Raw genomic sequence first — 72,089 nt, forward strand, 5'->3', positions numbered from 1 at the left:
CCTGGGCTTATAAACTAACCTAACCAGATCACACGTCAAAGAGAAAAGGTGAACAGAGTGAGTAATCCAGAGAGTCAGATCGTTGGTAAGTAGACTGAGATGACGTCACAGTCATTTGTTCTCACAGAGGGTTTTGGGGAGTCCACCAGAGAGTCTGAACCGAAGGGATGCATGACATTAGGAAAATCTTAGCTGACTTGAGGTTCATAACGCAGCTTTATTTTTTAATTTGCTGGAGACAGCACCAAGAAGAACCACACAGCAAGAAGAAACATAATCTCTCCAGCACTGAAAGCTAAAAACACAGCCCTCTGCTGTACTCTGGAAACGCACCATTCCACCCGCATTCAGGCTCTTCAGCAGAAAAGTCCTTGTAGGAATCACCCTAAAACGGCCCAATATAAACATTTCTTCTCTTTAAGAAAACTGAAGTGCTTAAGCCCTGGCGTAACAATGCCATAATAAATTGTGTCAGCATATTCTCGCACTATGATTATACTTTTTAATTACCCTGCTGAAATGTGGATATATATACCATCTTAGCTCAGGCGCTTCACATCCTGCTCACTCACAGCAGTGAATGTCACGCAAATGCGGTGCTAGACAGCATGGATTCCCAGCACAGCAGCAAACAGTGTCCTGCCATACTGGACATTTAACCAAGGCCACAATGTATGTCCTTTGTACCTCGAGTTAGACCACCTCTGTGAAGCACTGGTTAACTGCTACGAGTGGCTAGCGGGCCTGGTAGAGCGAAGCCACACTGTTAGCACCTCAGCGGTCTGTGAGGAAGTCAGCTAGCCTGGAGTTTCCAGTTTTATGCGGACATTGGATGTGGATTTTCTCAGGGTGGTGGGTCATTCTCAGCACTGCAGTGACACTGACGTGATGGTGGCGTGCTAGTGTGTGTTGCGCTGGTACAAGTGGATCAGCAGTGCTGCTGGAGTTTTTAAACACCTCAGTGTCGCTGCTGGACTGGGAACCAAAAACATCCTGCCAACAGTGTCCTGTGGGCAGCGTCCTGTGACCACTGATGAAGGACTAGAGGATGACCAACACAAACTGTGCAGCAGCAGATGAGCTGTCGTCTCTGACTTTACATCTACAAGATGGACCAACAAGGTAGAAGTGTCTAGTAGAGTGGACAGTGAGTGGAGACAGTGCCACTCTGCATGGCCACGGCTCCCATGCATCCATGGCAGAGTGAGCCAGTAGCGGCCAACCACTCTCGGGCTTGATGCTATCCCACTTCTGACAGCAGTGTGGCATTATTGTAGAATAAGACGCAAGAAGCAAAGCACTTTAAGCGAATGCTCTTTTATGGAAACGAGCAGCAAGAGAGAATGAAGAGAGGGAGCGGCATTAGCGAGAGCGAAGTAGTGAATCAGAGAAATAAAACAAAAGTTCATTATACTTGTTTTTGTTGTATCAATAAAATCAGCCAAATCCAACAAATCCAGTCCATGGTGGATTCACAGGCCCACTAACTAAACCGACAGCTTAGCACATTAACGCACAAAACACACTGGCATGAATAATGTCTATGACAACAACTTATTTACAGCATTAAAGCCTCTCTTACCAAGAACATGATGCCGCTTGAGCCAGTAGTGGGTCGCTACAGTATAATTGCATAAGCTTTCTACTTTCAATCCAGCTGAGCTCTAAGATTATTTATTAGTGTGCAGAAGCAAAAAGAAAAGTTCATGAAATCTTTACATTGATACAATAGACACTCTGCTAAACGCTATACAGATGTGACAATACGACCTCCTGCAACAAACTAAAATACAGTTTTAATGAAAGAAGTAGTAACTGGTACATAAGAAGTAATAACCCAGAACATTGATGAGGACGTGTGGACATCACGTGACAAATATTTAACCAATAGGTGGTCAATAAAGGGGGCATCACGAGTAAAGAATCAGAGCTGAACCCACCAGCTTTTCAGAAACCTTTCTGCTCTTTCATCCCTAAGTCATCAGTTATGACAGTCTTTTAACATCCACAGTTGTGTTTTATAGATCAACTGATGTAATTACAGTTACTTGCAAACTCATCTCTGCTTTAGTGCAAGTCCTCAATATAAACACACAATACTCAATAATGACACTTTTTCCCCCTAATACACTAAATTCAGCATTTAAACAGTATTTCAATCTGAAATATTAAAAAATGCAAAGTGTGTTCTCCGTAGAGGATGCGTTACCATTTTCAAGGCAGACAAAAAAATTGCACAATTCTGTAATATGTTGGAGTAATATATATACATAATACATTAGGTATAAGTATTATTAAACATTCAAATAAATAGAAATATAAATACAGTAAATTATGGCAACAATTTTACGAATATGTAAGATAAGAATGCAGTTTTTGTTCCTGACTTTTCCAGCCATTGCATGGATTTGTTAAATTCTGTTTGAATTAATGTAAAATGTTTTTACTCTAAATAATTTGTGACAATTTCTGTTGGCCCATCGTGAAGTTTGCATACAATGTAAAGGGCAGCTGGCATTTTCCAACTATGTTTAAAAACAAAGGTTTTGTCCAGACAGTGATGATATATTATATATTATTATTATTTTTTGAAATATATTGTTAGATGGTAGAAGAAAAGCCCAAAGAAAGAAGCGTCTAGTGTATATTGTCCTCAAAGTCAGGCTGTCTGCTGTAGAGCTGCCACCATCCTAACTGATTTTAAGATGGCTCCACAATTTCAACCCACACACACACAGACTTTTCCCTCTCTTCACGTCTTTTACAGCCGAGGTAAAAGTGTCTACAACACAAATATAGCCAATTTAATTACTATCCAAAACCTCTAGTGACCCTACATGTCTTTTGAATGTTTAAATGGAATGATGGACATCTGGTTCCTATCACTACCACTGTGAACAGTTCTGACTCAGAATGGAGTATTTCACAACAAACCACTCTAAATGACTATTTACATCTTCATGATGTCATTATGCAGAAATGATCGGTGGAATTATTTACACTCTAAATTGAATTAGAATGTGTTGATGAAGGATATGAATTCAGCTGAGAGCTCAGTGAGTTTTGATTTGAGGCTCATTGCTTGGGTGTGAGAAGAACACTTGAGACAACAGAGGTTTGTATGAAACAGTCTGTTTTTTATTGAGCCATTATTTTGTCACATTCTTTGACAACACAAGAAGCACAGCAAAAGATTTAGCCCGAATGTTGCACAAAAAACAGGTTGCATCTACTTAAGCATGTGTTAAGCTTGGCAAGAAAATAAAAGTCTGGTTGCTGCATCAACCCATGGCGAGTGGAAAGTGCATGTGAATGTGAGTAGATGTGTGGAAAGAATCCATTTGTATGATGAAGCCTTGCAGACTCGGGTGTTAGTAACAGGGTGTGGGAAAAAATGGGCCTTTGAGGCCACGTTTCGGTGGGCAAGGAAGTGGACGAGAGGATGTTTATTCCTTCAAAGCCCTATGGACAGATTCGGCAATCTTCTCTAACTGTGGCTTAATCTCTTCCACCAGATCGGAGATCTTCTTTTGCAGTTCTCCAGATTCGTACTTGTCCCGAAGGCTGGTGAAGGTGCTTCCCGCCTGCTCCCTGTACTCCTGGATGTAAGGCTCAATGGCGTGTTTCAGCTCCTCCAGGCGCTCGTGCCCCTTCTTGACCAGCACTTCCACGATGGGTGTCAGCTTGGACTTGGTCTCCTCCACGTTGGTCTTTATCAGTTCCCGCAGCTCCTTCAACACAGGCTCGAACTTGCTGCGGAAGTACTCCATCTGCTCGTGGTGCTTCTCGGCGTACTCCTTGAGCAGAGGCTCCAGCTTCTCGCGGTACTGATCAATGTGCTTCTTCACCACCTCGCGCAGCGCCTCGCGCTTGGGCGCCAGCTCCGTACGCAGGTCCTCCACATCTTTCTCCACCTTCTCACGCAGAGCGGCAAAGGCTTCTATTACCTGTGGGCCAATTGTCTCTCTGACTGGTCTGAGAGACTCGGAGGCAGATTCCAAGTATTTCTCGATTCTGGTCAGGGACAGGGTGAGGCGATCCCTATAAAGAAGAGAAAAGAATGGAAAAAAACGTCAGAAAGCATTTTGTGTAATTAATGCGATGCAAATAAGCTTTGAATGAGTAAGACACAAAGATGCCTTTGAGTGATGCCATTGAAAACAGACTTTTGGTTCCTTTAGGAGCCATGGTTGAAAAAGAGACTTGTTAGTGTGAATATTGGTACAATGTAGAACCATTTTTGCCAAGAGTGCATGTGGAGGTTCTGTCTTTTGTGCCATATAGAACCCTTTTAAAAATGTTCAAGAGGCCATATACGAGAATGTAATGTTTCTTAGATTGGTCACTTTCTGAAAACTTTACGTTTGGTAGACTGTTAGTTCTGTGGAAGTGGTTCTCAAACTGATCTTCAGGGTCCCCCAGATAGTCCACACTTTTGCTTGCAGTAAAAAGGGATAGAGGACAGATGTGGACCGTGTAGGGGTTCCTAAAGCCTTGTTTGAGAACCACTGTACATAAACATATGTGTAAACACTATTAGTGCATGTGGAGGTAGAGAGATTAACAGCTTAAAACTACAAGGGTCCACACATGGGCCCACACTGTGGTGAGAACTTGTAAATTATTTTTTTATATATACATCAGTTACTGAAGATTAACAACTGAATAATGAGCGGCTTTAATCCTCATTGGCTGAGAACAAACGAATGGCGAGCTTTATCTCTTACTTGAGTTCCTTGTACTCGGCGTCATCAAGGCGGTTGATGGCCTTCTGTGCGGTCTCCTTCACCTGACCCAGGTATGTCACAACTGCAGACCTTATCTGTTCATACTGAGTCGGCGCATCTGCCTGCATGGAGCGGGCCTGGCAACCTGGACAGACAGGAGGCTTAAATTTTGGGGCTGTGCACACCAGGCTACTGGGCTTGGCATTTCGTCAGCTGGTAACTTTGAATACTTGATGTTGAAGCTGAGAAACATTGCTTACCTGCAGCCAGGAGAATGGCTAGTGCTAGAGCCACGAACTTCATGGTGGATCTGTGAAGAGAAAGCAGATCAGCATCACTTTTTGCCATCAGATGCATGCATGACAGAAAAAGAGCAGAAGGTTTTAGAACCTGCGGAACCCGACCTGAATTAGTCCGGTCCACGGCAGATGTCAACCTACACTCTAATCCAACTTTACGTTCTAATCCAACCTGGATAAAATGGCAATACAAAGGCTTCACAACTAGATAAGCGCTTAAGCGCTACCTAATCTCCAACCGTTAGGATTAGCTTGGGTGTTAGCCGAGGAGGCTTTGTCCCTAAACTGAGTTTTCTCTCTAAGTGATCTACACATTTAAAACTAAGTTTTAAATGAGGTTCCAGACCTCTCTACAAGTTTCTCTTTCCACAAATGAACAGCAAGTTTCTGGGTGCTAAACACAATTCAGTGAAACTCAGTCAACAATTTAACAATCCATTTTTTTTCCCTACAGTTGCTTCAAAATTCTTCCGAAGTTCTCCTGTAAAAAGGCAAGTGTGTCCTCAGCTCTTCTGCTTACCCGTTGGTGATGCTGGTCTGGGAGAGACTGAAGAACCTGGGGCAGAGGTGGATGTTTTATAGGGCCCGAGGAAGAGGGAGGGAGCATGGTGGGGGTGTGAGTGTGCATCCGTGGAGGTGGACCTCACCCCCGCTCATTGGATGAGTTGGGTACAATGGTCACCTACTGAGCGGAGGGGGAGTTTATCAATAGAATCAGAAAAGTGTTGTAAGGAAATGTACCCTCCGTCTTTCTCTCTCAGCCAGTGGCCTCGCTTTTCGACATTTTTAGTGCAGATAATAAGAGTGAACGTCTTGTTTGTATCTTGCAAAAGCTGAAGAACCCAAAAAACACTTTTATGGTACTGTTAACACAGTCATTCCAACCTTTGGCGTCTTTCATTTGAGCAGAATTGCACAAGGCTGCTAACCTCACACTCCTGCGCCCTTCAAGATGAACACCAACTTTCACCAACGTTTTTAGATGTAATCATGATAACTAAAATAGGGGAAAATCCGAAAAAAAAATTTTGGGGGAATATTCAGCCTTACGTGCACATCTTTGCCATGAATGTATTAAAACCCCACACATTTTAAGCTGAAACCTTCTCAAAACTATTGTAAAACAATGTCCCAGTCGTCAGGCTGTGTATTCATAATCATCTCATGTAATACCTTTCTGTGCGGAAGCTTTTAGAGGTGGATGTCTGGTTCTTATCACCACCACTGTGAACAATTCTGACTCGGTTAGTTTCTGTACAATGAGAAAACACTGAATGAATTCCCCTTTTAAAAAAAGAGTCTCTTTACGGGTTCTTTAGTAAAGGCAGTGGTTACAGTGCATAAATGTCAATGATTTATCTCTATGATGGATGATCTCTTGTATATGGTTCTTTAACTTAAATATGTAATGAGCCTGGAATTTAAGGGGTTAAAAATGTTTGGCTATTTTTTAATCTGGCCACAGGGGGCCATATCCTCAGGACTGACTAGCTTTATGAGGAATTAACCCCTGAAATTCTCAGGCTTAGCACATCTTAGCACATCTTACAGCTTATTGCTCGTTTTACGAAAAATGTTGTTTTTTTAGTTATATAGAGGTTTGCCAGGCATTTGGCATTTAGCTAGTTCACATTAGCTTGAGAAATGCACTGTTTCATCAGAAAATACTGTTAGTCATGATAGCACCAATCACTGAGTGCTTTTGTCAAAAGCAAATATTCTAAAGCAAACAACAACAGAGACAATCTATTTGAACTTAAAGAATATTCTTTTTCTTCAGCAGTGGAAAGACCATATATGGACGTGGCTGTGTAGGCTGGCGGTCAGTCTGAGTGGGAGGATTAAGTAAACCGATCAAGAAAGCAAACAAGGTCTAATGCAGTTAAGTCAATGATCAAATCAGTGGCCTGTGGAATCTCCGTCTTTCTCTGTTTTTTTTCAGGGCCAGCGTTCTCTTCAATACCTTCTCTGATAAGGTTCTAAAAGGGCATCGAGTACAGGTTCCACGCCATAAGTGTCGTAATCTTCACGGTACATACTGTTACCATATCGCTGCATTAGACTAGGTCCGCCAGCTTTCTCTGCACGCCGTGGCAAAATGACAAATGGGTTAAAGGGTCAGCCAAACTGTCCACTGCACATGGACTTTGAGCTAAATGTGCTCCACCACGTTTTCATGCATTTGAACAGATCGAAGCTTGAAGATTTTTAATGATTTTTCTTAGTTACGTTGAATGTTTTTGGTGGTTTTTAGCCCTGTTTGGTAACACAGTTAACTCAGGAAAGTGTATCATCCAGTATAAAAGCCTTCAGCTTGACTTCAACCACCAGCGTTTGGATATTGTTCATCATCAAGAACTTAAAATCTTTTCAGCAATCAGTGGAAGTCATTTTGCACCAATTTATGTTATACTATTCCTGCAGACATAATCAGACAGAGTCAATTTTAAGCATATCATAAACATTATATATATATATATATATATATATATATATAAACATATATATACATATATATATATGTAAACCTTCTACTTTCAGTCCAGCTGAGCTCTAAGGTTAATCATTAGTTAGAAGCAGAGAGAAAAGTTCACAAAATCTTTGTATTGACTTAATAGACACTCTTCTAAACGCTGCGCAGATGTGACGATACGACCTCCAGCAACAAACTAAAACGAAGTTGTAATGAAAAAAGTAGTAACTGGTACATATTAAGTAATAACCCAGAACATTTATGAGGACGTGTGAACTTTAACCAATAGGTGGTCAATAAAGGGGGCATCAAGGGGGAAGAATCAAAGCTAAACCTATCAGCTTTTCAGAAGCCTTCCTGCTCTTTCATCCTTAAGTCTTTTCTTATGACAGTCTTTTAACACCCACTAAGTGTTTTACAGATCAATTGATGTAATCACAGCTCATCCTCCAGTATGCTAAATTCAGCAAATAAACAGTAATTGTGCATTTAAATGTGCAGAAGTGTGTTCTCTGTAGAGGATGTGGTCACTTATTTTCAAGATCATTCATAAAATGGTTTAAAGAACACATTTGCACAGTATAATACAGTAATAATGTTAAAGTAATACACTCTAATGTGTAATACCAATTATATAATAACCCATTTAAAATAAATGCAGTACAATTTAACAAGATTTGTTTTCTTCAGTGGTCAGGACCCCCATGGACCCTCACAGAGCAGGTACTATTTGGGTGGTGGATCATTCTCAGCACTGCAGTAACACTGACGTGGTGGTGGTGGTGTGTTAGTGTGTTGTGCTGGTACAAGTGGATCAGACACAGCAGTGCTGCTGGAGTTTTTAAACACTGTGTCCACTCACTGTCCACTCTATTAGACACTCCTACCTTGTCAGTCCACCTTGTAGATGTAAAGTCAGAGACGATAGCTCATCTGCTGCTGCACAGTTTGTGTTGGTCATCCTCTAGTCCTTCATCAGTGGTCACAGGACGCTGCCCACAGGACGCTGTTGGCTGGATATTTTTGGTTGGTGGACTATTCTCAGTCCAGCAGTGACACTGAGGTGTTTAAAAACTCCAGCAGCACGTCTGTGTCTGATCCACTTGTACCAGCACAACACACCACCACCACGTCAGTGTTACTGCAGTGCTGAGAATGATCCACCACCCAAATAGTACCTGTTCTGTGAGGGTCCATGGAGGTCCTGACCACTGAAGAACAGGGTAAAAGGGGGCTAATAAAGTATGCAAAGAAACAGATGGACTACAGTCTGAAATTGTAGAACTACAAAGTGCACCTATATAGTAAGTGGAGCTGATAAAATAGACAATGAGCGTAGAAACAAGGAGGTGGTCATAAAAAAAAATTCTATTTAAATAAATAGTAAAACAGAATTTTACTCAAAATAATTTTGGACAATATCTGTAAAACAAAGGGCAGTTGGCATTTTCAAAGTGTATCAATTAGCAATGATACTTTAAATACATTGTAAGATAGATTGTAGAAGAAAAGTCCAAAGAAAGAAGCTGCTGGTGTGAACTTTCCTCAAAGTCAGGCCGTCTGCTGTAACTGAGCCTGAGCTTTTAATTGTAAATGAGCTGCCACCCTCCTGACTGATTTTAAGATGGCTCCACAATTTCAAGCCCCCAGACTTTCCCTTCTCTTCACGTCTTTTACAGCTACCCTCACTCTCTCCCTTTCATTCAGCTGTGATCGTTCCTTTTCTCTTCTTCCGACCTGTTGAGCGCATTTCTATATAAGGACTCGATTACAATGTCAATAGCTCTGTTCACTCCTCACTCCTGGTCTCCTGATAGTTGCCACTGAATTTGATCTCTGTAACTCCAGTCCCCAACATGTTGCTCCTGCATCCAAAAGACATCATACAAAAAGATAAAAACTGGCAAATACTTTTTAAATATTAAATATTAAACATTTAAGAAGCCAAAACAGCAATGAGGCATTCCAGGATAAATACCAGGTGTGGAAAAAGTATAGAAACTGTGCTTAAAGGGGAATGCAGATTACAGCTGTTAGCTGTAAATGTACATACTGACTTTTGTAGCTGTGTCTAATGTTTTAAGCATCTTTTTAAGCCCTGCAGCCTTTGTGACCTGGTTTCCCCTCCAAATGGAGAATGACCCTGGCTATAGACTAAACTATGGCCTCCAGAAGGCCGCTACTGTTTTTATTACTAATTACTAATGTGCTTTAGTTCATGTCGTACACACATAATCAAGTCTCTCAGCGATTACCTCACTCAACATATCACAACACGGTTTGAGGCAGGTTTGGGATTTAGGTGTGCAGTTAGCACAGTGCTAATTGGTGACGTATTAGCTTGCATTACTTCTTAGCAACAGTTAGCCTTGCATCTCCTATGAAAAAAATAAAGAAGCAAACTTCAGACACCAAGTATTGATCAACTGTATCATATTATTTGGGGGGTGGGGGGGGGTGGGGGCTTAACAATTCGATTTCTTAACTTTTCCTCTGAATGAAATTTTATTCTGTGCTTTTACCTTCTATTAAATACACACTGACAATAACACTTGACTTTATAGGCTCAGTACTTACGGAAGCCGTGGTCCTAGAACACAGGTCTGCTGGGATTGAGGAAGAAGGCCTTCTGTACAAAAAGTGCTAAATTGTCTAGATGCTGTAACAGCCTGAAACCAGCACAACCTGGATTCCTCGACCTACATCTCTTGCTGATATGAGCTCTCATGGGATGCGTTTACAGCTTAGAGAGGCTTTTCTTTGTTCTTCGTTACCAAAGCGCTTCACTTTCAGATATGACACACATGTTATTACAGTGTAATGTCATGTAATTCACATTTAATTTGAAAATGAAAGAAGTGGTAGTGTTGTAGGCCAGCACTTTGGTCGTGATCCCTCACTGACCTTTACCTGAAGGCAAACTTTTTTTATGTTTTAAGCACTACACTTATATGAGAAAGAAAACTGTACATACTGTAAATCTAAGCCATGTTATCCTGGCATTATTGTGTTTATTTGATGTTTAGCTATTGCGTCGTGCACCTTAACTTACTTACATCTTACAACTGACCTATCGAAGCTCCGCCCACTAATGTGTTCTTTTATTAACTGTGTAACTTTAGCATGTCCAAAAGTCTGTACACAGCAGCGTTTCTTTTTAAATCAAAGGTATTAGTAGAGAGTTTGTCTCCCTTTGCTGCTTTAACGGACTCTGTCAAATCATTAGTTTGTGCAAGTTTGAAGGCTGATTTTTGCTCCTGAGTGATTAATTACTGTCTTAAACTATACTTTATGGTCAGAACGTGACAAACAGTGGAACATGTCACAAATCTGTCATGGGACAGTGGGAGAGAGTTTCTGGTGAGCTGTTCTGCCAGCTGGAAAAGCACGGCCGCAATTTTTGTAATAGTTGTAATTTAAGAAAGAAAACTGATTATATTAGCTGTCTGGTGACGAGAGCTAAACTGTTTAGTTTCTCAACAGCTGGTTCGGTACGTCAGTTATAGATCACACTGCCTCACTGCCGTCACTCCTACCACATCCATGTCAGAGCACAACACAGTAACTAACATTACTAACTGATCTACAGTAACATCAATTCTCCCGTGCTGTGTGAGTGACGGAGCGCTGCTTCAAGTTAGCCAGCTGCAAAACACAGCTAGCCTGGGAAGCTAACGTTCTCCTGCTCTCCAGTGCCTCACATACATACAGCATCATCAGTTTACTTTCATTTAAATCAGGGCTGTAATTTACATGAACCCACTTCTTTCTTTCACTTTTGTTGCTTGAGAATGCACTAATACTAAAATATGACAGTGCTGTAGTTGTGTGGAGCAGATGTGATTTAACGCTGCTAAAGCTGGTTAGGATGTACAGAAAGAGGCGAGTTCGCTGTAGGACAGTACAGTTACACCACTGATCTTGTCACTCGCACTCGGTAACAGGAGAGCAGATCGCCGGGAATGTATAACTCCACATTTCAGACGTTGCTAAAAAATATTGGGTGACTCATTTCACTTCGTGATGTTAGATGATTGGTTCTTGATCACTCATTAATTCACTAATTAGGCCTGTCTGGGTACTGTTAGAAATACAGTGTATCTCTGTAGAAAAGCTCGGGTAATAGTGTAGATCTCTGAAGTCATGCCTCACTCTGTCATCCGGGTACTCCGGTTTCCTCCCACAGTCCAAAGACATGCAGTCAGGCCAATTGGACATGCTAAAATTGCCCCTAGGTGTGAGTGAGTGTGTATGTCTGTCTGTCTGTCTGTCTGTCTGTCTGTCTGTCTGTCTGTCTGCCCTGCAATGGATTGGCGACCTGTCCAGGGTGTATCCTGCCCTCCGCCCAATGACAGCTGGGATAGGCTCCAGCACCCCACCGTGACCCAGAAGGATAAGCGGTTTAGATGATGTATGTATGTATTCAAACTGCCCTAAGGAGTGTTCAGACGACGCCTTTTCCAAGACTCTCAAGTCGTCTCTCAAGTTCATTGTTGTCTGAAAAGCTCTCCTCTAACCTGCAAAGGGCCTGTTTGTGGTTTTAAACTGCGCACTTAAGTTGAAAAAGACGTCAACTTTTCTGCTGAGCATCGTGAAAAAATGACATGGATCATCACAGATTTGTTTACCACATGGTGAACAGCTCAGACCCAGCGTTCTGAATATGGGCATGATGCTGACTACAGAATGACAACACGACTTCAGAGGTCTGGAGCAGGTGTACGTGATCCTAAGCATAGGGCTGTGGAGCAGTGGAACCGTGTTCTCTGGAGTGATGGAGCTCCATCCAGTATCTTTGGGATGAGTTGGAGTGATCCAGAACTGACCATCCAAGATCAGTACCTGACCTCACTAATGCTCAATCAAATCCTCACAGCAATGTTCAGCATCTAGTGTAAAGCCTTCCTAGAAGAGTAGAGGCTGTTACTGCAGCACAAACTCACTATTAACACCTTCATTTCAGAGGAAACGCTGGAGTCTACGGACTTTTGGACTTGTAGCTCTACTCAGTGTTTTCAGACTGTGTGGTCAGAACTGCATAAATTACAACAACATTACAGCGATGATAAGGATCAGCAGGCCACAAGCCAAGATGGAAGAAGTAGAGCAAAAGTCACCTTGCAGACTTCTTCACCGGGTCGAATTTGTTTTTTTGATGCATGTTGACTTTTTTGCTGCGAGTGCTGATCACGTGACTCGTGGGCTGACGAGTAAAGAGAAACTGTGGCGCAAAACAGAGACCTTGGCCCACCACCTACTCAGCTAATACAGGGAACAAGGCAGGCTGTTCCAAAAATTGGCGGCTAAAATCTCAGATCATGAGGTTAAAACATTCTGTGTGCATTCGTCAGTCATTGACATGCATTTTCATTCAGCTTTCCGTGGGTCAACCAGAGAAACTAGGAAATAATCTCATTCAAATATGATGTACCATTCACATGGAATTTAATAACGAACTGACCGAACGCCCCTGGGCTTTGAATGCTAATATTTAGCTTGGCAGTTCATCGTGTCCAGCTACTCTAAAGCCACAAAGTTTTTTTTTTTTTAAACAAACACCCACATCTGTACTAAGGAGTAATCTGCTGAGTATCTGTGTTCAAGGGGCAGTTTAGTTTAGGCCATCGCAAAGTCCTCAAGCACAGCTGCGTTACATAAGTAACTAATCGCCCCCCCCCAAAAAAAACATGCAAAAAAAAAAAAGAAGCAATATATAAGGTATATTCATATATCTAGATTTGTTCGTACAAATTTTTGATTGCATTGAATAGTTCTAAACAACTACACAAAAATCGTGTGCAGTTTATAAAAATATACTTACTAGAGAGAAAATTGAGTTCAAAAAGAAGTTTTAAAATTGGGCATTTCATGATTTCATAACATTTTTTTAATGAAATGGCACAATTTTATGTATGTGTGTATGTGCTCTTCGATATATATATATATATATATATATATATATAATATATATATATATACACAACACACACACACACCACATACATACATACAAAACAGATAGATAGAGGCAATTTGTTGCATGCAACAGTGGAACCTGCAGTGCACATGATGGGAATAAATCAATGTGCATTTCTATGAATTTCTGTTCCAACTGACACAGCAGATGAACTTTGTACTGTAGAAAGCTCTTCGATTCAAATGTTAGGACAGTCATGACACTCACTGCAGGACAAAAGTCTGGAAGCAAGCACTGATTAAAAAATAGATATAAAATGTAAAATATTTAACTTTACCTGCAGTTTATTCTGAAATGCACAAAAACACCCTTTTATGTTTTTTCTTACTGCAAATGTCAAAATGTATAGAAATGTACAATAATTGTGGAAAAAAAAACATTTTGTAGAGGTACTTTGCATTTTGTTGCCATAAGGCAACAGTGTGCATCATTGCAACATCCAATCTGCAATGCATACATTGGGAGTGAAGTAGTATACTGCCATGAAATATTGCCCACTTTTATCATCAATGCATGAAAAAAGACCATTTATGCCTGTCTTTTTAAAAATACAGTAAGATATGAAAAATATACTGATAAAATCATCAGCTTAAAAAAGGGAATATAATAAATATAAGATGGTAGAAGTCACCATGTGAAGATAGAAGCACAAACTGTAACAGGACGGCATGTGAAAAAAACTGTACACAGTTTACACAAAGTTTCTGAAAAAGTGTCAATGAGTCGACTTTTATATCGTCATTAAGCAAAAACCTAATGCAGTAATAGGTTGAGTTAGGTTGCCCACAGTCAGCACATATTTACTGACATGTAGTTTAATCAAAGCTATTTGTTCCAGAATATTCCACTGGTGTTGCAGTGATCTCTTTGATCTCGTACTCTGTGGCAGGGGTGCATAAACTTTTTGTGCCAAAGTGCAATGCTTGTGATGGGCCAACGGCCAAAAGACAAAATAAGGATAAAGGTAAGTTTCATATGGAGCATTTAAAATGTGTTTTTTTTAACATTAAACTACTTTGTTATTAAAATACTTCAAAAATGTGATTCAAAAGAAAGAATAGGAAGTTGTATATGGAATAAATGAATATGTTTGCTCTCTCATTGGGTGAGGGAGCGGGCTCACTCCTCACTTTGGGCTGCCCTGCTGTAGAGTATTCTATGGTATTCATTGACTAACAGAATATGACGCTCAGAATAGGAAGCTGTATATGAGCCTAAGGTCTCCATGCCCAATGCCAAGAGTCAGGGTATAAAGCCCCCCAGCACTGGGCTGTGGAGCAGTGGAACTGCGTTCTCTGGAGTGATGGAGCTCCATCCAATACCTTTGGGATGAGTTGGAGTGATCCAGAACTGACCATCCAACATCAGTACCTGATCTCACTAATGCTCAATCAAATCCTCACAGCAATGTTCAACATCTAGAAGCCTTCCTAGAAGAGAAGAGGCTGTCACTGTAGCAAAGGGGGAACAAAATCCAACTCCTGAGGAAAAAAAAAAAAGTTTGACGTTCATCTTAACGTTTGTGTCATTTCTAAACTTTCGGCCTGCACCGTAAGTACAGTGATCTGCTTAAAGCTGTTTAGAGCTTACAGTGGTCTTTCTACAGTGACTGACCAAAGACCCCTCAGCACAGGTCAGTTCTGCTCTCTGTGTGGAAGTGGAGGATTGTGAGCTGGAACTGCAACAGCTCGGACATCCGATTCGCAGAAGTGTGCACAGATCAGATGAACCCAAACAGCCTGAATGATGGATCTGAAACACTTAACAACAAAGAAAAAAAAAATTCAAACCAAAATGGTTCTTCCATTTGCTCAAGAATCCCTAACCTCTTATACACCAGGGTATATTTTGGTTTGTCCATCTGAATTTACGTGACCAAATCATAAGGCAAATTATTCAGTAACTGCATGAAATCCAAAAATCTGAAAGTCAAAAATCTTAGATGCTCTTTGTATTATTTAATAAAAATAATTTTTACAGAGCAGATCACTGAAGAGACGCCATCTGTTTATAGTTTATAGCCCAGATTTCGTGGAAAAATGGGTCGACTTTCAGTAGAAAAAAAAAACCTGTGAGTGAAGCTTCTTTTATTATAAGGCTTTAAAATACATCACCCATCTATTTGACTGGAAAGAAGACAGTTACAGCTCCCACCTTTTGAATGTAGCTTATGAAATATGAACGTTATGAAGAATATGACGAAGTGCGTTTTGGAACCACCGGTGGTCTCACGGAGTTGAAGGGCTAAATGGCACGCTTTTGTGTTTTTGTTCTTTTTAGAGAACGAAGATGAAATCACATCATTTTTGGTTAGAGGAGGTTCAATTGTGCACAAATTGGCTGCTGTCTTAAAAATAAAGTTGCCAAAAAGCAAAGAGGGTTCTTTAGTGGTTCTTTGGTGGCACTTCTAGTTCAATAATGAACCGGTAAAGGGGTTAGTTGAAGAAGAGGTGAAAGGTGAAGAAGCCTTTTAAAGTTTACAGAAGCTCCACTAACGATTCTATACCAACTTTTCTCTAGAAAATCCAAATGATGAGCCATTTAGAACTTTTAATTTTAAGATTATACTGCAGTGACTGAAGGAGGTTCATTCATGCATTTTAAACTCAACATTACAGACACGTCTGAACATTTTGCTGCTTCCTTTCGGTACACAGAGAAAAACCCTGACAAGGCTAGTTCTTGGCAAAAAAGTGCAGCTGATAAGCAAAGGACAAACATGAAGAGAGCAGACCTTTAGAGCGAGAGAAAAAATGTCAAATCACAGTTCTAACCACACATAATCACAGCTGCGTGAATCTGGACGACTAAATGCGTTTCTAAGCAACTGGCAAGTCATTAAACACGTTTAGTTCCACCAGGTGAGATTTTTTTATTATTTTAAAGAATATGCTCTAGTCATTTGCATCTTCACAATCGACCATTACACAGTACACTTAATGCATTCATGAAAACCAAATAAAGACATGTTCATATACATATATAAAAAAATCCAAAGTCCAAAACCACATACTTGTGTTCCCTTTAGAACAAAATAACATGAAGGAACATCCTAGAAAAAACAAATTGAACAGTTACGCTATAACACAAACCATGGGGCCCAAATCCAAATATTGAAAATAAAAACGATAATAATAATAATAATAATAATAATAAAGTTTCGGACAGAGCACGTTTTCTGACCCCGTCCATGTGCCTCAACTCAAGATGGATTAGAAAATATATTACATTAATCAATAAACTACTTTATAAAGTAAATTCATCCGTCTATAATAAACTTTCAATGACTATAACTTATTTTAGAGACCCCATTAAAAGATTAAAAATGAGAAGAAAAAACAAATTTATTTTAAGAGACGATCAGGGTAGCAGGAGAAAAAGGCAACGAACGAGACGTTTGTCACAGTGGATTGCTGAAAAACGTGGCAGTAGCTCTAGCAGATACGTTTTAGCATGGTTATTACCTCCAGTGGCCTTTTTTCTTTGAAAATTAGCTCATTTTTTAATTTTCACTTTCTAAACTTTAACAAATTTTCATTTGTAGATCATATTTAGAGCTTGAATTTGTTAAGAGTGGTCTGTTTTACTAATACACAGAAAATAATGTAGAAATTGAGTGGAGTGGTCATGTTATGCTGGATTTTGGTGGGTAATTCTATCATGTTTTCTCTTTACTGCCATTGTTTAGTTCTTTATTGCATCAGCAGACTTTAAACTCTCTTCTACAGGTGCTAAATGTGTTTGTCTTCTCACAAGAGCACGATTGCAAAAATAAGATACTCCACTTCATTAAAGGGACCCTCCAGTGCTTTTTTTAATAAACCACTCTGTAGCAGTATGATTGATTACATCAGACAACCCACTGCCTTAAAGGGCCCATATCAGGGAAACCACATCACCACATCTTACTCACTTTTTCTAAACAAAAGAGTTCGGTACGGTATGTAAACACTGCCATTCACTACGCAGTCCAAACAGTTCATATGGGGAAACTAAGCTGCAAAACAACCCGTTCTGAATGAACTGTTTTGTGATGTCACAAAAACCAGTGCATTTACATAACCGATTATTCAGCTCACAGCAGTTTAACCGCATCCATTTACACTTAAGTTATGGGTAGTATTATAGGCTTGACTGCTTTTTGAACGAGGCAGCCAATAAAAAAAAGAGGTCATTTACATACATTAGCCTTAAAGGCACAGTAACAAAAGACTGTTTAATCCTAAGGGATAATGAAAGGTTGGAAAACGGTCGTTAAAACTGAAAATGATGTAGGGGGATGTAATAACAGAATTAGAATATAGTAAACAAAACCATGTTCATTAGTGTATAAATCTGCCCTTCATATCTACAGAGGGAGCAGCTCCTTTTCAACAGAGGCTGCCATGGTTCTACAGTAGCCCAGAGTGGACAAACCAAACTCTGGCTCTAGAGGGCGCCCTTCGCTTTTTTACGCTGAAACAGCAGCTTGAATTTGGTGGCGCTGTAGCTCCGGTTGGAAGATGTAGAAAGAAGAAGAATCAGTGGTTGCTGCCGGTGCTGCTAATCATTTTGTGCTTTGGGAAACCAAATTTGGACAAATGGAAGATCAGACTTCTTATTTAGCACAAGAAAAAGTGAGGGAGGGTGAATCCTCACCTTCAAAGAAGAGAAAGAAAACCTGACAGCCACCGTAGGTTCTACTACATGCTTGGAAAGGTAGGGGTGAGGGAAGAGGTGGAGGGTTCAGCTGGTTGCAGTCTGCAACCTCACCACTAGATGGCACTAACTTTTAAGCGCTGCTCCTTTAATTATGACTAGAAAAGAAAACCATACAAACATAAGCGGACAAATAAAGTACAAGACATATAGAGGATATGGGACCCTTTAATATACGCTTACAGTAGAAACCAATGGGCAGGTGCTTCAGCAACTTCCCATTGACCGCTAATGTAAGTGCTGTTGGGTTTCTGTGCTTTAAGTTTAGGGAAACGCTGAAATTACTGCCTGTAGTAAATGACTGAATCCTGCAGATGCAACTGAGAGAGATCAAGTGGAAAAACACTGGAGTTTTCCTTTAAATCTAACATTATGCCATTGCAACGCAGACACGGTCAGAAGCCCAGTCACATGCTAGTTTCTAGTTTATATATTTAGGGTGTTGCTACTGTACACAGATCACTAGAAGTGTTTTTTTTCCTTTTCTCTGTTAGTTTACAGTGTCATGCTCCTGTAAAATCACTGCCTGCATGATCATTTCCATAGAAGAACAGAAAACATTTGTCAGCCTCGTTAACAAAAATATTGCTCTACAGTACTTCAGTTATTATTTCACTCATAAGAAAATAAAACAGCATTTTTTAGACTTATGTAAAGAAGCCATTTCTTATTTTTCTTTCCTTTTTTTTTGTAGCAATACAAACAAAAGCATGTACATGCAGTACAACAAACGCATTCATTTAACAAAATTGTACAAATAAAATAGCACATCGTAGAAAAAAATTAAATAATTCAATTCACCCTCTATGATACTGAGCTATTATAAAATACTCCAGGGGGAATTTATTATCATCATCATTATTATTACTGTGCAGATGAGTACAAGCAGAGGATTTTAAAGCATGTCGCCTTCTTGTTTTTAGCTTTTAGCTCCCACAAGCGCAGCCCCTTGTGTAAATGCATTGATGCCAGAGTCACGTGGACGTTAATTCTGACTCACTAGACAGAGAAAATAGCTTTGTTTGACTATTAAAGGAATATTTCAGCATTTTTCAACCTACAATACCATTAATGTTAAGAATTATATAAATAATCTCATTTTATATTTGAAAACTTTGAGAATGTATATTTAAATAATGCCAAAATGGTATTTTAGGTGTTCTATTTTATTATATTTATATATCTTTTTGCCAAATTATTGACCTCATTTTTGAATAATCACTTGAAACATAAGCCAAATAATAAAATACATTACTGTATATTAATACAATAATATGTATAATTTTACAGTCGTATGTAAAAGTTTGGGCACCTCTCTGCACAATTCTGCACACTCTAATGCTCAGTTTCTGTTTACTGATTGAATTTAACAAAACAAAAATAAAACATAAAATGTAGCCAAAGTGTGCAAAAGTCATGGCACACTTAATGTTTTGTTTTATTTCTCCAGTATGTTAGAATTTGTGCACTAAAATTAGCAGAAAATGCCATATTTCAGTTCTCTGTGCTAACTTTTTCTTACTTAGAAATAGTTCAAACACTGGCATACGACTGTGTTATTAAACTTTTTAACTTTTGAACAACAGTGTCTGTAGCATGTGGTCAAATACTAAGGCCAATATTTTTTCCTGTGCTTAGTAAAAGAACAGGAAAATCACCGAATTTAATAGACGTCAATGGACACAAGCTGAAACTGAAGCAACTTCCCATCGGCTTCAGTTATAAAGGTGTTGAAGTCCACAGTTTTTAGGTTCTGAAACTGAGTAAAGGGAAGCATTTCAACAGTATTGTTCATGGTAACTGACCGTTTGCTATAGATACAGCAGGCAGAGATCAGGATGAAAAATGCTGGAGTTTCCCTTTAAAACTGAAAAGAATTCTCAGCCTGTAGAGCAGCTGCTGTTTAGTTTGCTACCTGCTGCGTCTGTAATGGCATATAAGACTGTGTGTGGTGGCTTAAGAGGACAGAACACAGTGTATTGTTGCTCACATCTGGGGTGATGGCACCTAATGAGGCCTGGTGGACCTCCAGCACTTCAGGGCAGGCAACGGTTCTGCAGCTGTGGTTACTGGAAAGGGAAGACGACCAGAGCGGAACGCAATGACGGGGTGGGTAATGTCTCAGGCATGTAGATGGAAAAGGGGTTAATACGCTTCCTTCTGAGTGTGCATCTGCTCCTGGATCTTCTGCAGCATCTCCTGCATCCGTCGCAGCTGGAAAAACAGGCGGAAAACAGAGGAACATTGATGATGTTAGTAAACTGAACCATCAATAATGGATCGAAAAAGGCCTACGTGACAGCTTCGAACTGGTCACGTGACCAAAGGGCAAACTTTGAGCGCAGGCCATTGGCCAATTGATTATTTATTTATTTATTTTTACTTCTGCATGGCTGCTTTACTGGACTGCTTAACTCTTAGCATGTTAGCATTGGGAACTGGCAGCAGGGAATCGACAAGACTCGCTTTGTGCCACCACAGGATCAATATTACGGCAGATTTTAGCTTCCCAAATGATAAAAATCTGAAAATAAGCTGATTCAGTCAGATAGTATCCATGATACTGAATTAGAGTAAATTGATGTATTTTATATACATATTTACACATTTTGTGCAGAAACTGATGCAAATTATACACATGTTGATATAAAATGATACATTTTTGTGGGGCATTGTTACTATCTGAAATTATTTCTTGTCATAATTGTAAAAATACCTGCTTGCAAGTTGCAAAACCTCAATGTTTTGGTGAGAAATTAGTCTGAATGTGGGCTTTGAGCTATTCTCTAAAGTGGGGCTCAGTTTATTAAAGAATATTTATCTATATGTAGATGTTGAACAGGAGAACGTGGATTGTGCTTGTGCGTACTGATATTTGGTGTCACAATTATGCCGACAGTCTTACGTTTATAAGATTTTAATGACAATAATAGTTAATAATAACAGAACATAAACAAAATTCACTTCATAAAGTCTTCAGTTTGGTCCACTGGACAAGAAACTACCATACAGCAAGTGGTTCTCAAACCCTGAGGACTGGAGTGAGAACTACTGCTCGAATATACATGCAGAGACGAAATAGTACACACAGGGTGCCAAAATGGGGTTCTTGAGTGATGTCAAACTACAAACTCTTTCTCAAACCCCTCAAACTGGTCCCTGAGAACCGGTTTGAGAACCACTGCTACCAAGGACCATGTTTAAAAAGGGTTTGTAGATCGTACAGGGGTCCCTGAGGCCCACTGCCGCAAAGAACTATGTTTGAGAAAGACATCTATGAATCTGGAAGAACCTTTTAAAGATTTAAAGAACCTTCTCTAAATGTAAAGGTCCTATCCCAATTTAAGGGTTCTCCCTAGAACCTTTAACTCATATGAAGTTTCCTTAAATTTTAAAAGGTTTTTTTTTATTTTTTGGTAACCAAATGTGGTTCTTCCATGGCATCTTTATTTTTAAGAGTGTGATAGTTTAATTAACGTTGTGTTTCTGCTGGACGATAATAAAGAAAAAGAAAATTTGTCAAAACGGCCTTTACACTGCAAAAAATAGTATCTTGTCAAGTGAAATTATCTTAATTCTAGCTGATGTATCTAGTAGTTGAGATGGTTGTGCACATATTTTAAGATTATTTAACTTATTTCTAAACATTTACCTGTTTTAAGTCATTTTATTAAGTAAAATTATTTATACAGGCAAATAATTTAGCTGGTTTCAAGCACATTTCTTAAAACAAGCAAAATTATCTGCCAGTATAGTGAGATAATAAAAATAAAACAACTAATATGTTTGGAAATAAGTTAAATAAGCTTAAAATAATCTTACAACAATCTCAAAACGAGAAATACTAGATTTACTGACTACATTTAAGATCATTTTTCTTGACAAGATACCATTTTTTGCAGTGTAAGTACTTTATTCATTATACGTTATTCATTTTTCAGCATCACAATGAAAAAAATGCAGAAAAAAGTATATAAAAGCCTCAACAGCTAAATCTAATCTCAGCTGTTTGAGTGTCAGTGAGTCTCTCTTTCCCTTTATTCCAGCTTCCATTCTTTTCAGGAGACTCACTTTCAGTTCCTCAAAGAATCTGCAGACACACCTCCAAAGCTCAGTCTTAGAAGCTGGTTTAGCATTTTTGCTTTTACACACTACTGCAGTTCCATCAAAACCCTTTACTTTCTCCACTGCTCAGTATAGCATATGTGGGGCATTTGGGCTCAGTGTTCATAACTGAGAATAGTGAAAATAATAAAAATAGCATGTCAGGGCAGAAACACGTGCTGCTATATTTAGAGAAAAAAATAATAATATAATAATAATAAAAAAAATAATTTAGCTACACATTAAATCACATTAATATTTCATACAGACACGTTTAATTCACCAGACCTGCTTCTGGAGAGTAGCCTACTTAAGAAAACTGATTTAAAATGACTGATTCTCAGTAATAGCAGCAGTTTTCAGGATCACAAGAACATGAGTAACTATAGCAAATATAGAGGACTTTCTAACACCTTTACCTCAATTACTCCACCTCTGAGATTCATTTCTGTGCGAGTGAGCGAGCCGAGCTGGTTGTTTCTACTTAAAAAGTAGCTCTGCTAGTTGTTTCATTTGTAGTGCTGAAACGGCTCTGATTTGGTCTTTAAACCACACAGAGGGGAAAACTGGCCTTAAGCAAATTAATGAAGGCAGAAAAAACATTTAAATAGATAAATAAATAAATAAATAAATAGATCCAAGGTTCTGTATACTCTCATCAAGCCTTTAGCTGCTAATTAACTGGCTGCTCGTTACTACTTTCTCATGCAATAACTAGAGTGAATAAGACATTTTACAGAGCTTCATTTACTTTTAATCTTTTGCACAATCCTAACTTAAGCAATGTTTATATGATGAGCTTGATTCCTTTTCATTCCAATCAATGCCTTCTACGTCATAATAAATGATCAATTAGCTCTAAATACGGACCTTCTAACACAGAGTGTTTACATGCAAACCAATAATACAGTCATTATCAGATTTCTGTCGTGTAAAAAGCACACTCCAATTTCTTACACTGGATTAAAGGTTAAGGCTGTTTCTAGAAATCTGATTAAGAGGCTGGATTTGAGCTCAGCATTGGGGTGTTTCAGTGCTGTAAACTCTCACTCTGATTTCTTTTGTTTATCTCTGTCTGAGCATGTGTGAAAACAGCGAGCAGCGTTTAAGACAGCACCTGCGAGACGAGCACAGCACTTCTGGAGCGACGCTGAAACCGACAAGCTTAAAATGAATTATTTAAATATTATTCATCTTCTAGATGATGTATCTTCATATTTCTGCTAAAGTGACTCCATCTTGATGAAACTTCGGCATGAAGTATATGTTACGTTTACGTCACGTCTTATTCTGTGAGTTTATTGGCTGGTTGTAAAGCAGAAATCCGATTACTGCCTGACTCATGTAGGCCTGGAGTTCCCCCATTATCTGATTACTCAAGAGTATGAAAACACACTGAACCAGTTACTGACACAATCTGATTTTCTGCAGTTATCAGATTATTAAGCGTAAACACACTGAACCAGTTACTGACACAATCTGATTCTCTGCAGTTATCAGATTAAGTGTAAACACACTGAAACAGTTACTGACACAATCTGATTATGACATGCATGTAAACACACTCAATTATTCTCTATCAGAAAACACAGTGATGTATTTTACTTAATGTGTACTATGAGGCCTAGTCTGAGCACAGGGTCTGAATGAACTGTGCTTTTCAACAGAGCTTCTGGTCAATATCAATAAACGATGTGCTAAACATTCTGAAGCATAACACACAAATGAAGGTGCTCTGAAAAATGTCTTGTTCACACTGGTTACTGCTTAATAAAGCAGCAGTGAGCAGCCATTAAATTACCCGCTACTGACTTGATAACAGCATCAGAAGGGCTTTATAATGTCCCCCTATAGTGCAGTGTTGCCGAATGAATGAATGAATGAATGAATGAATGAATAAATAAATAAATAAAAACAATGAGGGTGAATGCAGTCTGCAGTAGAATAATATTACTGTGCAGGTGTTCATGGCAAAGCCCTCGTCCTGAGCTCAGCCCTTTTTAGAGTCATGACTTGTGGTAACTAAAGTGCATCACTGCGAAAGTGTGCAGGCTTCCAGACCTACGACACAAACACTGGAACCAGGAAAACCAGTACATATACAAAAGTACCAGACATGACCATGCATAATACTGTCTCCCACAGCCTTGTGCGCCCTGTTAAACTGCTCTAGCAGGACACGACTGTTAAAGGAATACAGTGTTTTTTAGTCTGACCTCTATCTGCTGGATCTGTAGCTTATACTCAGTAACCACAGGCACTATTTTCTAAAGAAAATTATACTAAGAAAAAGAATGTGTATCAACAGCTGCCCATTGGATTCTATTATAAGTGAGATTCAAGGTTTTCTGTTCTTTTGTTAAGCACAGGGACACGTGACTGACCATAGGCTAGAGATACAGCACTGAGAAATCAGGTTAAAAAGCACTGGTGTACCACTTTAAAGGGGAATTCCACTGATCTTTCAAAAATTCTCCACAATCCAGCATTTGAGATGTAAACAGAGTGATTCAGAGTGGTTTGGTGTGAAATGGTTCAGATTTCTTTACAGTGGTGGTGATAGGAACCAGAGGTCGCCATGACTACAACACAAATATAGACATTTTATTTACTATCCAGAACCACCAGTGAACCTACACAAGAATTTTATATGGAATGTTGATGATGGGAAAGTAGTGAAAAGTGAGGGAGCTTTTAGAGGTGGACGACTGGTTCCTATCACCACCACTGTGAACAATTCTGACTAAGTTTCTTTAGAACAGAGCGTTTCACACCAAACCACTCTGAATGACCCACTCTAATACATCATAACCTTTTAATTATGCAGGAATTTTGAATAATCTGTATCGGGGCTACTACTACGCTGTGTAGCTAATGCTAATACTGGATTTAATTTAATTTCTAGCGACCTCTCCTCTGAGACCCTCTCGGTTAGGTGTGTGACCTGTTTGAGAGGCTCATTGTTGTTTATTTTATACAGTAAAACCCATGTAGATGGTCAGGACCCCTCTGGGTGTGTATCAGTGGGGGTTGGATTGTGGGGCTCTGGCTCTGTGTGGGGGTCCGGATGTGGCTGTGTGTCCGGATGGTGATGCTCGTGATTGGCCGGGCAGGCGGGGTGCTGTACCTCCTCGTCTTTCTCTCGGATGAGTTTTTCCGTCTCCGTGTCCGTTACCCCCGGCACCATGGGGATGGGGAAGTCTGTGCCGCTCTCTCTGGTTAGTTTACTGCAGGCGAGGAGAAAAGAAACACACAAAGTTCAACGCTTTAGAGACATAAAAGGGCTTATATCCTACATTTTTCATACATTTTATTTCTTTTCTTTGTGTGGTTTTATGTACCAAACCCAGGTGTAATTCATTTTAATTAAATTAATGTCATTTATTTCCAAACTCTCTTTATTCCTTAGAATTAAACAGGCTGTTTGTGTTACTGTGCCTTTAAGACTGATGTAAATAAATTAGCTCTGTTCTGATTGGCTGGCCCACTCAAAAAATAGTCTAGGCTGAAATACTCCTTATAACTTCAGCATAAATGGGCAGGGCTAAACTTGTATTTAATAAATAAAATTGTAGGCTGAATAATATATATTTATATGTAAATGCGTGGTTTTTGGTGACACCACAGAAAAAATAATTCAAAAATATAGCCGCAAGCGGCAATGAGCGGGTTCAAGCATGCAACAGCAGTATGGGCCTTTCTTCAGGTTTAGCCCATTAGGCCTAAAAAGGCCTCAACCTTTTCGCTTAGCCCATTAGGCCTAAAAAGGCCTCAAGCTGTGGGTCAAAGAACTTTGTCTCTATCTCACTCTGATCAAAAGTTACAGGCAAAAATATGAGTAAAGTTGAAAAAGATGAAAAGTTGAAACATAGGACTAAAGTAAAGTATGAGCTCAGTGAAAGTGTGTCAGAATTAGTAAAAAGGCCACAATAAGGGATGATTCTCAATCAGGGACCATATCCAAAGATGTTTACCAAGTTTTGGTCAGATTGACCTTTTGACCTTTGTATAATAAGCCTTTGTATAATGTAGTCTTCGAATGAATAAGCCAAAATACCAGACAAACAGTACATTTTTTGACATAACATGTAATTAGAAAGTTGTTCATGTGAGTGACCTGAGTCGTATGGAACCATTTGTTTATCTGTCGACCTTGTAATAACATTGTAATAGCATTTTAATTGATTTTTAAGTGTTTTTGAGTGCTAAAGCGCCCCCTAAAGGCCAATCTGGACCAAAAGTGGCATGCACCATTAAAATCTAAATATGTAAAAATCCTTAAAGTTTGGAGATGATCTGACCAAAAACTGTTGAGTAATAGCAAATCAAGTTAGCAAAGCCATGGCCACAGTAATTAATTGATTGTTCCACAGAACACTCAGCAGAAAAGTGAACATGTTTTTGATAATTGTTTACCTACACATGCCAAAGAATTTTTCCAGACCAAGTTCGAAAAGATTGGATCAAAATCCAGGGACTAGTTCGAAAAAGTGGCTTTTTAAACAGTTACCGATTACAAAAAAACTATGCAGTTTTGTAATAAATATGCATTTGCGAAATTGTTTGGAATAACGTACTACATATGATACATAAGAGGAAAAGGCTCTTCTGAATTTTTTGACACCAATTACTTGAGGATTGGTTAAAAATTGTAGGACTAGTTTGCAAAAGTAGGTTTCGCATATTATGCAAATTAGCTCAAAATCTCAGTGGGCAGAGCTAAATGGTCCAAATGGCAAAGTTGTTTGTTTGGACCCAAGGAACTAGGAAAAAAATATGTCTTGTCTGGGAAAAATCTGCTTTAGGAGTTATAGGCCAAAACACGTTGACCTGCGTGATAGTGCCCCCTTGTGGCCGACTGGGTTGATTCCTTGCGCCTGAGTAGCGGGAGGTACTACTACCTATTGACCTATTATAAGTTTCAAGTCCGTAGGACTTACGGTTTAGGCTGTGCATTCCGTTCCATGGTGGAAAAATAATAAGAAAAATCTTGACAATTCCAATAGGGTTTAATGCATTGCATGCTTGAACCCTAATGAACTGTTTTGGTAGCTTAGTCTCTAAATAGAATGAGGAGTGAATGGTATGTTTAGTAGAGTTTAACAGTCAGTGTGTCCCAATTCAGGGGCTGCGTCCTTCAGAGGCTGCATCTGAAGGCTGTTTGTGTCACAGCGGCGCGACTAGACTGTCCTATTTCGAAGGCTCCTTCAAATGCGGCCCCGAAATGTGTCCTTTTCCACGGCAACGAAGGATCCATCGGGTGGATCCGTCGCCAGCCAACATATCCCAAGTTTCACTGCGTGCCGGCGAGGATTCGAGAACATGGCAGCATCAACAGAGAAGCGAACGCCGGCTGAAGAGACACTTTAATATATAAGTATTGGGTTTAAACTGAGGCGAATGGCTCACGATACAGACGTAAAAAAACAAAAAAAAACTCATCAGTAGCTGGCGGTGAAGCTCTAATAAATGAAGAAAAAAAAACTGAGCTTCTGGCTCCATCTTTAAAGAACATTAAAAGAACTTGACGAGTTTTGTGACACAGCGGTGCTGTGACACAAACAGGCAAAACGCCGTAGGGCAGACCGTCTCATTTCAGCTCATTCTTCGCGGGTCGAAGCGTCCTTCAAAGGACTCGCCTTGATAGAGCCCCCTGAGTTGGGACACACTGTGCATTCACATTCTGCATCAAACTCTTGTAGTTATAAAAAACAATAAAAGACCCTTTTTTGGTTCCAAAATGTTCAGTAACTACTACTTACAGAATAGTAACTTTCACCTGCTACAGAATAGTAAGTAGTAGTTACTGTAGTTACAGAATATTAAGTAGTAGTTACTGAACATTAAAGGGCTAAATTTTCTTTAGTTGTGTACTAAAAACGGTCATGATTAATTTGTACGTGACCATTTTCTACATAACGTCTCTTTCGCACTCATAATTAAACAGGCTGCTTTTGAAACTGTATGATAAACAGACTGTGGCTATAGGTGCTCAGTTTTATCGAGTTTGTCTTGCACACATTGTTCTATTCTATCCTGTTTTTTTTTCCACGAGACGCAAAAATTCACCAGAGGCTGCCATCCCGTTTCCATGGCAACAGGTTTTATTGACTGGTTCTGAACATATCATCATGTTAAAGAGACGTATACAGTAGACAGTACTTAATAGTTGAGGTGTAACTTCGGCTTTATTTACACAGCAGGTAAAAGTGACCCAAGTCTGATCTTTTCTCTTCATATGTGACACAGATGTGTGTCAGTTTGAACAGATAAACACACTCAATCTGACATTTTCAATTCCGATTTGAGACGCTTTTATATGTGGAACGGAAATCTGATACGTATCCGATCTGTGGCAGTGCGACTCAGTCTGAGCAGCCAGATTAGAATTCATGTGGCTTTTACGTCAGTTCAACTCGACGTTCGTCATAATTTCGCACTGCTGAGACTCATAAACATTTGGGCTGATGTTTCTGTACCAAAAAATTCTAAAAGACTAAGAGATTTCGAAAGGAATGTCCGAACGCGGCCGTAGGAGAACGAGGCTGCAGCGTTAAAGAACAGTTAAAAGTCTGAAAGCAAAGTTTAAAGAATTCGAGAAAGCGAACCAAAGAAGTGACCGCGCCCCTTTTTACAGCGAACTCGAACATATTCTGGGTGATGAGCCCAGCTGTCACTCAGTGAAGATTCATGATGGCTCCTGTGATGCTGGTGAAGATGAAGCTGATCCTCCGGGAGCGACTGGCGTTTGTTGGCAGTCGTGATTGTTTACCTCTGGATGAGCCGCGTGAAGCAGCGTGACGCTGATCTGTTCAGACTGATGTCACATACAGATCACATTTAAAAGATAATGTGAACAGCCAAATCAGATTTGGTGAGAAAATCTGATTTGGGACTTTTACGTGCTGTGTGAACATAGCCTAGAGATTGGTCGTGTAAGTGAATTTAGTCTGAAGCCCAGTCCTGTAGTTTAACGAGTTAATGACATGTTGACATTGGAGTTTGAGTGACACAAATATAAGGTGGAGTTTTGTAATTGATATTTTTTAATTGATATTTTTAACTGCTAGTTTTGTAATTGATATTTTTAATTGATATTTTTATGGGCTGTGTCCTTCAGGTTTCCCCATTAACAATTAATTGCAAACTATTCAACGGTTATTGATCAAAATTATTTGCTAAAATCTGCATTGCTACACTATCAAAAAAAATCCCCAGCTCTTCAAGGGTTCTGTGGTAAAGATAATGGTCCTGTAAGAACCACGAACGCTCAAAGAACCATTTGCATGCCTTAATTGTTTTTCAGATGGAGAATGTGCTGTACATGTAGAACCTTTATGAAAAGGGTTCTATGCAGCACCAAATAAGTTCTTCTATTGTTATGATGTGTAACAGCAGCTGAACCTAGAACCATATACAACACATTCTCCTTCAATCTGAAGAACAATTTCACCATGCAAAGAACCACTAAAGCATGCAGATGGTTCTTTGAGTTTTCATGGTTCGATATAGAACCGTTTTACTGAAGAACCCTTGATGAACCATTTTTTAATAGTGTAGCTTTAACAGTATTCTCCTTGTATTTATTTTTGGAGGCATGCAATGGACATAGACTCGCCACTAGGGGTCTCCAAATCCTTGGTTTCAATAAGGGGTCAAAATCAGTCTATTTATGTCAGTATATATTTGACTGATTTTGACCATCAGACAGTATTTTGTTCTGTGTATTATGTGGTGTGGAGTGAAAATGTAGAACCGTTCCACATCATTTCTCCACCTGTTTCAATGAGTTACAAGTGAGAAATAATTCATATAACACTTCACAACATTACCGTCAGTGACCGCTGTCACTCCTGAGGGTTAAAGTTCACATGTTCTGTGTGTTTCTTACTTGCGGTTCCGCTCTTTCACCACCATGCGGGTCATGCTCTGGATGCACTGGGCCCTGTAGTTCTCGTAGTGGGTTTCACGGGTTACGTCCTTCAGGTCCTGCATGTGTGTGCGTACCAGCATGTTCCTCAGCTTCACAAAGTCACAGTGCGCAGAGTTCTCCACTGGAAAACACACATCATCAATCAGAACCTCTTAGAGCGGCAGGAGATATTTGATTAGATTCCATAATTAAAATATTCAATAAACGAACATCTTTGAATAACCAACATGTTTTCTACTATTATGAAGCCGAGCTCTTCAGTGGAGGAACAAACGATAATCCAGATCTGCAGACTCTGGCAGTTAGAGGCGACAGTAACAGTTTCGTCTCCAGGTGCAGTCCAGTTAGGTTTCCTACAGCTCTCGCATGCTCTCAGTCTCATTTACTACAGATAATAAACGGGAGCTGGGCAGCTGTTCAGAGCTGTGAAGGCAAGTTATTCTGTGGCGGCTCATAAAGACTTTGTGTTCTGGTATAAAGTGGTTTTGAGGAGCTTAAACATCATCACTTCCCTCATCACTGAAAGTTGACCAAAACGTTGTTTTCAATTTTAATGATTTAAAACACCCCTGCTCCACTCACAGCTGTTCATACAGAGCCAGACACATGTTCAGGGTTGCCAGATTGGGCAAAATCAGTGGTTTACCATTTTAATGCAACTTGATATGAAAGTTATGATTTACCAGGAACCCTGTTTTTTTTCATTATAACATACATTTATTATTTCATTTTAAAAATAAAATCTTAAAGACTGTATAATAGTGCAAAACAATGACAATAATAATAATAATAATAACAATAATAATAATAATACATATATGTTTGTAAGTAGAATAACTTTTATATGTCCAGCTTTTACATTTTGTTGATTTTGTTAGTGTAAATAAGTCACACATCCTCTACAAAGACACACTTCTGCACATTTTAATACACAATTACTGTTTAATTTGCAGAATTTAACAAATGGGGGTAACACTGTTTTTAAAGTTATGGTTATATTTATGTTTTTGTTATTCCAGTATGTTAAACTGAGCAGATAAATAGAAGCTGAGCACTGAATTTAGGTAAAATTGTTGTCTCTATAGAGGATGTGTTCACTTATTTTCACTTAGAAAAGCAGTAAAAACATGTAACGCAACATAGCATCACTTTCCATCTCTGTTTTTGATGTTTTTAATATTTTGACATAATTTGAAAATCCCAGCTGCCCTTTGCACTGTGGTAAAATATCATGATGAATGGACAAATAGAAACCGTCCCAAATTACTGGGAATAAATCGTTCCTGCATTTAATTCCATTCTGATACGTAGATACATCTACATATACATATTTATCTATATTCACACACACACACACACACACACACACATAAATATATATGTTGAATTTTTCCGTTCCACCTTAAATGGTGCAGCAGTTACATTCTGGAGCCTCAGACACTATTTAAGGTGGGACGGAAGAATTTGAATAAGAAGCTGGCGAATGAGAAGTGACTTCAGCCTTGTAAAAAGTCAAACGTTGAGAGACATTTTACAAGAAACTGTTCTACTTTTAATGAAAATTTTCCTGCTGGAGATGCGAGAATAGCAGCTATAGCTGAGCTAAAGCTTAAAGTAGAGCAAAGTAAGTCTGTGTTTTCATTTATATTATATTTTTAGTCTTTACTAGTACATCAGCACATACTGAGACACATTTACAGACACAATTTTAAAATGGACATAAAATGCTGTGGCTCCCAAGGTGGTTTGATTACTTCATTTTGACACTAAATCTTTGGCCACATTTTTGTTACAGACATCAAAACAAACAGAAACGTCGACAGAATCAAATCTGTCCATACAGAATATGAACTGACTGTAAATGAATTTTATGTTACTAATAACGTAATTCATTATGTAACTAATAATGTAATTCATTACGAAAATACACATTATCGCTGCTGGAATAAAACCTTTTTTTTATGTCCAGCTGTTTTTTAAGTCCAGCTTTTCTTCACATTTTATGAAAAATTCATGATGGACGGATCAACAGAAAAGGTCCAAAATTACCTGGAATAGAATCACAGTACCAGTAATGCACGTTAGAAATTATTACATTTGTCCTTCTCCTATAAAATTACCGTTCTGGAGTTTAGACTTTAAGAGTTAATAATCAAGCCACTGTAATACCTTCTACGATACCCCAGGGGTACAGACGGCCGCGGACCCTCTTGCCCTTCGCCTCCACCACCGTGTTGCTGCCGATCACAGCGAACGGAATGCTGTCCTGCAGATGGGAGAGAGAGGGAGAGAGAGAGAGAGTCAGAGAGAAAGTCAGAGAGAGAAAGAGAGTCAGAGAAAGAGAGAGAGTCAGAGAGACAGTAAGAGAGAGAGAGAGAAAGAGAGACAGAGAGAGAAAAAGAGACAGAAAGAGAGAGATGAGGAAAGAAATGACCACTGTATCAGCTCCACTGACCATATAGTTTCACTCTGTAGTTCTACAGTTACAAACAGTCCATCTGCTTATCTACGTACTTTGTTACCCTGTTCTTCAGAGGTCAGGACCCCCCATGGACCCTCACAGAGCAGGTACTATTTGGGTGGTGGATCATTCTCAGCACTGCAGTAACACTGACGTGGTGGTGGTGTGTTAGTGTGTGTTGTGCTGGTCTAAGTGGATCAGACACAGCAGTGCTGCTGGAGTTTTTAAATCACCTCAGCGTCACTGCTGGACTGAGAATAGTCCACCAACCAAAAATACCCAGCCAACAGCGTCCTGTGGGCAGCGTCCTGTGACCTATCGTCTCTGACTTTACATCTACAAGGTGGACTGAGAAGGTAGGAGTGTCTAATAGAGTGGACAGTGAGTGGACAAAAAAAACCTCCAGCAGCACTGCTGTGTCTGATCCACTCGCACCAGCACAACACACACTAACAAACCACCACCACGTCAGTGTTACTGCAGTGCTGAGAATGACCCACCACCCTAATAATACCTGCTCTGTGGGGGTCCTGACTATTGAAGAACAAGGTAACAGAGTATGCAGAGAAACAGATGGACTACAGTTTCAAGACTGTCCGGCCTTTAATGGTCAAACTGTACCTTTAATTCCTGGTCTTGCTGTTTGAAATCCTCGTCCTCATCTGAATCACAGTCTGGAAACTGGTAGATTTTGATCCCATATTGCTCGATCTCCTCTCGAATCTGCATGATGTGAGTAAAAAGAAAAAAAACAAAAGTTCTATTAGAACAAAGCAATCTGAAGTTTTTTATGCTGTTGTCAAGGTTGATTACTTGCCTTGATTTTCTTTTTCTTGACCTCGCTGGGCGTGAGTGTGTCTGCTTTGGCCAGCACAGGCACAATATTGACCTTCTCATGTAGGGCTTTCATGAACTCAACATCTAAAGGTCTGAGACTGGACACAAAGAACCAGACAATTATAATGAATCACAATACTGAGACGATTTCACAACTAGGGATGATCATACATCACACAAGTGATCATCATGTCAGTGTCACTGCTGTGCTGAGACTGGACCACCACCCAAATAATCGCTGGGAAACAGAGGTCCCGTGGTCAGGAACTGACCAGTGGTGAACGGAGTAGAGGGGTGATAAACAGTGCAGCATCAGATGGACTGCAGCCTCTAACTGTGCACCTACATACTGGAAGCACAAGGTAGGCATTTCTAATAAAGTGGCCAGTTAGTGGAAGCACAAGGTAGGTGTTTCTAATAAAGTGGCCAGTTAGTGGAAGCACAAGGTAGGTGTTTCTAATAAAGTGGCCAGTGAGTGGAAGCACAAGGTAGGTGTTTCTAATAAAGTGGCCAGTGAGTGGAAGCACAAGGTAGGTGTTTCTAATAAAGTGGCCAGTTAGTGGAAGCACAAGGTAGGTGTTTCTAATAAAGTGGCCAGTTAGTGGAAGCACAAGGTAGGTGTTTCTAATAAAGTGGCCAGTGAGTGGAAGCACAAGGTAGGTGTTTCTAATAAAGTGGCGTGAGTGGAAGCACAAGGTAGGTGTTTCTAATAAAGTGGCCAGTGAGTGGAAGCACAAGGTAGGCGTTTCTAATAAAGTGGCCAGTGCAGTGGGATAAAATGGACAGTTCTACTAAATTAGATTTTTATTGCTGAGTCATTTTCTCACTTGGAGGAGAGCTTCAAAGGAAGGTGACCTTCCAGACTGATGTAATTACTAAATATTTCCAGAAGAGGGCGACTTTAAACAACAACAACAACTGAAGGACCTCCATACAGTACCATAATAACAGATCACAATACAGCTCAGAACTGTAAATTATTTCATTCATGAGTTTACAGTCCCACCAGGACGTCGCTGCCTTTCCCTGATTGTTTCAGGCTAAAATGTTTGATTCTTCAAGCTGCTTCTCTCAGTGTTTGCACTATTTTTCGTTTTGTGTGGGGAGAGTTTGCAAGAAAACTGAGATAAGCCTGATATATTTCTTCAACTAAATTATGTAACAAAACTTGTATACAAAATAAGCACTATATGTCTGCAATCAAATATTCAGAGAAAAAGCAAAACAAAGTGCTTTCCAACCTATTTAGAAGAACATCCTCTGACTCTGAACTAGGCCCGGGCTCAAAAAATGACTAAATACATTTTTCCTTTATATTGTTAAAAATATTGAATGTATTTGCATGTGTAAATATATATACACACAGACATACACAACTTTTAAAATTATTGAAAGCTGCTGGTTAATCCACAGATTGTGCTTATTCAGATGTGATCTGAACTTGATAGAAGATAAAATTCTGATTTTCTTTTGCTTGGTGTGCAGACTCTGCTCTTGATAGCTTAACTTGAGTATGAAGTGGAACATTTTGAGCCTCAAATTATGTAGGAAGCTGTGTAGAACGCAATATTATACATCTCATTTTAAAGTATTTTTTTAGTTTTTATGAATGGCTTTTTTGCAGTACGGTGTGTGTTTAATGCAAAAGTAATGATGTGAAGTGACAAAATCGTGAGTCATTGCAAAGATGTGCAAATTTGTGATTGATCACTGCTGGAAAGACTGATCTATACAGTAAAGAGACTGCAGGTGTGTGACACTGTGTGTGCATGTGTGTGCGTGCGTGTGTGTGTGTGTGTGTGTGTCTGAGCGTCTGAGCGCGTTCTCGTACCCGTGACCGAAGGGGGAGATGAAGTACAGACAGCAGTGTACGCGGTTGTCCTGAATGTTTCTTGCGGTTCAGGCCACTCTCGTCTCTGAAGTACTGCTCAAACTGCTGGTCAATGTAGTCCGCCACCGACTTCCAGCTGAGGGAGTAAACACAGAGACACTGCAGCTCTGAGCAACAACTACATTACCCAGAATTCCTCAAATCTAATCTGAAACTCTACATATCGCTGCTGTCGGAAGAAAACCTCGAAACTCCATTTTTGTTGTTTTTCAGATTTTAACATCATTTGAAAATGCCTGTTGTCCTTTACATTGTGTGCAAATTTCATGATGAATGGACTAAAAGAAACAACCGAAAATCACTCGGAAAAATTTCTGGTTCCACTGACTTACATTAAAAGTGAAGTAGGATTTTTCCTTTTTCTGTAAAGTTACCATTTTGGAGATGCAAGGTTTTCTTCCGACAACAGCGACGGGGTCTTTCCACAACTTTTCCACAAGGAAGCTGCACTCGAATGACTGAGTAGCAAATACAAGTCGGGCAGTTTCCATGTTAGGTTACATTATATGTTACATCAAAGGGCCCATATTCTACATTTTTAATGCTACTTTTCTCCCTTAAAGTGTATTTAAGACATCTATGTGTGAGTTTATGTACCAAAAACAGTCATAATTGATTTCTACATGACTGTTTTCCAACCTCTCTTTATCTCTTAGAATTAAACAGACTGTTTTTGTTACTGTGCCTGTAAGACTGTGCATGAGCTCTGTTGTGATTGGCCAGTCCAGACTGAAACACTGCTTATAACTTCAGTCTGAATGGGTGGGACTAAACTGCTGCATGTGGAATAGATAGATGTATGTAAATGTGTTGGTTTTCATGACATCAAAAAAACAATGTAATAAAACAAGTTTTTGCAGCTTAGTTTCCATATATGGACAGATTTGAGTGAGTTTGTCCCACTTTGCTGCAGTAACAGCCTCTACTCTTCTGGAAAGGCTTCTAGATGTTGGAACATTGCTGTGAGGATTTGATTCAGCATTAGTGAGGTCAGGTACTGGTGTTGGATGGTCAGTTCTGGATCATCACTCCAGAGAACACAGTTCCACTGCTCCACAGCCCAATGCTGGGGGGCTTCATACCCCTCTAGCCCACCCCATGCTTGGCATTGGGCATGGAGACCTTAGGCTCATGTGCAGCTGCTCCAGAGTGTCCCATTCGATTGGTCAGTGCTTTTCTAGGGAGATTATACCAGCTCCATCAGCAACGGATGACCACTGAATTCACTCAATAGAATGACTGACTGTCTGGATCCTTTTGGACACATTGTTCATGTAAAGGCTGAACAGCTTTGGGTGGCAATTTTCCAACTTTACGAGTTAACAAGGACTGTCTATACGCACCATGAGATGAGAACTGTTTATACGAATGGTTTTCGAGCAGCAAATTAAATGCAAAAATGCTCACATTTGAAAAATTATCTTCAAAATGTGGCTTGTAAGTATTTATTCTGGTGAACAGGAAACCTGCATACCACTCAGTGTTGTTGACCGCATCCCCAAAGCCTGGTGTGTCCACTATGGTGAGCTTCAGTTTGACGCCCTTCTCCTCAATGTCCACCGTGTGTTTGGTGATCTCCACTGTCTGGGTGATTCTCTCTGCACATAGAGAGACCACTGAGTCTAATACAGACTATGCATGTGTACAGATCACAATTTAAAAAATAATGACAGCAAATATCAATGAAGGCCTCGTATTGCCCACTCACTTCTTCCTACACTGAGAGATGCTATCCTGGAGAGTGCAGTCATCTTAAATCTAGTCAATATAGTTAACATTACTAATAATCAGATTGCTCTGAGAATGTTATAAGACTGATTAACCTATTTCTAGATGTTTTTATTTAATTAATTTAATCTAATGAAATAGGGTTATTCTATTGGTTTTAAGCATTATTTATTGAAAAAAAAGCACAATTATGTGCCATTAGAATGACAGTTTCACCAGATTAAACTAGAATAGCGCATTTCCTGAAAAAAGCAGTGACTGCGCAGCACTCACCAAGATAGCATGTTTTGCAGTGCACGCTGTTCGATATTACTGCACAATTCATCAATATGCTTAAAAAACAAAAACAAACACAACAAAGGACAGGTGAAGGTTACCTTCAGCATTGAGCAGCTTTCTGTCTTTGTAGAGATCTGTGAGGAACAGGCTATTGACCAAAGTGGACTTTCCCAAGCCGGACTCTCCTAAGAGATCACAACGAGCGAGAATCAGTAAGGGAGAGATTTAAAGGCCCTATGTAATACATTCCTACATGTACTGTATATAAGGTCCACTCATGACTACTCATGTACCATTACTGCATGACTATGACCTATATATATATATATATATATATATATATGAGCTCTGTTCTGATTGGCTGTCCTGTATTGTGCCTCATTCAGACAGCAGTCTGGGCTTCAGCCTGAAGGGGCGGGGCTACACTGCTATTAGCTGAATAGATGGACAGATGTAAATGTGTTTTTGTGACATAAACGATGAATTCAAAATGGGTCTCCACAGCTTACTTGGACTAATTATTCTTCAAAATCTCCATTTTAATTTTTTAAAACAGGGAATGCTCGTCTTACCTGCTACCATCAGAGTGAAGTCGAAGCCCTTTTTCACAGATTTGCGGTGAACCTGATTTGGCAAAGTGGCGAATCCCACATATTCTTTATCCTGATCCTACAGAGCAAAAGAAAGAAAGAGGGAAGGAAAGAGAGAGAGAGAGAGAGAGAGAGAGAGAGAGAGAGATGGAGCAAAAGAAAAAGAGAGAGCAAAAGAGATAAAGAGAGTGAGAAAGACAGGGAGAGAAAGAAAGACCAAGAGAGAGTGGAAGAGAGAGACAAAGAGAGAAAGCAAAAGAGAGAGTGAAAGAGAGCAAAAGAGATAGAAAGAAAGAGATAGAGAGAGAAAGAAAGAGTAATGGAGCAAAAGAAAGAGCAAAAGATTAAGTGAAAGAAATGGAGCAAAAGAAAGTAAGAGTGAGAGATGGCGAAGGAAAGTAAAAGAGATGGAGCGAAAGAGAGAGAGAGAGAGAGAGAGAGAGAGAGAGAGAGAGAGAGAGAGAGAGAGAGAGAGAGAGAGAGAGATGGAGCCAAAGAAAAAGAGCAAAAGATAGAGAGAGAGAAAGACCGAGATATAGAGAGAGAGAAAGACCGAGATATAGTGAGAGAGAGAGAGAGAGAGAGAGAGAGAGAGAAAGACCGAGATATAGTGAGAGAGAGAGAGAGAGAGAGAGAGAGAGAGAGAGAGAGAGAGAGAGAGAGAGAGAGAGAGAGGGTCCTGTTAGCTGCAGCACAGTTTGATCTTAAAATGGAAAAAGTCAAAAAAGTCTGAGAGAAACATCTGAAAGAGGAATAATTTGCTAAAATTATATAACAACATGCACTAATTTTGTCTTTTAGTTCAAACAACACACAGCACAAACAGTGAGCTGAACACTGAAACCACGTCAGAGCCAAAACAGATCCTGACGAGCTGCTCTGTGGTGGCAACAGACCCTAGCTGATATAAAGACGTTTATAAAAAGGCAGCCACCTTTAATTAGACCAAATTACAAGCGCAGCGAGGACCACCAGCATGGGACCTACAGCGTTTCAGACAGACCATCAAAGATCCGGACCCAAACTGCTCCGTCCCCAAAAGGAAGGCACAAATTAAACACGGTCAGAGGAGGCAGATGGATCCGCTTTTCTTTTCTACAGTAAAGTGCTGCTGTCTGTTTGTCTGTCTGTCTGTCTGTCTGTCTGTCTGCGCAGGGTGGCGTAAAGCTCTGGCTGCTGTGGTTCAGTCTGAGCCCTGTTTCTCGCTCCATTCCAGACCTAATGTCCCAAAGCCAAACACAGTTTCCTTTCTAGCAGAGAATTCAGGATAATACGATGAAGCCCTGTCGTCACAGAGCACCTGCAGAAATGAAGCACCAACTTTCAGCCCATTAACTTCTGTCATTAGCTTACTCACAGCTAGGGCCGGGCAAAGAGACAATATATATATTAATGGTGATAAATTATGTTGATATGCTTTTCTGAACATATCGTGGATATTCTCAGACCTCAAACTCTGACCGGTAGCATTGAGGCAATTCGTCAGTATATTTCTGTGAAATTAAACAGCAATTTCCTAATAAAAATATAATAAAAATAAAAAAAACTGACCAACTGCATGTTTCATTATAAAGAGAGCAAAATTAGTCCTGTTTAACTGGATTTAGTTCCAAATACAGAATAAAAAAAACATTGTGTTCAGTTTTTGATAGTATTTTTTTTTAAATACTATCTTTTATATTATGTATTATTTTCTTTTTACTTTGCCCCAAACTGATCAGATATCTAAAAAAAAAAAAATTAATATCGTGACGTATCGTGTATCGTGAAAAAATTTTCTTGAAGTATTGTGATGTATATTTTTGGGCCATATCGCCCACCTCTACTCAAACTTATAGCATGGCAAAAAATCAAATGTATACACTATACAAAACCTTTTTGAAAAGGGCTCTGTGTAGCACCAAAAAGGGTTCTGCTGTTGTTACAAGCTTGACATCGTAACTATGGAAGAACCCTTTTTGATGCTATATAGAACCATATACAGCACATTCTCCATCAGTTTGAAGAACCATTTAATCATGCAAAGTATTCACTGTTCTATATAGAAGAACTGGATTTGGTGCCAAATACAGAGTAAAAATGATTGTATACAGAGTTTCTGATATATATTTTTTTTTTAAATGTAGCACTGCTGGTTCTTTTTACTCTGCTCCAACTGAAAAAATGAATATCGTGATGTATCGTGAAGATTTCTTGAAGTATCACGATATAAATTTTTTTTGGGGCCATATCGTCCAGCTCTACTCGGAGATAATATGGTGAAAAATCAAATGTACACACAAGTGTTCTGCTGTTGCTACAAGCCAGACATCGTAACAATAGAACCCTTTGATGCTACATAGAACCATTACTTAAGTTCTATATACAACCATCTACAGCACATTCTCCATCAGTTTGGAGACCCATTTAATAATGCAAAGAACCCTTTAATCATGCAAAGGATTCTTTGAGTGTTCATGGTTCTGTACGGAACCCTTTTCTTTACTGAAGAACCTTTGAAGAACCATCATTTTAAAGTGTGGACACAACTGATTTCTCCACTCACATCGAGTGTAGTCAATCAGCCAGGAGTTCTTAAAGGGGAACTCCACCAGATCTTCAAATTTTGGTGGTTTGAGAAGAAATGCTCTATTCTAGAGAAACTTACTGACTCAGAGTTCTTTACAGTGGTGATGACGGGAACCAGAAGTCATATTACAGGAACATGCTAACTCTGAAATCTGTAATAAGGCTTAGTCTCCATGACAACTGAATTTCGGACAGTAGCTATTACAGAATAACAGTTCCTGACTTCATAATTTCATTGTTAACTCCAGATAAGAAAACAGAATCACACAAACATCCTAAGTAGACTAAACCTCCTAAATACTGTCCTAACTTTAGAATAAACCCCAACAGGGTCCTAACTTCTGTTTAAGGTCCGTTTCTATGGTTTTTAGGCTGCTGTGTCAGGCAGCATAGTTCACTACCAGCATAATGAGCTCCATTTATTTCTACTGTAAAACGCTGCTTTCACTGTGAGATGTTTTTCTTTTCTAACTCTGCGTTTTAAAAATCTCAGACGCTGCAGACTCGATCTCCACCGTCCCCTCTGATTACCTTCGTGTGTTAATGTTGATGATGAAATATTACAGTGATGGTGGTGAATAATGAGGAGACGGAGCTGAACGTGTGTCTGTTTATTAGGAGGAATAACGTTAGCGCAGCTCATGCAGCCCCCAACTACATGGTTTGTTTACATCTCAACCACTGAATTATGCAGATTTTTGGAAAAATCCCCTTTATAACAGCTTATCACCTCAAAGTTGGCTGAATTTTGACCTAACTTTGTCTGTTTTTGCATAACAGTATTTAATGCAGAGTTAAAAAAGAAGTTTAGCTTATTTTTATTTATTTATTTAGTTAATTTAGTTTATGTATGATGCTAAGCTTTTAGTACTTGTTAGCTGCATTAGTTAAGCTAGATTCAGTGCAAAACTAAAGACTGTCAGTGTTTTAAATGACTATTTATGGGTTGTTAATTGCTGATTTGCCTGTTTTAGGTTTGTAATGTGTGTTTTGTTTCGTGAGAGCATCATGTGTTGCTCCCTATCCTGGCCAGGACACTCCTGAAAAAGAGATTTTTAATCTCAGAGGTTTTTCCTAAATAATAATAATAATAATGATAATAATAAATACAATTAAATATGGTAATAATAATAAAAAAAGAAGCAAAATTCAGAGACTAAACATCTCTTCGCTGATTGACTACATTTGTGGAGGGTATATTTTAGCTTGTTCCCACTTATTGGTCCTAAAAAGTCAAATTCTTCAGTCCAGATCCAATGCGAGAACAAAGCGTCCCCTTGCTTCCCTCTGCAGCATTACCTCAGAGGAGTCGTAGGGGTCAAAGCGACCCCAGGGGCTCTTGGGCCTGGAAGGGCTGATGGGCGAAGGCAGGCTATAGTCCACAAGGCCGCGATGAACGGCGTGTCTAGGGTCATGCTCTAACTCCCCCGGGGCCCTGCGGCCAGCAGGAGGCCTCAAAAAGGTGGGCGTCCCCGGGGTGCGGGGGCTTTCATGACCCTCGCTCTCACTGTCAGCCCCCGGCGGCCCGTGGTGGGGGAACGAGTGGCCCTCTCTTGGGGGGTTACGTCCCATGATATTCTCCAGCTCCGAGTCCTCCGAGTCGTCCTTGGAGTGGCTGGAGTTCTGGGGTGGGTTAGGTTCAGGTTCAGGGGCAGGGTCAGGGTCAGGTGGGATGGGCAGATGGAGCGGGTAAGCACAAAAAGGAGGATAAGTATGTAGGTAGATGGAAAATAAGGATTAAGGAAAGAAAGAAGAGAAAACACTCAGTTTAGTGATTAGACACAAAGCATTCATGTGTTAATAGAATGAAGGATCTACAAACAGACCTCTGAACCTGTCGTCAGCATCATGCCTGTATTAGGAACTGGGTCAAAGCCGTTTTTCTCCATGGTAAAAATGAACTGCGTCCTGCTGTAAACTAAAATGGTTTACAGTCGATATGTGTTGTCGTGGTCATTTTCCCTGTGAATGTCATCAGGTCCTCTGAGTTTCGATGTCTTTAGGGAATTGAAATGAGTATTAAGCTAACTATGTAACACTGAACTGACCAAAACACCCCAAACAAACCAGCAGGTTTTGTCCAGTGTAGTAGTTTAGAGGCCTTGGCAGTCTTAGGCTGCAGTTACAGTAGCTGGTGTTGATATATAACAGTGCTGAAACTTTATAATAGACTAAGGCCCAATCCCATTTCTTATCTTCACCCCTACCCCTTGTTTTCAGTGTCTCCTTGCCCCTTAGAACTGAGTCACAAGGGGTAGTGGTTTAAATCTTCCCTATGAAATGGGACTCTCAAATAAAAAGAGCATTACTTCATTAACAGCTACTAGTGCTGCTCTGTAGGCGACCCTGCCAGTCTGCAGTGACAGCAGAGGAGGGTAAAGTTCAGCTCCTCACTGTTGAGTTTTAGTTACATTTAGGGCTGCTGCACTATTTAAGGTGGAACAGAAAATTTAGTTAGCTAGCTTCCTAGACATCAGCATACTACTAGTGATTTTTTTATGCTTGTTATGAAGAAAACAACCATAATACACTGAAATGACATTAAACTAATATAATACAGTGATTATCATATTTTTTTAACTGAGAAAATTCTCACATTTGTGGGTTTCTTTGGTCTCTTGTTCAGCTATCTTGTCAGTTTTTCTTTTTTTTATCAAAACACTCTGTTTGGAGTCTCTGAAAATCCTCCATTTGGAGGGTAATGTAAAGTGTTTGTTTGTAAACATCTGTTGGTGTTACTTGTACAGTGGCTGTTCTAATAAGCAGGATTCAATGTGTGGAGCTCAGTCTACCTTTTATTAGACAGTGCACACTTTTAATAAACATCTCTTTAGCGTTTAGTTAAAATTCTACAGTATTTTCTGGTATTTATCTTTTTCATTTAATCTGTGTCACTGCCTTATACACTTTAAATTAAATTAGATTAAAACACTCATTAGTATTAGTGGTGAATAACACTAACATTAAATGACATCAAAATTGAGAATAGCAGCCTTTATAACCACTGAAGTTATGCAGGTTTATATCGGATCTCATGAAAAGCTTATGCAGGAAATCACAGAGCTTTATGAATGCTGACTTTCAGTAGATACTGTATATTTTATTATAATTTTAGAACAACCGTAACAGTTTGTGTAGCAATTTATGTCTAATTTTTGTGTTCGACTGCAAAGTCTCTTGGTTAAATTAGCTAATATAAGCTAACACTTCAGGTATCACAGCCAATAAAGCATCAGAGCCTCTTCCTGTGAGGTCTAGTTAAGGGAAAATACACATTTTGGTTAGAGAAAAAGGCTAATGCTAACAGCTAATCTTAAATGTTGCAATGCTGCTTCAAATGTGATTCAGTTACAGGCACCTTCATCACAATACACCACGGACAGCAAGGTCTCGACGTCAGTTTCGGACACAGCCAGTGAGCCATAAACACCTGAATCAGTACTAAGAAATGAGCAAGGGTTGAGCTGTAGTTAGTTTTCAGACAGGAGGACTGAAAACACTCTTAAAAAGATGGTTCTTCAGGGTTCTTTAGTAAAGACAATAATTCTAAACAGAACCATGAACACTGAAAGAACCCTTTGCATGATTAAAGTGTGAAATGGTTCTTCACATTGATGGAGAATGTGCCTTATAGCACCAAAAAGGGTTCTTTTATTGTTACAATGTCAAGCTTGACACAATAGAAGAACCCTTTTTGGTGCTATATGGAACCCTTTTCAAAAAGGTTTGGTGTAGAACCATCTACAGCACATTCTCCATCAATCTGAAGAAATATTTCACAATTTAATCATGCAAATGGTTCTTTGAGGGTTCTTGGTTCTATATAGAACCATTGTTTTTACCAACAAGCCCTTGTAGAACCATCATAGAACCATCATTAGGTGCGTGCGTCAGACAATAGGCCGATGTCAGTGGCTAAAATGACTGGCAGAAGTGTATTAACAGCCCTGCTGAAGCTGAAAAACCATGCCGTGTTACTGTGAGCATAAAAACGTGTGGGTTGAGGATGTTTCCCGACTCCAGACACCTCGAGGGATCTGCTTGGCAATTTCAGAGTGATATATAGCTCTTTAAGTGTGGCCAGACAAGAATCTGTCCGCACAGCATATTCAGCATTCACAGATGGTTCACTGGACGAGATACATTAGCAGGTGTTGATTGAAAGTGCACACGTGGCACAAAGACCGTTGCAAACTGGATCAAACTGACAGACAGGACCCGACGTGGACCTGCAGAGGAGCCTTTCAGTGAAGGCAACTTTCTTCACAACAATAAAGAAAGAGTCAAAAACTGAAAGGAAAGCGCCAAATAGGACATCAACTCACATTATGATGCTTGCATGACAATACTGACCCCTCCATTGGTCATCGGTCCAGCACTGAAGACTCCAGTTTTGTTTTTTGGTACCTAAATTCTTCACTTTTCCAGGTGACAGAAGTGTCCCCAAGCACTGTTACACCACCACTCTCAGCATCAGGATGTAAACTAAAATGGTATGTTGATGTCAGAATTACTACTTCGTGAAGAGTTTGCTAAAGTACGCTAGTGAGGAAGCTAACACTGACATAATTAGCAATTTATGCTAGCCTCCACAGATTGTGTGCTTGCATTTTGACATATGGACGGACATAACTAGAGTTTTGCTTGATGCTACACACGATTCTGTGTTATTTTAGTTATTTTTGAGTGAGTGTGCTAAACAGTGCAGTATATCATTTCATGTCAATCACTGAGTGTGTTTACATGCACTCAATAATCTGATCATAATCAGATTTCTGCAGTTATCTGATTATTCAAATGGTCATGTAAACAGCATAGTCCGATTTCTTAGATCAGAGTACGTTCTAGAGATCCAATAAAGAAAGCTGGATTTTAGCTCAGTAATCAGATTTCTCAGTGCATGTAAACTCTTACTCTGATTTCTTTCGGATTTCTCAGTCTGTGCAGGTGCGAAAACAGACGGCGGTACCGTAAGCGAGCAGCGTCTCTCCAAAAGCGTTTTGCTCCATCTAGTGGCGACGCTGCTCGCTTACGGTACCGCCGTCTTTTTTCGCACCTGCACAGACTGAGAAATCCAAATACATGCTTGACAAAATGAAGGATTCAAAATATTCTTCATCTTCTAGATGATGTGTGTTCAAATTTTCAGGTAAAGTGGCCCAAAGTTTCAAAAAAAGCCACCACATGAAGTTTGAGTTTTACGTGATGTTTACGTCACGTCGTCTTCTGTGAGTTTATTGGCTTATTGGTTTATTGTAAAGCAGACATCTGATTACTGTCTGAGTCACGTAGACCTGGAGTTTCCCCATTATCTGATTACTCAAGTGCACATAAACACTCACCGTTGTTCACACCCCCCACTTTTGAGCTCTAGCATTTCATTTTAGATCAAAAGGATCCAAAAAAAGAACAGAGACGTAAAACATCAGTTTCTATACTAATAGATGCTGGATGGACTGAGACGTTTCACTGCAGTTCTACACATATAAATATAAAGATGCTGAGAGGAGCTCTTGGTCAATGAGGAACCCTAAAAAAACTGTGTGATGTTTAAAAAAAACAAAAACAAAAAAAGCTGCGGAATGTACTTTAAGTTTTACATCCCGTTTACGTTTCGTCTTCTTCTGTGAGTTTATTGGCCTTTTGCAAAGCAGAAATCTGATTACTGTCTGACTCATATAGACCTGGAGTTTCCCCATTATCTGATTACTCAAGTGCATGTAAACACTTTGGTCGGATTACTGACAAAATCTGATTTTCTGCAGTTATCAGATTATTAAGTGCATGTAAACACACTCAATAAATTAAGCTAACTAGAATTGAAGGTAGCCCAATTAGCCACTTTAGAATAAAATCATTACCCGTTATTATGACAGTTCCAGCTGTCTCGAGCAACTAGAACTAGGACCTTAAGTTCTGTTGGCTGCCACTTTGGTCAGTTCATGTTTTTAAATGTGCAGAAATAATGCTTAAAAAGGTTCGTAAGCAGTGGTTCTAGTTGCTGAAGCTTTTAGTGCACAGCTAAGGTTTCCCAGCCCCGACCAGCCCAAGCTGAATAACAGTGTCTCAAAGCAGCGGTGCAGATCACCTGGTGGGAAAAGTGATGAAGCAGCTCAAGAGAGCCTCTCAAACAGTGGTCTATGTGAAGGGTTTGGCATTCAGTGAGAAGCTGTACAGCACCAGTTGAACAAGCAAGCTGATACTTGGTGCCAAACTGCCAGTTTACTACGAATCACAGAAATTCCCAGCCACTGTAGACAAAAGACTGGCTTGCTAAATATGATAGCAACATGCAGCAACGTAACGGTTTGCTCCCAGAAAAGTGAGGAGCACCTAAATGAACACCTGTGGTTGACGGGATGCACTCAAAAGCACTAAAGGTAGACGTGTGGATGTTACCCTTCCTGCCATTAGCATCAAGAAGATCCACAGCAGGCGCTAGGAAAGTCAAGTACCTGATCAGCCTCAACCTCCCTGGGTTTTGGGGACGTCGGAGTGGAGTCCTGGTCGTCGGACGAAGAATCTGGCTCATGGTCACTGTCCTCCATTGCTACAGGAGCTACCGTACAATCTGCCATCTCCAACCATGAAGGGAGGAAGGTTTAGGGTGGAAGGTTGAGGAGGAGGAGGAGGAGATAGGTTCCATTGAACAGGGCAAAGGTGAAGTCAAGGCAAACGAAAGAGAGCGACAAAGGGCCCCATTACGTCATGGCCATTTTTGGTGGAAGGGATGGACAGGGGAAGAGGAGAAACAGAAAAATGTGAAATGATTAAATCAGCTGTGTGGAGCGGATGAAGCGAGGTCTGGATCCAGCCACTGGAAATTAAAATTGGCGCCAGAGAAAGCAGTTCAGGCTGTCTACTTGAACACAAGCTGCCTATGTGAGTTACGCCTGGGAGTGTAAGATATCCGCAGTGCTGTACATGCAGCAGGCACTTCTACAGTGTCTGTAAATGAGGTATAAATACACACAGTATAGGCCTTCCAGTTTTATTCAACTGTTTATTTGTGAACTCCCTACAGCTCGGCGATCCTGCCAAGTTCTTAAAATATACAGCAGCGGCCAAAGCAGAAACAGGAATCTGTGATACTCTCGTTATGTAATGCCAGAAAAAGTCAATACTACCATATAGAGTGTTTTACTCTCACCCACATACAGCTCACCAAACTATTCACAGTGAAGAGGGCGTGAGCAAAAGCTGAAGCCCAGAAAGTAAGACTTTCACTCACTGAAGACATTCATGTTCTTGTTTTTGGACCATTAAAGGCCATTTTTTATTTCTGAATAACTGAATTGTTAGAATTGTTCACAGTGGTGGTGATAGGAACCAGGCGTCCACCTCTAAAAGCTCCCTCACAGAAAGTTACTACATGAAATGGTTGTGAATTCACCTCCTGATGACTGAGACACTGTTTTATGCGCTTCCACTTAACTTCCTGTACCTTGCACTTTACTAAATACTCTGCCACCTACTGTACCATCTTCTACCTCCACACCTAGTGTGATTACTTGCACATCTACATAGCATTGTAATATCCATTACTATATATAGTATATGGTTGATTACACTCACTCTACATTCCCAGTGCAATATTATATGTCTCGGTGCAATATTATTATTTTTAAGTTATTGTGTAAGATTATATGTATATATTTTAGTTAAATTGGTTTTATCTATTCTTCTATCCTATCTATAGTTTTGTTTATCTATGTGTAAATACTGTTCTCTGCATAATTTGTGGAACTCGCACTCAAGTTTTTCACTCACCTGTGTCCCTGTACTCTTGTGATGTGACAATAAATCTGATTTGATTTGATTTGATTTGATTTGATAGTTTTGAGAATTTATCATGGTTTTTTCCATCATCAACATTCCATATAAACTCAGAAGACTCGTGTAGGTTCACTGGTCGTTTTGGATAGTAAATAAAATGTCTATATTAGTGTTGTAGTCATGGTGACCCCTGGTTCCTATCACCACCACTGTAAAGACATCTGAACCATTTCACATCAAACCACTCTGAATCACTCTGTTTACATCTCACACACAGAATTATGCAGAAATCCTGAAAGATATGAATTCCCCTTTAACAAAAGATTGCAGGACTGAAAACTTTCCAAACTAGACAGGCACAAAAACAGAAACTTGAATCTTAAAGACACACAAGACAAAGTGTTCTTGTCTTCTTCTTAACAGATTTCATTTGGTGGCTGAAGGGAAGCAGGAAATTATCAGGCCTAGTGGGGGGCTGGTGACCCGTTTTCAGCTCCACTAGATCAATCTTCAATCTACTTTCCAACAGCCTACACTGACCTATTTTAGGACAGTGGCCAAGAGTACAACCACAGCATTCTCAGTTTAAAAAAGTGATGTGGGAATACAAAACTGAACCTGAATTAACCTTGATTTATTTCAATTCCAGGTCAAAACGGTCATTCGGTGTAAAAAACTCAATATAATATCAAAGTTTTCTGTATTTATCTACTTTCAGCTTCCATTCTTTTCAGGACTTCCTCAAAGAATCTGCAGACATGCCTCTAAAGTTCAGTCTTAGAAGCTGGTTGATCATTTTATGATGTAATCAAACCCATTCAGTGATGTTGAGGTCTGGACTCTGGGGTGGTCAGTCCATTGTTCAGCTTCTTTGTTTGATGTGTCCGTCTCCTTTTCTCAGTGAGGTTCTTCTTGAACAGCTACACATCCTTTCAGACCCATAGAGCTGAGTCGTCTTCTCACAGTGGAAGGATGGACAGAAACACCTGTGGATGTTTTCAGATCTGAAGCAGCTTGATTTTCTCCTCTCTCTCAAAGATGAAAGCTTTAAGTGCTGTTTGTCTGATGGGGGGCAGTTTTGGTGTCTACCAGCTCTTCCAGGTGGTTGTTAGGAGCCCCATTTTCTCTGGAGCTTCTATTCATTTTTCAAATTCGTTTTGGAGACTCACTTAGTTTTCTTTGACTTTCTCCTTCATTATGCAAGTGGATTCTCTTATATCTGATTTCCTCAGAAACCTCTCCTGAAAAATGAATAGCTTGCACTTAAATTTCTGCGTTAGAGTCTGCTCTGCACTCCAGTTTGGCGTTCAGCCTACTTTTCACTCAGCTAGAAATAGAAAACGCCCGTTTTAATCTGTCTGAGAGTAGGTCAAGACTGTCCTCTTTTCAGAAACGAGAGTTTTTTCATACTATCAAGGTGACTACGCCATCTGAATCAAACCATCTCACAAGATAAAGAAGATGAACACAAACAAACTCCTTCAGCACCTCCAGTATTTCACCAACTACAGCCCTCCTAAACAAGCTCACCTGCAGAACCTCTGTCAAGCTGAAACTGCTGGAACTTCACGCCTCCACGGACCCAGCTCCACTTTTCCGTCTCTCAGACCCAAATGCTCACTCCGGCTTTTTATACTGGCCTGCGCTGGGTCGCAGTGTCCTTCAGCCTCATTGAGCTGCCACGCTGCCCCAGGGCACCAATCAGCACCGGCCTCAGCAGCTACTGCACCAACACAGGTCCGATTTTGCTAATGTGAGTTTCCGGAGCTACCAAATGCTTCCCTACCCTGCATATCGACACACAAAACAATCCCAGTGGACACAATCCATTTTCCTGTTACACTTCAGTATCGGGTGCTTTAAATTGTCCTTGTAATGCTCTTATTAAAGAGCCCATATCCTACATGTTTATAACATTTATGTTTACGTACTCATATTTCACTTTTATACATGACCATTTTCCAACCTCCCTTTATCCTTTACAGGTAAACAGACTGTACCTTTAAGACACATATGTAAATGAGCTCTGTTCTGATTGGCTCTGCCTTGCTCAAAAAGCAGTCCAATGCTTCTTATAGCTCTTTATCGGTGTGAATGGGTGGGGCTAAACTGCTGTAGGCTGATTACATGGCTATATGTAAACTAATTTTTTTTGTGACATCACAAAAAAAAACAGTGATTTCAAAATAAACAGGTACAGCTCATCAAGGGTAAATATTACTGTCCCCTATTTTAGCCCCTGGATTAAGATCAGCAGTTTATGGACTGCATGGACTGGAGAGTTAATGCTATGCTGAACTGAATCGCAGTTCAGTGAATTGCTGGGGTGTCCACACTTTTTTAAAAGAGAGCTAGATTATACATTCAAATAAATTAAGATTTCAGTATATTAGCGGGCGGCACGGTGGCACAGTGGGTAGCGCTGTTGCCTCACAGCAAGAATGGCCTGGGTTCGATTCCCGGCCAGGCGACCAGGGTCATTTCTGTGTGGAGTTTGCATGTTCTCCCCGTGTCTGCGTGGGTTTCCTCCGGGTACTCCGGTTTCCTCCCACAGTCCAAAGACATGCAGTCAGGCCAATTGGACGTGCTAAAATTGCCCCTAGGTGTGAGTGTATGTGTGACTGTGTATGTCTGTCTGTCTGCCCTGCGATGGACTGGCGACCTGTCCAGGGTGTATCCTGCCTTCCGCCCAATGACAGCTGGGATAGGCTCCAGCGCCCCACCGCGACCCAGAAGGATAAGCGGTTTAGATGATGTATGTATGTATGTATGTATGTATGTATATTAGCACAATGTAATGTGTGAGACAAACTAAACAGATATCTGTATTTTTTTTTAAATCAATGTTCTTCACATATTGAAACTAGAAAAGCAGATTAACAGCATAAACAGCCGTTTTTGTTTGTCCTTAAAGGGTTAACATTTACTGACCTGCTGAATCTGCTCTTATAGGAAGACGGTACTGTGAGACTCGCAGAGCTGCAGTTGCTTTAGTGTCTCTCTTGAATAATTACTATAATGTTCATGCTGTTTCATTTCTGTTGATATTAAATACATTACAGTCTTTTGAAATATGAGCCCAATTTGCTGCGGCTCTCGATGAAAAAATTCCAAAAAAAAATCTGCGGCCCTCAGTGTTAGTCAGAGTTTTATGGCTGCAGTCTGGACTAAATGTTGGTCAGTAAATGAAGCTGCAGGTCAGTCAGAGAAGAAAGGCTCTTAAACTTTAGCTAACTTCATTACCGCAGTGCGGCGTGTTATGCTGTAACCTTACAGCAGTGCTGCCACCATCAGGTGAAAGGAAGGACTGCAGTGTACTGGCTGGTGGGCCACTTTCATATTTCATAAGCTACATTCAAAAGGTGGGTGTCATATGAGAGCTGTATCTGTCTTCTTTCCAGTCAAATAGGTGGGTGATGTAATTTTAAAGCCTTATAATAAAAGCTGAACTCACAGGTTTTTTTTTCTACTGAAAGTCGACCCATTTTTCCACAAATCTGGGCTATAAACTATAAACAGATGGCGTCTCTTCAGTGATCTGCTCTGTAAAAATTATTTTTATTAAATAATACAAAGAGCGTCTAAGATTTTTGGCTTTCAGCAGTAAACTGTAAGCATATAGTAATATGTGTATGATCATAAAACACATTTTCTGTTAATTTGAGCGGAATTAAAAAAAAGTAAATAAAATAAACATTTATTTCATGCAGCTACTGAATAATTTCCCTTACGATTTGGTCATGTAAATTCAGATGGACAAACCAAAATATACCCTGGTCAATAAGAGTTTAACTAGACATTGATGTTTAACACACGATATTATGCTAAATTAACTTTGGTTATTGCTTAATAAAGCAGTAATGAGTAGCCAGTCAATCATTTTCTTTTGGTGGAATAATTCCTATTATAAAACGGATAGTTCCGGCCCTAAAATCTGATTGGCTGAGCCGCGTTCGAATCCTTTGTAAAATTAAGCAATAGAACACGTGAGGGAGTGTGTTATCGCAAAGTGATGATCTACACACAACAGATCACAGCTGTGATGTTATCCTATTGCTTTTATACAACAGTTAAATAAATAAAGTAATAAATAATAAACTGGGTCATGAACGCAGCGTTTATTATGTTTTAATGTTCACAGTTCCTTCACCAAATTATAGTTCCTTAACAAGCAGCTTGTTGCTACGTCAGTAGTAACGAGCTCCGCCCACTCGCTGCACAGCCAGCAGTTCGTTCTCCAGCTCCTTACACTAAATTCCCAAACTGTCATCACCACTGAGCAGCTTTTCAGTCGGCAGCTGTGCCAGAAGAACCTAAACAACCTGGAATCAGCCAGAAATGAACCCCATGACATACACCAAACGTGTAGTCTGATCTTCAGAGTCTGACCAAATCGGACTGAGCCATTAAACTGCCGCAATATCAGGTTTAGCTCAGTTTTTGTCATTTTTTGCCAGATCAATATTAATGTTGTTTTGTTCCAGCCAGTCTGTAAAGCATCTTACAGCCCATTTAGTTTGGCGAATGGTATTCAGTATTGCTTTAGTAAACACTGAATGATTCATATAATACATATATACAGTATAATATATTCATATAATACATATATACAGTAATTTCTAATAGACACTGAATAATTTACAGAAGATACTGAAATCAAAGAATCATGAATCGAACTGTGATCAGCTCAAAGATTCCCATCTCTGTTAAAGACAGATTATAGTGAATGTGTATTTCATCCTATTGCTAAAAACGCAGTAATGAGCAGTCAATTAATTACCAGCTGGTTTGATGGGCTTAATAAGAGCATCACAGTCATAATTATGTTATAACGCCCCCCTGATACCGAAGTGCTGCTCATTCTTCTTTTGCTGGACTGGTAGTCATGGAATTTTCTCTAACGCTGGGGTGGACATTCACATAACGATGCAGTAAGTGTCTGACCGAGCCTGCGCTCCTCATTGATCACTGCAGGCCTGCTCTGCTCTCTGTGCACAGCGGCTATTTTGTTTGTGGGATTTTCACTTCATTGTTGGTCAAGCTCAGCAAAGCCTGTCAGCGAGCAGCCTCAGCTCAGCAGGCATCGTTACTGTAATTAATTCCTTAACCAGCTTTCTGCACCATTCAGCTCTGCACCACGTCGTGGAAAATCTCCTTAAATGTTACGAGCTGAGTGGGCATCATTTGAAAAGATGTGATTGCAGCCCCTTTTAAAGGGGAATTCCACCAATTTCGTGTAATAACTTTCTGTGAGGGAGCTTTTAGAGGTGGAAGTCTGGTTCCTATCACCACCACTGTGAACAATTCTGACTCAGTAAGTTTCTCTAGAACGGAGCATTTCACACCAAACCGCTCTGAACGTTTCATTTTTAACTATTTATTTATGCAGAAATCTTGAAATGTGCGAAATGCAGAAGAAAAAGTAAACAACCTTGTAGATCTCTAAGCATACGTTACTCATAACAAACCTCTATGATGCTGTACACAAGTGGAGTCATAACAGAGCACCGGAGTTAAAACTGTTAGCCTTAATGAAAGAGAACTCAAAACATCAACAGCTAGATTAGAACCCAGACAGCGGTGATGGTGGTGGATCACTGGGAGAAGAGTTAAGAGAGGAATGTGTGAAAACCAAGTCAGATGATGTTTCGCCACCACTGAGGTCACAACTGTCCGCTCTGCATTCCTATTTATATCAGCTTTGTTGCACACTGTCATCTACAATCACTCACAAACCTCCAAATGCTGTCAGATTAGCTCCGTGAACCAGGGCTACAGTGAGCCTTTGATGTCACAGTGATGGCCAGCAGGAACACATGCCTGTTTTTATTGTAGTTTTTTATATTTTTATTAAGGGATGCAGAGTATTTCTGCAGAAAGTGTAGATCCTGTTTGATCCTGTTGAAGTGGAAATCAGTCACCCCTCCTACTGGATTGAGCACAGCCTGTATTTATTTTCTAAGATTGGGAAAAAAAATGTTACCTATATTTGGGGAATTACAATTTTTTAGTATATAAAACGATTAAGGGGATTGTTTCTAGGAAACTGATTGGACAATGTCACAATAATTGAATTAAGACAATTCAATTATTATTCTTTTGTTTTCTGGGTTTTATTAGATCACCAATAATTTTGGGGTTGATGGGGGTAAGGGAGAATCACGGTTCTCTCTTCTGGAACCACAATACAACATCACGGACATCAGAATTGCTACCCTTATATATATTTACACACACATGCATATACACCGATCAGTCATAGTGGTCTGATCCACTCGAACCAGCACAACACACACTAACACACCACCAACACATCAGTGTTACTGCAGTGCTGAGAATGATCCACCATCCAAATAGTACCTGCTCTGTGAGGGTCCATGGGGGGTCCTGACCACTGAAGAACAGGGTAAAAAAGGGGGCTAACAAGGTATGCAGAGAAACAGATGGACTACAGTCTGTAATTGTAGAACTACAAAGTGCACCTATATAGTAAGTGGAGCTGATAAAATGGACAATGAGCGTAGAAACAAGGAGGTGGTCATAATGTTATGCCTGATCAGTATATACACACACACACACACACACACACACACACACACGCATATATGCTGTGTCTCGCATATGAAACACAAAGTGGACATTATGCAAGACCCTTTAACCAATGAGAGCAGAGCTGAATAAAAAGATAATCATTTTATCCAAACTGACACTGTAAAAAACAAAAACAACAACATTTTCTCTGCATACCAATCCATTCCCTGCTGTCGTCTGCTGTGTTTGTTTTGATCTAAAGTCATGTTTGTTTATGAGAAATTCCGTCAGAGAGGCTGGACTGCAGTCTCCCACCAGTGAGGCCATGCACAACTGTCAACTCTTGATTTCTCAATTCCTATTTTTATCAGCTTTGTCGCACGTTGCCATATACAATCACTCTCAAACCTCAAAATGCTGTCATTGTAGCTCCATGAATCAGGGACATGTTCGACATCAGAAAACGCAGTTATCACCAGCGATGACATAAACATGTTTCAATTTTATATAAGTCTCACTTGCAGCTCATTACAGGAAGTAGAGTAATTCTGTTGTGAAAAAAGTGTCAAGTCAAGTCACTGTGCTGTTAGATCTGCCCCATCCAACTGTAAGTGTTACTATTGTGAAATTAAAGCATCTAGAAGCAACAACAGCTCAGCCACAAAGCAGTAGACCATACAAACTCCTATCCTCTGTTGCATTACTCACTACAGAGCTCCAACCTGCATCTGTAAGCAACAACAGCTCAGAAATTGTCCGTCAGGAGCTTCATGAAATGGATTTTCATGGCAGAGCAGCTGCAAACAAGCCTAAGATCAAAATGCGCAATGCCAAGCGTCAGCTGGAGTGGTGTAAAGCACAGCAACACTGGACTCTGGAGCAGTGGAAACATATTTTATGGAGTGATGAATCACACTTTACTATCTGTCAGTCTGATGGATGAACTTGGGTTTGGTGGATGCCATGAAAACGCTACCAGAGTGCACAGTGCCCACAGTAAAGTTTGGTGGAGCAGGGATGATGGGCTGGGCTGTTTTTCATGGTTTGGGCCCCTTAGTTCCAGTGAAGGGTGATGCTGATGCTACAGCACAAAGATATTTTACACAATAATAAGCTCCCAACTTTCTCGCAGCAGTTTGGGGAAGAACCTTTCCTGTTCCAGCATGACTGAGCCCCTGTGCACACTCCAAAATCTTGTGGAAAGCTTCTGAAAAGAGTGACGGCTGTTATAGCCTATTATTTTACTATATTATTTCACTATAATTTGAATTAGCAAAAAGTGATTGCTATACAATCTTGTTTTGTGAAAGTGAAAAACACTCAGCACGTTTTTGTCATGTTATCACATTTTTATCGTACAGACTGTGGCCCACCAGCTCCTCTCTACCTCATTCATTGTTTCTGATTAGTTTCTCAGCCAAGAGCGGCTCTGTGGCCAGAAAGTGACCATTAACGAAGGACCAGAGGACTGCTAACAGAAACTGCATCAACAGATGAGCTCGTCTCCAACTATACACCACCAAGGTGGAATTACAAGGGAAAGGTTTCTGATAAAGTGGCCACTGAGTTTAAATACGCTGTGTTGTTGTAAAATAAAAAAAAAAAGTTTCTCCAATACTGTCAGCACTGCTGACATTGTAATAAATGCTTTATTGTTAGATATGAGCATGTAAAATTACTAACGACCGCACAAGATCAAGTGCAGGTCACATTAGTTCACCCTATACGTTTCTGGAATGCACGTCATGCATCATTAAAACAGACTATTAACGAAGCTGAGCATTGTTTTAAGCTTATTACAACAAATTCCTCCCACAAGGGTTTTGTTTTTGGGCGATTTACTGCTCTCAAAGGCCCCATTGTGCAGTGGAAATAAACTCTGAGGGAACCGAGAGAGGCCGGGGCGCAGCAGTGTGGGATGTTGGACGGACTGAGGTTTGTGGTTCCTCTCGCGACTCGCAGACATGATTCAAGAGGACGCACTGTAAATATACAGTACAGTTTATAATAACAACAGCCTCCAGTTTGGACGGCAGGGTGACCGTAACAGCGAAGGATCCTTCAAATTAACTTCTCCAAGCACGTCTCGCTGTGCTCACCACTTCTGCAATGCCGTGGGAAGCCTCGTTCATCTCCAGCTGAACTGCTGGAGTGACAGGACATGATGAAAGCAGACTCTGACACAAATTCATTCCGGGGGAGTTAATTGTGCTGTTTTTACAGCTCTCCAGCTTTGGGTGCAAGATAAGAAACCACGTTCTGTAGCTTTATTTCACATGCTTTATTGGGCAGAGCGTGAACACCCAGAAAGCAGGCCGTACTGGATGGCAGAGAGTCACACCCTGCCTGTAAAACAGCTCTAGAGCTCAATGATGCTCCCAGCAGCATCTTTACAGCCACAAGCGACGCAAGCAAACCCGCAGAGCTGATGGAGATGCCAAGAAGCTCAGCTCAAAAAGGAGCATATGCACTTCAGACATCAAAATATTTGTCTGAGTCTCAGATGCTCTGCCCACATGGACCGTCTGATGTATATCAAATGCTGATGGCGCGCTTGGACAGTTTTCCTCCACTTGTAAAGTCAGAAAACTGGCCAAGTCCCTGAATCATGACAGTTGTTCACATTGTGGTGTTTATTGGAAGGTGGAATGTATAAAGTGAACAATACATATCATGTATATCTACAATGGATCAGCGCCAGCTTGGCCAACTATGTCCATGTGGTATCAGAGAACATGCCAAGTGGGCACTAAATTAATACAGAACCTCAAACTCTTTGCCAGCTGTTCGAGGGCAACTTGAAGAAGGGCAGTTCATTTGCACCTTACCCAGTCTGTTCACACAGCTTCAAAACAAAGTAGTTTTATGTCAGAGACACCAGATCAACATACATGGGTCAGAGCACGGTCAGCACAAGGGAACAACATGCAGCCGTAACAATAATTTTAAATGAATAATATCGGTGAATAATATCGGTGTACAGTGAATTCACTGGACAGAACGTGGTCAGATTGACTGACAATTCCTTTTCGCTTCTGTCGGATCAAAAATCGCTCATTTCCATTTTTGTCATTTTTCAGTTTTTGACATTATTTGAAAATGCCTTTACATTGTGTGTAAACTTCATGAAGAGCTGACCAACAGAAATGGCCCAAAATGACTTGGAAAAAAGTCTTCCATTGACAAAGGTTCCATTGACTTACATTGAAAGTAAAGTAAGTTTTTTCCTTCTCCTGTCAAGTTACCATTTTGGAGATACGAGGTTTTGTTCCGAGAGCAGTGTTTTGCTTTCTGGGCCCACCTATTTCTCCCAAAAGGAGCCCAAGTCTCTCTTCTGGACTCCAATTATCTTGGAGCAAACTTTCCCAATGCCATTTAGCCTATTCTTGTCCCTTTACAGAAAACCCATTAAACAAACAGAAGTGTTTACAACTTCTGAATGCACCATAAAATAGCCACAACTAGGGCTGCCGCAATGGCAGCTTTTCGCCATCACCATAAACCGAAAGGGCGGGGGTGCTTAATTTAATACTTGCTTCAATAATGTTTAATATGATAATATTAAAAAAAACAGGCATATACACTGCATCAAACAGCCATTTTAACAGCTGTTAGCTTTAAACCTCCTGTTATCATCAAATTTACTAACATTTTTTTTATCCCACTTTCATATGTGGTCCTAGATTGGATACATATCCGATTTGTGGCCAGGAGACCTTAATGTGAATCTCAGGTAGGAATTCATGTGCTTTTTTTCTCCTTCGTCTCGCTCTAATAATGAAGCTGAGAGCTGATCAGAGTTAATTATCTTCTCAGCGAAGCTCGTTCTGCTCGTTAGTTTGTTGCTGATGAAGCACGTGATTCATTCACGTGACGTTACTGAGTAGGATGTGCGCATGCGGGTCATTTCAGGACGCCAGTTTGTTCACATTAATGACAGATTTGAGTCACTTACCTAAACGAGTGTGAACCATCATCTCAGAGAGATCGGATTTGAGCAAAAAATCGGATTTGAGCAATGAGGCTTGTAATGTGAACGTGGCCAAGACGTCTTGTGTATCTTGAAACAGTATGCAGCTTAAGCGCAAGCTGTGTTAGCAAGATACAATCACCATACCGAAGAAAAGTGGTTCTTTCTCGTAGCTCTTTCTTGTGGCATTTGTTTCAAAGGGGTCTGTTTCTGTTGTAGTGCACACCCTCCTGTACACATTACACAAAGTCTGTCATTTTGCATGGCTCCTTCTTGTTCAAATGGGCAGCTCGTGGCCACAATAAGAGTCAAAACCAACCAGAGACATCAGAGACAACCAAACAAGGATCTACAAAACAACACAGGCTATTTTAGTGGCGATATGGGTAGCACTGCGAGTCCATGTGTGAGGCGCAGCGCTAACTGTCCCAGCACGCTCTGCCTGTAAAGTGGTAGCCGGAGCTGTGAATGGTGTGGTTGTTCAGATCGGCACAGCAGGGCTCTTTGTGAAGCAGACCAATAAAGGGAGGAATGGTGTGCGTGTTGGAGTTAAGAACACAGGGAGCCTCTCACACAGAACCTCAGGTGCGGACAACACTGCCTTCTATACTTCCTCACTCAGCTGGACCAAAGTGATCACAATCTAACCAACAAACCTGCACCGCAAAATCATATGTGCACAAAAAAGTGTGGAAACCTGGAAGAACACTAACAAATCAAAGCTTTTCAACAGTGCTTTTATAATATGATAGAAAAGAAGCATGGTGGCAGATTAATGTAGAAAATGACTAATATATAGTCCCTTTACAGGTTTATATTTACAAATAATGGTGTAAATATTCATAATAATTAATAAAAGTCTGTAAACAATCTGTTGTTTTTAGCTGCAGAAGATGCAGGAAGTTAGTAAAACTACACTTAGAAGAGATAACTAGACAAAAAGTCATATAAATAGATAATTATGCTATTCTATTTATATATGTATAACTTTTTGTTGTAAAAATATGAATGCATGGTGTCTATTTTAGAGTATTTAAATCTGCATTAAGCTGTTATTGTATATAAAATATGGTACGAATTTGTGATTCTAAACTATGCTAGTGTAGTTAAGCTGAACACTAAGGCCTTGGTGTTTACAGGTGTTCTTTGCTGTACTTCCAACAAATGTTCAATCACTGCATGAATTAGACTTTCAATAAAGCAGCTGCTTAAAATTACAGACCTGATCATTCAGTTAAACAGTGACACATCAGATACAGCAACCTGCAGCCTGACCTCCTCAAAGTATAACATAGAAAATATACAAGTACCTTAGTAGAAACACCCCACAAAGACAGACTAATCTCACCATATCTGGGATCGCAAATCAATTAGACCGTTTCCGCGGCCGGTCACTGTGAAATTGAACGAGGGTGCAAAACACAAACATACCTCACAGTCGCTGTTTACTTCAGAGTTTGCTGCCATTTGCACACTTTCAGCAAAAACGGCAAACAAATGAAGACTTTGCAGAGCAGCCAGGAAAAGAAAGGCCACACAGGAGGAGAGTAAACATGACCCGGCGTCCACCAGCGTCCGGCTCTCGGTTCCTCTCACTTGCCTACAGCCTACCTCATTTGCATGGAAACGCCCCTCACACATGTAGCCTCTAAGGAGGCGGCTTATACTGCTAAGGTCTCTCTCTCTCTCTCTCTCTCTCTCTCTCGCCATGCTGGCGGCTTTTCCACAACATCTGCCCAGCTTTGCTTTAACAAGCCACCGTGTCCCCGTTCTGCAAAACCACATCTGTGATCCAAGGCACAAACACATGTGCAAGCATGGACACCCACACACACAAACACAACAGCTTGTATTAATGTCTTTGTGGGGTATTTCCATTGAGTTCTGTATCTAATGAATATTATCTAATGAAACCTCAGGAACACAAAACATCAGATCTTATTTTTTCTTAAAAAATGTATTTAAAGCAGTTGGTTGGGACCAAATATTTCTAATGAGTAATTTCAGTGACTCATTGCTGACAGCTTGTATAATCTCCATTGAAAAGCACTGACCGATAGAATGGGACACTCTGGAGCAGCTGCACATGAGCCTAAGGTCACCATGCGCATCAAGTGTAGGCTAGAGGGGTATAAAGCCCCCCAGCACTGGGCTGTGGAGCAGCGGAACTGTGTTCTCTGGATTGATGGAGCTCCATCCAGTACCTTTGGGATGAGTTGGAGTGATCCAGATCCAACATCATGCAACATCAGTACCTGACCTCACTAATGCTCAATCAAATCCTCACAGCAATGTTCCAACATCTAGTGTAAAGCCTTCCCAGAAGAGTAGAGACTGTTACTGCAGCAAAGCTGAAAGCTGCATTGCAGAAGTCACTTGTTCTCAATTGGGATCAGATAAAATGCCCAATTTTCATGTCTTCCCACTACAGTCACAGTTTTAATGCTGAACTGAGCCGGGCCCCTTTCTCCACGCTGGTCATCTAGCAGCACCAGGCTGTGAGTGGCACCGCCGCTGACCACAGCAGCTCCACATCTGGAAGCTCCAATACAAAAGACGTCCACATACAGACCTGGCACTCTGCTTTTCTTCCATATACGCCACTCAGCCTCCTCTTAATGGCTGCCAACCAGCACCCACAGTTACACACAGACTCTGTTACACCTCTCAGTAAGGGAACAGTCCAGAAAAAATAAATTTTACACCGTTTAACCCCCTGAATTTAATCGATCAGCCTAGATGAGACATGTTCAAGCACCGCACCATGGAAGAGCCAGTAAAACACAAATGATGGGCAGAGTTTTTAGAATGGCCTCCATTCATAATAAATGTGGGGTCTTAAGGGGTCTCAGAGGATGATGTCTACCAAATTTCATACACCTTTTGACATTGCTATGGTAAACAACACGGCCATGAGAAGGAAAGAAGGAAATCTGATCTTAATTTAGGAGTTTTATCTTATTTTACAGCATCTGATCTCAAGTTAAGAAATCTTAACCTACTTGATCGAAGTTGATAATCAACTGTCATGTCTGTTGCCTAGCAACCAACCATACGCACACAGCTGAAATGCAATGTAACACGTAATTAAAACAATCAAGTTGGTTAGCCAGACAGCTAACATTAGCTACCGTCACTGATATAAAAAAGGTCAAACTAAACTAAAGTGTGATAAACTGTAAGTAGTGAATACTGTGAGAGCGCCCCCTGCTGTTTATCAGAGTGTTGCCGCTCACCAGTTTCAGTCTCCATTTCCCAAACGCTTTAGCTGAGCGCGCTAATTTTACTCCTCCTAATAAACAGACACACGTTCAGCTCCGTCTCCTCATTATTCACCATCACTGTAATATTTCATCATCAACATTAACACACGAAGGTAATCAGAGGGGACGGTGGAGATCGAGTCTGCAGCGTCTGAGATTTTTAAAACGCAGAGTTAGAAAAGAAAAACATCTCACAGTGAAAGCAGCGTTTTACAGTAGAAATAAATGGAGCTCATTATGCTGGTAGTGAACTATGCTGCCTGACACAGCAGCCTAAAACCATAGAAACGGACCTTAAACAGAAGTTAGGACCCTGTTGGGGTTTAGTCTAGTTAGGATGTTTGTTCAGTCCTAACTGAAGTCGTCATGGTGACTAAGCAGATAAGATTTCAGCCTTAAGAAGTTTCCGTAATAAGGCTTAGTCTCCATGACGACCTCAGTACGGACTGAATTTCAGATAGTATCTATTACAGAATAACAGTTCCTAACTTCATAATCTCATCATTAACAGTATCACACAAACATCCTAACCAGACTAAACCTCCTAAATACTGTCCTAACTTTAGGATGAACCCCAACAGGGTCCTAAATGAACTTTTTCTGTGCTATATAGAACCATATACAACACATTCTCCATCAATCTGAAGAACCCTTTTACCATGCAAAGAACCATTTAAGCATGCAAGCAAAGGGTTTTTTGAGTGTTCCTGGTTCTTTATAGAAAATTATCTTTACTAAAGAACTGTTAAAGAACCATTTCACCATGCAAATCATGCAAAGGGTTATTTGAGCATTCATGGTTCAGTATGGTTTACTAAAGAACCTTTAAAAAACCTTTGAAAATCTTTTTCAAGTGTAGTTGATGCAGAATACAAATATTACCTATTGGTTCTATATAGCACCAAAAAGGTCCTGTTACTGATACAAGCTTGACATTCTCCATCAATCAGAAGAACCATTTCACCATGCAAAGAACCATTTAAGCACGCAAAGGGTTATTTGAGTGTTAATGATTCAGTACGGAACCAATTTCTTTACTAAAGAGCCTTTGAAGAACCATCTTTTTCAAAAGTGTAGTTGATGCAGAATAAACATATCACTTATTGGTTCTATAAAGCACCAAAAAGGGTTCTGCTATTGACACAAGCTTGACATCGTAACAGTACCAGAACCCTTTCTGGCCTTTTCAAAAGGTTCCACAGAGAACCATATACAGCACATTCTCCATCAATCTGAGGAACGCTTTCACCATGCAAGTATGCAAATGGTTCTTTGAGTGTTCATGGTTCTATATAGAACCACTGTCTTTACTAAAGAACCCTTGAAGAACCATTTCTAAGAGTGCAGCTGTAAGCTTGAATGTGCTTGTCAGCAGAAGTCGAGGTGTTGATCATGTATGATACGGTATTGTCTATAAACATGAACTAAAGGTGGCTGATTTTATCTATGCAGTGTTTACATTATGAATACGCAGCTCTAGAGCTAAAACTAAAGAACCAAACTTCACACACAGAACATGTTCTGCCTGGTCATCTACATCTGGGGTAAAAGTGGGGAACTGTACAGTAGATTTCCCACTGAACTGTTCCTTTAAATACGGACTAAGAAGGAGTTAAACTAATCTGAATGCAACTTTGTGCTCCTGAATCACGTTTTTAACTCTGGATTTAGGACTTGGTCACCACAGGATCCTCCTGTGTCTTCACAAACAGGTGATGCGGCCTTTTTTTTCCTTTCTCCGTAGGACGAAGTCTCAGTGGAGGAACCCCTTTGCCAGAACTCTTAACACAGTCACATGCAGAGTATTAACACGATTACTCCACAGGCTTAGTCCTTTTGTAGCAGCTGAGACAGAGATGTAGGTTAAGACCCGGCATTCGTCCTCTTCTCCGGCCTAATCAGAGTCGGAGACTATAGAGAATGGAGGGAAGAGGAAAGGAGGGGTGGCACGAAGGAGAAAATACCTTTATCTGGCCTGGACAGACGAACCGTAACTGTATAGGGAGAATTAAAGATTAGAACTAGATTATAGTGTAGTCCATTGAGCACTTGTAGTTAAAGAAAAGCTTGTGCAACTGAGAACGGCTTCCTTTTAGAAACACTTACATCTTCAGTTCCACTAGAGCCAAATTATTTAGTGTAGGGCTGCAGATGTAAGCACGAGTGTACGAGGCGCACGGATGAGCCAGATGAGCTGAGAAATTCAGACGTGACCCCGAGAAGCTGCTGCGTGTTCATATGTACAGACTAAAGGTTTATCAGTATGATTTTATCGGTATGTTTTCGCAAATAAAAGTGTTTTACACTTACTTCAGTTCTTAACTAAACTCTTTAAAAAGACGGTTCTTCAAGGGTTCTTTAGTAAAGGCATTGGATCTATATAGAACCATTAACACTCAAAGGACCATAATGTTCTCTGCATGCTAAAACGGTTCTTCAGATTGATGGAGAATGTGTTGTATTTGGTTCTATATAGCACCAAGAAGGTCAAGCTTGTATTAATAGCAGATGCTATTAATTGGTGCTGTATAGAACCATATACAACACATTCTCCATCAATCTGAAGAACCATTTCACCATGAAAAGAAGTTTATTTATACAGTGCTTTTTACAACAGCTATTGTCACAAAGCAGCGTTACAGAAAAATCCGTGTCCGAGCCCCCAAGAGCGTCGCCAAGGGCGACAGTGGCAAGGAAAAACTCCCTAAGAGCAAGAAACACTGAGAGGAACCAAGACTCTAAAGGGGAACCCATCCTCCTCTGGTCGACACCGGATAGCAAACAGCATTAGTATAAAATACTAAAATACCGTTTAAGCATAAAATACGACTTATGAGCTCTTATAATTTGTTATGATCAGTACTTATAATGTATTATGTTAACAATTCATAATGCATAATAAGCATGGCTATAACATGTAATGCATTTTTATTAATATTTATAGCCATGTTTATAATGCCTTATGAATGCATTATAACATGTTATGAATGTGTTTATAGATGCTTACAAAGGTGACATTCATAGAAAGTGTTACCAAACTATCATTTTTTAAAAGAGTGTATATCTCTTATAATTATTAAATGTGGTACTAATTACACTGATCAGGCATAACATCATGACCACCTCCTTGTTTCTAAGCTCATTGTCCATTTTATCAGCTCCACTTACTGTATAGGTGCACTTTGTAGTTCTACAATTACAGACTGTAGTCCATCTGTTTCTCTGTATGCTTTGTTAGCCCCCATTTACCCTGTTCTTCAGTGGTCAGGACCCCCATGGACCCTCACAGAGCAGGTACTATTTGGGAGGTATCACTAAGGTATTAGTATCACTATCGTATTGGGAGGGAAAAGGTAGCATTGGTGCTTCTGCTGGTGTGGGTTCATAACATTCCTCTCTCATTCACTGAGGCACAAACAACATTTCAGTGCTAATAGCGAAGTGAGCGCCCCCTTGTGGAACAAAGTCTTTCTGTCTTTCTTTCTTCTTAACTCTGTTTATGAAGTACGCCAAGCAAAAAAAATCACTGAGGGGAATTTAGTTTTTTGGCTCTCACTAAAGCTGCACAGTTCATTGCGATATCTGCAATATACTGCGATTACAGAAGGCTGTAAGCTGGAGTTGATCTTTCCCTCTTTTCTTCCAGTTTCTTTCTTTCTTTCTTTCTTTTTTTCTTCTTTTTCCTTTCTTTATTTTTTTAAATTTTATATTTTTGTTTCTTTTTTCATTTTTTTCCTCTTGTCTATTCCTTCTTCTTTTCTCTCTTTCTTTATTTATTTCATGTTTAAACTCTCTTGCAGCCTTCTAGCTATCCTGGAACAGCTGTGTTAGCTAGAGCACAAAATTATAATACATAAACCCTCTTAGAGCAGTAATGTTAGCTTTTGTTCAGGTCGCACTGTTCAGAGTAGGGCTGCTCGATTACCGCCAAAATAACAAACCATGATTATTTTGGTCAATACTGAGATCATGATCACTCACTGACTTTGGAAACATTGTGCGTTTATTGAATTTTTTTTAAAAAACTTGTCTTTTTAACAGTGGATTAAAAGTGTTCTGGCAGGGCCGACAAAGCAGAATTATTCTGTTAATTGTTTCTCTGCTTGTTCTGTGTTACCAGCATAAAAGGCTTCACTGATTAGCATAAAAGCAGCAGTGGTGCAGTTACTGCTTGTGATCTAAAATTCACAGTCACACTTTCTAAGAATTTCATGTCTATAAGAAACTATGAACACATTCATAACACATTATAATGATAGGGTATAGATTACTGATCAATGCATGACATGACAAGCCCATTTTAAGAACTTATAAGCTCTATTTTTGAGCTCTGAGTGAAGCATTTTTTAGACTAAAATAAAAATAATTAAGCAACATTTTCAGTGTTTCAAAGCAAATTAGTGCTAAACTTGAATTTCTCACTTTTACATTCTTATATTCGCAGCCGTTCTGTAATAAAGTACACAGTTCGTCTTCATCTCTTTTTAGATGTAGTGTCAGTTTCAAGGAATCATGAATGGAATCGGAATCCGAAAATGCAAAATAACACCGAACATCAGGCAAAGCCAACTCCAGCGAGTGAAAATATCAAAGTGATCCATGAATGTGTCAGGAAATTTGAGAAAGAACTCTGGTTACACAATGACTTTATCCTGGAATAAAGACGCTGTGGTCAGCAGACAGTGATATCCATCAAAGTACTAATTTACTCACATGTAAATGCACTTTGTTACAGCTTGAATTACAGCGGTGTTTAAACTGCAGTGAGGGAACAACGAGGGAGTGATTAGGAAAACTAATTTAACTATTATAACAGCATAGAGAGAGAGAGAGAGAGAGCGCGAGGAGAGAGAGAGAGAGAGAGAGAGAGAGAGAGAGAGAGAGAGAGAGAGAGAGAGAGAGAGAGAGAGAGAGAGATACACGCAGGAACAAGACCAGACACTGCAATAACACACAGGCAAAAAAAAAAAAAGCAGGACCTTGTCCAATCTTTTCAGATCATATTCCCAAACATAATTAAAATGCCTTTCTTATCAATGTTTACATTGCAGGGTCAGTGGGCAGCGAGCCAAACGGGCTGCAGTAGCCTCACTGATAATGGCTGCCCGCTTCTGTGACCACATCGTTTTACAGGGACCGTCCATCACAAGACATTAACCCACAGCTTTGATCAGCAGTTCGGATGCATTTATGTTAACCTGTTTGTTTACATCAGCGCTACATCTGCATCACTTAGAAAAAAAATCTTTCACATTAACTTTAAATTACGAGTTAAGACGTATGTAATGTTTCTGCCCTCTCCTTTAAAGTTACATTTTGGGGACAAAGTTTTTCTTTGGACAACAATGATGATACTACATACTATTTAAATATGATAAACCAATCAGGCATAACATCATGACCACCTCCTTGTTTCTACGCTCATTGTCCATTTTATCAGCTCCACTTACTATATAGGTGCACTTTGTAGTTCTATAATTACAGACTGTAGTCCATCTGTTCCTCTGCATACTTTGTTACCCCCCTTTTTCCCTGTTCTTCAGTGGTCAGGACCCCAATGGACCCTCACAGAGCAGGTACTATTTGGGTGGTGGATCATTCTCAGCACTGCAGTAACACTGACGTGGTGGTGGTGTGTTAGTGTGTGTTGTGCTGGTCTGAGTGGATCAGACACAGCAGTGCTGCTGGAGTTTTTAAACACCTCAGTGTCACTGCTGGACTGAGAATTTTCCACCAACCAAACATATCCAGCCAACAGCGTCCTGTGGGCAGCGTCCTGTGACCACTGATGAAGGACTACAGGATGAGCTATCGTCTCTGACTTTACATCCACAAGGTGGACTGACAAGGTAGGAGTGTCTACTAGAGTGGACAGTGAGTGGACACTGTGTTTAAAAACTCCAGCAGCACTGCTGTGTCTGATCCACTCGCAAAGGCACAACACACACTAACACACCACCACCACCACCACATCAGTGTTACTGCAGTGCTGAGAATGATCCACCACTCAAATAATACCTGCTCTGTGAGGGTCCATGGGGGTCCTGACCACTGAAGAACAGGGTAAAAGGGGGCTAACAAAGTATGCAGAAACAGATGGACTACAGTCTGTAACTGTAGAACTACAAAGTGCACCTATATAGTAAGTGGAGCTTATAAAATAGACAGTGAGCGTAGAAACGAGGAGGTGGTCATCGGTGTAAAATCCTACTTTTGTTTTTACTCTTCTACAAATGTGTCGTTATTTGTTAATAAAACTGATATTTGCTAAAATATCTGGAATATAATGCACTTTCAAACTGAAGCAAATCTTTCACTTAACCTGATCATTCACATATATCATATACACACACACCCATTCATGCTGAAGTTATAAGAAGTGGTCCAGACTGCTTTATGAATGAGGGAGCCAATCAGAACAGAGCTCATTTATATATATCAGTCTTATTAGGGTTAAGTAACACAAACAGCCTGTTAAACTGGGATAAAGAGAGTTTGGAAAAAGATCATGTAGAAATGAATGATGACTGTTTTTGGTATATAACGTTATAAATGTAGGATACGGGCTCTTTAAACTCCTGCTGAAGAGGCTGGACGCTTACAGTGTTGGCAAGTTTGACCAGCGGGCAGAACGGGACTGAGCCTTTTATGGACAGGACATGAACAATAACAAAAGCTTCAGAAAACACGCACGTGTGATGAAGGGCAAGTGATGGAGACTTCCTAATATCTGATCACCCTAACACCAGCACACACACACACACACACACGCACACACACACACGTTAGTATTCCAATCTTTGTGGGGACTCACACTGAGTACTGTGCTACACCAAAACCAGGCCTGACTACTGATGCTTCTTTACTACTGGAAGTACCAGTTTTGGATTAGAGACAAAAAGAAAAAATAGAAAAAAAAGTTAAAATATGAAATCGAAACGAGTAGAGACAAAAATGAAGGACAAAAAAAGAGTTTAAAACATGAAACAAATAAATAAATAGATAGAATAAGAAAGAAAGCAAGAAAATGAAAAAGAATCCAAAAAAGAAATGAGTAGAGACAAAAATTAAGAAAAAAAATCATTTCAAGAAAAAAAATCATTTCAAGAAAAAAAAGTTTAAAATATGAAATAAATAAGGTAAGAAAGAAAAATACAAGAAAATGAAAAAGAAGCCAAAAAACGAGTAAAAACAAAAAAAAATTAAGATCAAAAACAAGAAAATGAAAGAAACTGAAAGAAAGGAAGAAAAGTTCAGTTCCATATTACAGCCTTTTGTGATCTCAGTATTGCAAATATCGCAACTGTGCAGCTTTAGTGAGAGCCAAAAAACTAAATTCCCCTCAGTGATACATTTGTATAAACAGTGTTAAAAGATTTAAAATGTACCATTTACTCCCCCAAGTCCACACAGGCCTTATACAGCAACTAAACTGCGAAAACAGCCTGCTTTGAATTCTTTGTTTTTGTGATGTCATGAAAGAAAATGTAGGAAAGAAGAAAAGAAAGGAAGAAAAAGATAAAAGAAAGAATGATTTTATTTCCACAAGGGGCCGCTACTAGCACTGAAATGTTTTTCTGAGCCTCACTGAAGGACAGAGAAGTGTTATGAACCCACACCAGTAGGATCTCACCAATGTCAGTGTTTTCAGTCCGTTTCAGTTTGTGGGAGTGTGTGAGATAAAAGAGCCAAAAACCCAGTAAAAACGTAAAAGTAAAAAACGTAAAATTACACAAACACAGAGTTTACTGGACGCTGCTGCTCTGGAAGCTCCAATATGAGACTCTGTGAGAAGCGTTCGCTCGATCAAAGGAGCTGTGTTACGCTTAGACTGAAGAAAAGCAGTAAAGCTGTTGTGATGTTTCATCTCAGTGACACTGAGTCTCTACTGGGCAGGAGCTGGACACTGCACAGGCCCTGACCAACACAGAAATATAACAGGATTTCTGCAAAGAACAGGCCTAGTGTTCACTGTATGGTCAAATATGAACATACCTGATTGGTATAAGGACAAATTACCCCGAACGTTTAACGTGATCAATGAGTTGTTTATAATTTCCCCCTCAAAACTCCAGATTCTGTGCATTTATGCACTTGAAATCGGTTTTTATGCCTCAGTTCTGTGATTCAGTCACAAATCAGAAATCAGAGGGTCCTACACACAGTACAGACACAGCTCACAGAGAACAGGGTGAAAAGAAAGAAAGAAAGAAAGAAAGAAAGAACGAACAGGCAAAAGGAAGAAAACAAAAAAGGAAAAAAATGAAAGGAAGAAAATAAAAAAGTAAAAATATAAAATTGAGATGAAAGAAAGTTAAAAATAAAAAAAAATAATAAAAATAAAGAGAGAGAGGAATAACAAGCTAAAAAGCTAAGCTAAAAAAAAGCAAAAACAAATATGAAGAAAAATGACAAAGATTAAATCATGAAGAAAAAAAGGTAAAATAAGCAATGAAAATATTTAAACAAACCCTTTTAATAAAAAGGAAAGAGGAAAAGAGGAAAGGAATGAAGAAAAGAAACATCCTGCTGTAAAGTCTGATCATAACGTCTCTAATGGTCTTCCTGAGGGTGACGGACGGAGGGAGCGATCGCTGATCCGTCTCTCCGTGAGGTCTGAGTGCTGCTGGAATAACAGTGAGCTCGTTAATTACACCTAAATGGCAGGAAGCTGCAGCTCTTAGCGTGTCTGAGAGCCGAAAACATTGTTCAACTGTTTCCGACAGATTTTACTGCTATTCAGTTATCAGCTAAATAACAATCAGCAGGCGCAAGTGAGAAACCCCGCCCTCTACTTCCTCCACTTCTTGTCCCATTCAGCCAGGTCCCCCCGTCCATATCCAGCGTTCCTGATGAAAACAGCTGTGGAACCACAGCCCTCGATTAGAAACTCCGCTCGAATTTCACAATAAATCTGTTCCTCGAGAAAAATGAGTGTCGCAGCTTAAGAGTCACTGAATGTGAATGAGCTTTTCAGCTCCGCCCCTCATTTAACAGATTTGCATATTAATGTTTGCATGAATAAATCGGGTAAAGCAGAGTTACTCAGTGGTAGCTGGGAGGAATTAATACACACCAATCACCCGTAACATTAAAACCACCTCCTTGTTTTTACACTTACTGTCCACTTTATCAGCTCCACTGACCATATAGTTTCACTCTGTAGTTCTACAGTTACAGACTGTAGTCCAACTGTTTCTCTGCACCCTGTTCCTTAATGGTCAGGACCCCCACAGGACCCCCACAGAGCAGGTATTATTTGGGTGGAGGGTCATTCTCAGCCATGACGCTGATGTGGTGGTGGTGCATTAGTATGTGTTGCGCTGGTGCAAGTGGATCAGACACAGCAGTGCTGCTGGAGTTTTTAAACACCTCAGTGTCACTGCTGGACTGAGAACCAAAAATATCCAGCCAACAGCGTCCAGCATCCTGTGACCACTGATGAAGGACTATAGGATGAACAACACAAACTGTGCAGCAGCAGATGAGCTATCGTCTCTGACTTTACATCTACAAGGTGGACCGACAAGGTAGGAGTGTCTAATAGAGTGGACAGTGAGTGGACACAGTGTTTAAAAATTCCAGCAGCACTGCTGTGTCTGATCCACTCGTACCAGCACCACACACACTAACACATCACCACCACGGCAGTGTCACTGCTGGACTGAGAATAGTCTACCAACCAAAAATATCCAGCCAACAGCGTCCTGTGGGCAGCGTCCTGTGACCACTGATGAAGGACTAGAGGATGACCAACGCAAACTGTGCAGCAGCAGATGAGCTGTCGCCTCTGACTTTACATCTACAAGGTGGACCGACAAGGTAGGAGTGTCTAATAGAGTGGACAGTGAGTGGACACAGTGTTTAAAAACTCCAGCAGCACTAGTGTTTGCACCATTTTGGTCACATTTGATTCTTTTGAAAAACAAGAGACTCACAAGAGCTGGATGGCTACCAAAAGTCCAGTTAGCCATGTCTGTGTTA

General features: G+C 40.0%; 2 protein-coding genes across 3 annotated transcripts; both read right to left on the reverse strand.

The window, feature by feature from the left end:
* Window positions 1-3,116: 3,116 nt before the first annotated feature.
* Window positions 3,117-5,731, reverse strand: apoa1b (apolipoprotein A-Ib). Of its 2 annotated transcripts, none has more exons than XM_036556648.1 (4): window positions 5,547-5,731; window positions 4,988-5,037; window positions 4,728-4,872; window positions 3,117-4,041 (listed from the first exon to the last, which is right to left on the reverse strand). In XM_036556648.1, exons 2-4 carry the CDS (start codon window positions 5,028-5,030, stop codon window positions 3,447-3,449), a joined length of 783 nt encoding a protein of 260 aa, XP_036412541.1. In that variant the 5' UTR covers window positions 5,031-5,037; window positions 5,547-5,731; the 3' UTR covers window positions 3,117-3,446. The 2 variants fall into 2 exon arrangements, with proteins under 2 accessions (XP_036412541.1, XP_036412540.1); XM_036556647.1 differs by having other exon boundaries at window positions 5,479-5,669.
* Window positions 5,732-16,323: 10,592 nt separating this feature from the next.
* On the reverse strand, window positions 16,324-47,130 carry sept4b (septin 4b). Its single transcript, XM_036556762.1, is given in 12 exon segments — window positions 16,324-20,388; window positions 25,406-25,505; window positions 30,170-30,332; window positions 32,381-32,477; window positions 33,294-33,395; window positions 33,490-33,607; window positions 35,341-35,399; window positions 35,401-35,476; window positions 36,875-36,998; window positions 37,506-37,592; window positions 37,980-38,076; window positions 47,021-47,130. Coding segments are annotated over 12 exon segments (1,185 nt in total). The 5' UTR covers window positions 47,114-47,130; the 3' UTR covers window positions 16,324-20,319.
* Between the last annotated feature and the right edge of the window lie 24,959 nt (window positions 47,131-72,089).

Source organism: Colossoma macropomum, unplaced genomic scaffold, assembly GCF_904425465.1.
Source record: "Colossoma macropomum unplaced genomic scaffold, Colossoma_macropomum, whole genome shotgun sequence".
In the NCBI taxonomy this organism is placed as follows: Eukaryota; Metazoa; Chordata; class Actinopteri; order Characiformes; family Serrasalmidae; genus Colossoma; species Colossoma macropomum.

Excerpts from the sequence above, each read along its gene's own strand:
- apoa1b (XM_036556647.1), bottom strand. The coding sequence starts at position 5,654 with ATGCACACTCACACCCCCACCATGCTCCCTCCCTCTTCCTCGGGCCCT. Across the intron at positions 4,873-4,987 it reads AGCCATTCTCCTGGCTGCAG|GTTGCCAGGCCCGCTCCATG; the intron begins GTAAGCAATGTT and ends CTGTCTGTCCAG. Across the intron at positions 4,042-4,727 it reads GCCGAGTACAAGGAACTCAA|GGATCGCCTCACCCTGTCCC; the intron begins GTAAGAGATAAA and ends TCTTCTTTATAG.